The 70,986-nt window shown below is 47.0% G+C and overlaps 3 protein-coding genes across 3 annotated transcripts in view; all 3 read right to left on the bottom strand.

Annotated features, from left to right (window-relative positions):
- Positions 1-29,954: 29,954 nt before the first annotated feature.
- Positions 29,955-37,986, bottom strand: ADRA2B (adrenoceptor alpha 2B). Its single transcript, XM_077305836.1, has 2 exons — positions 35,951-37,986; positions 29,955-30,639 (listed from the first exon to the last, which is right to left on the bottom strand). Exon 1 carries the CDS (start codon positions 37,399-37,401, stop codon positions 36,073-36,075), a length of 1,329 nt encoding a protein of 442 aa, XP_077161951.1. The 5' UTR covers positions 37,402-37,986; the 3' UTR covers positions 29,955-30,639; positions 35,951-36,072.
- An 8,760-nt stretch (positions 37,987-46,746) lies between these two features.
- ASTL (astacin like metalloendopeptidase) lies at positions 46,747-59,424 on the bottom strand. Its single transcript, XM_077306270.1, has 9 exons — positions 59,273-59,424; positions 57,415-57,510; positions 56,444-56,505; positions 56,000-56,090; positions 54,620-54,737; positions 52,943-53,124; positions 52,005-52,086; positions 51,196-51,341; positions 46,747-50,828 (listed from the first exon to the last, which is right to left on the bottom strand). The coding sequence occupies exons 1-9, from the start codon at positions 59,328-59,330 to the stop codon at positions 46,978-46,980; spliced, it is 4,686 nt and encodes a 1,561-aa protein (XP_077162385.1). The 5' UTR covers positions 59,331-59,424; the 3' UTR covers positions 46,747-46,977.
- Positions 59,425-69,710: 10,286 nt separating this feature from the next.
- DUSP2 (dual specificity phosphatase 2) overlaps positions 69,711-70,986 on the bottom strand; it is a 5,992-nt gene continuing 4,716 nt past the window's right edge. Inside the window, exon 4 of the mRNA XM_077306046.1 lies at positions 69,711-70,986. This exon is cut by the window's right edge and continues 554 nt beyond it. The gene's annotated coding sequence lies outside the window, so the exon portion shown is untranslated.

Here is a 70,986-nt window from a genome sequence, read left to right as displayed (position 1 = left end):
GCAGGCACTAGGATCACCCTCCCCCACCCTGGGCAGGCCAGGAGGCAAAGGAGAGAGAAGCATTTTCGGGGCAGAGGGGAGTGCTGGCAGGAACTCTCTTGCTCCCCCACCCCTGCCTGGGCAGCCCCATTGACCTCATTCCCCTTTTCAGAGCAGTGGCGAAAAGCACCAGCAAGGACTCTGTGCCCCCCCCCCGCCAACCTGAAAAGGCTTGCTGAGGCCTTCACAAGCTGATCCCCCCCTTATACTGTTTGCATGCAACATAGAAGCCCCCCCCCTTTGCATTGGAGATACTGCCATTTTCCTCTTCTCCCTCCTTCTACTCATGCAGCTCCTTTTAAAGTTTCCCTCATCATTTAATTTTTTTTAATTTAGTGAACCAAGACTGGTGATTGTCTCATAGCACTAGATTCATACCACTTGTAAAAAAAATTAAATTTAAAATGAAGGGGAAATTAAGCTTGTACACCCACAACGGGGGGAGAATGGCAGAAAGTGCAGTGGGTGGAATGACTTTGGTCAGGGAGGGGGAAGTGCGTGTGGAAAATCTATACTTTTGAATTATCTTCATCTTGGAAGCAAAACAAGGGGGAAATTGACACAAAAGCACTCTTAAGAAAACCTGGGGTAACAGCAACCAGAAAATGAATTGAGCCCCAAAGGGAGGAAAATCAGTTCAGGAAAATCAGAGAGTGCAGGAAAATCAGGGAGGAAAATCAGAGCCCCAAAGGGAGGAAAATCTGATGGACACGTATGGTGAGAGTGAGGGGAAATCCCTGTGCGTAATAGGCCATGATGCTGGGATTCATCTGTAAATTAATCTTCTTGTCATTCAAACTTTTGTCTTCCTTTAATGGTAAAATGACAACTCCCAAACAGTTTCTCCCCAGCCTCCCTCAGAGCCGGTGTGATTTCTGCACTAGCTGGTGGCCTTCAGTCATCATAAGGCATTAATGCTAATTTGAACAAGCATCTTCTAGCTCTTAGCGCTCACTGAGGAAACATCATTAGCTATTCGAAAGGTTAGAGGAAATATCTTCTCACTTTGCATTCATACTGCAACAATAGTAAAAGTTGGTGCAGTGAAAAATACTGGAAATTTCTAGAACGAGCGGACTGAAGAAGATATGCTGAACACGTTGTAAATGTTCAGAATAATACTTAGCTTTGAATGGAACAACAATACTTGCCCCTCATCCAGTTTGGTGTGAGAGGCAGTTTGGTGTAGTGGTTAGGAGTGCGGACTTCTAATCTGGCATGCCGGGTTCGATTCTGCACTCTCCCACATGCAGCCAGCTGGATGACCTTGGGCTCGCCATGGCACTGATAAAGCTGTTCTGACCGAGCAGTGATATCAGGGCTCTCTCAGCCTCACCCACCCCACAGGGTGTCTGTTGTGGGGAGAGGAATGGGAAGGCGACTGTAAGCCGCTTTGAGCCTCCTTCAGGTAGGGAAAAGCGGCATATAAGAACCAACTCTTCTTCTTCTTCTTCATCCTCCTTAGCTGTACTTTTTGTGTTAACCCTCTCCCTGGTCTGGGGAGATCTATTGTAGCCTTCCGCTCCTTTCCCACCCCCTTGCAAGAAGTGTTACCTTCTTGCAGATATACTAAAAGCTTGTCTGCCTGCCATCATCAGTCTCTTCCAGTATAATTAAATTGAATATACTGATGGTGCAGGCAATAAAGGAACCCATGCTCTGGGTATGAAACCAATATATTTATTGGCTGTCTAGGACAGAGTTTAATATCCATGTGGGAATATTTACATTATCCCCTTTTACTTAAGACAATGGACACAGGAGTAACTGATGCCTATCTTTTTCAACACCAGCTTTGATGAAACCCCACAAGGGATGTATGAATTCCAGTATAAATCTTCCTTAGAGATGCAGTTGGAAGCAGTTTTGATTATTTTTAAAGAGAGAAAGAGGTGATTTAGGAATCACAGCAAATCCATATTTCTGGTATCCGAATTTAAGGTTTACATGGTCTTCTTTAAGATCCCCACGCAGGATTGTTTTGTTAAAACTCACAGTAGCAGCTTAAGCAGAGCTACAGCTTTCTTAATTCACTGACGTTTATGAGCTTCGAAGGGTGAGATTGCACTGTCAGGCGCCCTAGGTGAACAGAATGGTCTTGGCCTGGTGCCTCTAATGAAAAAGATGAGATGCCAGGAGAGCACTGTGAGGAAGAAGTTCCACAGCTGAGGTGCCACTGCAGAAAAGTCCTTGTATCTGACAGCTCCCCCCCCACACACACACTTCTGCCAATGAAGAATCCCAGATAAAAGTTGTCCTATGGAAGCAAATGGCCTTTTAAGACCCCTGCTCCAAGGTTGTTCAAAGGCTTAGGACAGCCTTTCTCAACATTTTTACCATTGAGAAACCCCTGAAACATGTCCCAGGCTTTGAGGAACCCCAGAAGGGCAGAATATGATTGGGAAGCATAGCTGGGTATGCACCCATCCAAGGCCCCTCCCCTTTCCACCCCCTGCAGGCCTATCATAGGCCGTTTAGGGAGAGGGGGAGGTCAGCATGACCATATATGGTCATATAACCCAATAATAGTTTAACATATATATAGTTCCCTGCAATTTGGGGGGTCCTAATCACTGCCTAATCACCTAGAGCCTCTTGTGGCGCAGAGTGGTAAGGCAGCAGACATGCAGCCTGAAGCTCTGCCCACAGGAGTTTGATCCCAGCAGCCGGCTCAAGGTTGACTCAGCCTTCCATCCTTCTGAGGTCGGTAAAATGAGTACCCAGCTTGCTGGGGGGTAAACGGTAATGACTGGGGAAGGCACTGGCAAACCACCCCGTATTGAGTCTGCCATGAAAACGCTGGAGGGCGTCACCCCAAGGGTCAGAGATGACTCGGTGCTTGCACAGGGGATACCTTTACCTTTACCTATAATTAGTTCTTACCCATTTGGAAAACCCTTCCAGGGCTATCAAGAAACCCCAAGGTTTCACAAAACCCTGGTTGAGAAAAATCTGGCTTAAAAGAACATAAGCAACATTTTTACTGCAAGCAAATGAATTAGCACTGTTGATAAAAACTGATAAGCTATCATTCAGTTAACTAGTGCCTGCCATCAACCTTGGCATTGTATTTTGTACCAACTGCAGCTTTGAACCATCAGGAATAATCTAGACTGGATGTGCTCCGTGCATGGATGCATGTGGCTGTATAATTACCTTTTGGAGGTATATAGAAACTCTCACTCTCCTATAACACCCAAAAGGTCATAAAAAAGTATCATGATATTCTCCAGTCTGCCAGTCAAGGATGCATCCTGCATCTAACACCAGGATATGTGGTCCCTTCTAACACTCCTGTCCAGTTCCACTCTTCCAAAATGATTTCACTGAATTTGGGTTTGCTACAGCTGGAGGGGTAAAGTGGGGCCACCAGTTCAAATCCCTCAGCGGCCAACTCAGCAGGAAGCCTCTGGACCTTAGCCTCTCATTGGCAATATGGGGGTGCTAATAGCAACCTGATTCCCTTTCAGAATTGTTGGAACACACTCAAGTGTTCTCGAAATGCTAAATATTATTATTAGACCAAAATTCAAAATGAAAAACTTGTGTGTTAGTTGAGTTCCATCCTGTTAAAGGTTAATGATTCTGTGACTCTACAACTCTTTTCTTAAGTGTTTTTCTCCCCTCTAAGAAAGACAGATTAAAAAGCATACAATTAGCACCTTGATGGAAAAAAAATTTAAACAGAGAATGATACAGATGCATTCAGGCTGTGATCCCAATCAGAGCTCTGTCTGACACACAAACACACTTCAAAAGGTTGTCATGGTAGTCCCAGGCAACTCTATGTTGTTACATGTGACTATAACCAATCAATGGAAAGAAACAACCAGCTGGTATATCTGAATTACACAACCCTCTCTGAAACTTCACCCCATGCCATCGCCTTTTCCAAATACCCTTGAGTAGGGCCTTTTTGTTCCATATTTCTTATGATTCGTTCTTACTGGTTTAGAGTTCCTTCCTCTTGGTTTGTGGCTTTATTTTTTTGTGGAATTGTGGTTTGAGCCTGTGGCGAGGCATGTGGTTCTTGGCTTTGAAGAGAAGAGCTGTTTTTTTGTACCCCACTTTTTACTACCCAGTGGCTCCCAACCACCTACCTTCCCTCTCCCCACAACAGATACCTTGTAAGGCAGGTAAGGCTGAGAGAGCTCTGGGAGAACTGTGTCTTGCCCAAGGTCACCCATCCGTCTGCACGAGGAGGAATGGGGAATCAAACCCAGATTGCAGGTTGCTGTTCTTAACCATTATGCCATGCTGGTGGCCGAGTTGTTTTAAAACATGTTCACGTATTCATTTTTGGAATTACAAGTGATCTGCAGGTGGCAGAGATTGGTTCACCTGGAAAAATGGCTGCTTTGGAAGAAGAAGAAGAAGAAGAAGAAGAAGAAGAAGAAGAAGAAGAAGAAGAAGAAGAAGAAGAAGAAGAAGAAGAAGAAGAAGAAGAAGAAGAAGAAGAGTTGGTTCTTATATGCTGCTTTTCCCTGCCCGAAGGAGGCTCAAAGCGGCTTACAGTCGCCTTCCCTTTCCTCTCCCCACAACAGACACCCTGTGAGGTGGGTGAGGCTGAGAGAGCCCTGATATCACTGCTCGGTCAGAACAGTTTTATCAGTGCCGTGGCGAGCCCAAGGTCACCCAGCTGGCTGCATGTGGGGGAGTGCAGAATCGAACCCGGCATGCCAGATTAGAAGTCCGCACTCCTAACCACTACACCAAACTGGCAGATTGTATGGCAACACACACCACTGAAGTCCCTCTCCTCTGCAAAGTCCCTCCCCAAAATCTCAAGGAGCTTGCAACACTATCCAATGAACACGCATGCATGGGGCTTTCTATATGATGATACCCCCCCCCATACACACACACACACACACACACATTTCCAGCTTCCGTAGAATGTTGTGCGAAAAGGGTTAATTGTTATAAACAGACAGACAAGGTCCAAGAGTCAGAATACTGGGAATATTTTGAACGGGTGCAGTTAGACATGAGGGAGTCGCATTCTAGTTTATGTCTTCCACAAGGGCAAAAATGCAAAATACAGCTTTTCCTTCTCCTGCCTCCCTGCCCACCTCCCACTTCCTCTGTCAGCAGCAGCCCTGCAGATCGATCCTGAAATTAAACAGGGCTCTTGGGGATATTTATATCTTCCCAGGCTCTTCTGTTACATGCTTGGATATAACAATATTACCTCCAAGAGCCTCGGGCGCCTGAAAAAGGGGGAGAGCTCCAGTCTTGTTTTCATCTTCCTAATCTATAGCAAGTTTAGTTCAGTACAACATGAGCTTGGTGAGAGAGACTGTAGAAACAGTACTTCCTCCCACCCATGGGACTCTAGCTGGCCCTGCAGTGATGGGCCCTTACAGTCTGGCTCCCAATTTATCTCTCAGTGCTTTCTTCCTGCCCCCTGTAAGGAGCTGTTGTATTGTCCAGTACCGAGACAAGCAGACTCAGGGCCAGCCCAAGACATTTTGATGCCCAAATCACAAATGCAAAACGGCACCACACAAGCTCCCATTATTTAATACAGGTGAAAAGCTACAGAGCAAAAAAGAAACACCATGGAAAAGCTTTGATTAAGACGGATGATCAGCATCACACAGGACATTATGCAAGCCGCTGAGTTTTCTGTCTTGGTGTGAAAAAAGGAGGAGGGGGGAGAAAATATGTTTCGGGCTTTGCTCTTAAGCCTTGTTGTCTGTATCCCATATAGAAAGTCTTGTACAGTTGTATTTAAAACATTTATATGTCTGACAGTCTCCTGAGCAATTCAAGACTCTAAACTCGAACAGATTTAATAGTGCTGTGCGGAACAGGTGTCAAGTTACATCTTCAGCTTTCTGGGGAAAAGAAAAAAAGTGTCAGCCACCAGCTAAAGGTATTAAAAAACGCCGTTGATCACATATTCTCTATGCCCAGCTCACATTCCTTTCTATAAGCATTATGCTGGAGAAATTCCACGGCTGCTTCTGTGCCATGTTATTTCATTGGAAAGGCCATCTCCAGGTTGGTCAGTTTCTGCTTGAGGCATGAAAACACTTTTGGCCTGTCTTACATTCATCCCTTGTTTCCTTCTATTAGGTTTTTACCTCAGTTTTCTCATCTGACAAACTAACAAGAGCCCTCTTCATTCTCTGTAGTTTGTCTTCTTGTGTGCTCTGCTTGGAGAGAGAGAGAGAAAATCCCCGTTTATGCTTTAAGAACATTTTCAAAGCTTTATCCAGCACGGAGGGATGTGGCTTAAGCTGGTTGTCATTCTTGCCTCCTCACAGCTGTTGAGCCAGGAGAGGCCTCAATGGTTTAGAGAGAGCCTGCTGTTGTGATCAAAACGGGGGGCAAACGTGGAGCACCATGTAGCAGGCCGCAACCAAGAACCCACGGGGATTAAAGTTATTTATCCTTTACCGAAGGCTTTCAGATTAATAAATTCCCCTCATTATATCTGACATTTCCTATCTCCTTGTGAACACTGCTGCTGAGAACAAGCACGTATGAAACCCAAGCTGACTCCTGCTCATCCTTACATGAATGTTACATCTGTTTTATCCCTGATTAAACTCAAGCCATAAACTCGCTTGTTGGAATGGGAATGAAGGAGGACTGGTATGACTGATGCAACGACACATATGAAGAGTTGTCAAGCTGCAGGAAAAATTGGGGGCAGAGCCTGGTGCACCGGTGTTGCAGCAGCAGGCTGATGTCACTTCCTGTAAAAAACAGAAGTGACATCATTAGACAGTCTAGAATTTAAAAGCATGGTATGGCTTAACATAAAGTTTTGGTTAATTCTAGAGTGTCCACTACATCACTTCTACTTTTTACCAGAAGGGATGTCAGCACGCTCATACAACATCCATGTGTACACCACCACCCCCGCTCCACAGGTGCCTCAGGGACCAGCAGGTAAAGCAAACATTAGTTAGACATGAGGGAGTTGCATTCTAATCTTCCATAAGGGCAAAAATGCAACATTTTAAAAACATTTAAAGCATTTATATGTCTGACAGTCTCCTGAGCAACTCAAGACTCTAAACTTGAACAGATTTAATAGTGCCATGTGGAACAGGTGTCATACTATAGCAGGAGGCCTGGCATCCCTACATATAAGCGGACCAGGTTTCCTATTATACATCTCAATTTGAACCTCCATTTCCCCACATCATCACTCCACAGCCTGGCAGGATAAGAATGAAGCAGAAATAATTCTGTAGGCATTGGCATGTCACTCTCAACACAAATGGGAAGTGAGGTCACTGTGCTGAGGCATTTGCATTTGCTCCAAACTCTATAGTAAAACCATAGAGTTTCAGACAAATGCTAGAGCAGTTTTTCACAACTTTTTTATCATTGAGAAACCCCTGAAACATTCTTCAGGCTTCAAGAAACCCCAGAAATGGAAGGATAGTGCAGAATATGGTTGGGAAGAATAGCTATGTACACACCCACCTGGGGCTCCTCCCATTCCCACCCCATACAGGCCCACCATTGGCCATTTTGGAATGGGGGTGATAGGTCAACAGGACCTTATATGGTCATATCACACAATAAATGTTTAACAAATTAAGAAATTAACTAACTCCTGTCCATTCAGGAAATTCTTGCAGAATCATCAAGAAACCGCAGGGTTAGAATCATAGAATCATAGAATAATAGAGTTGGAAGGAACCTCATAGGTCATCTAGTCCAATCCCCTGGACTATGAAGGACACTCACAACCCTATTGCTCATCCACTGTAACCTGCCACCCCCTTATATGTCACAGAATCAGCCTCTCCGTCAGATGGCTATCCAGCCTCTGTTTAAACATTTCCAAAGATGGAGAACCCACCACCTCCCGAGGAAGCCTGTTCCACTGAGAAACTGCTCTATCAGGAACTTCTTCCGGGTGTTTAGACGGAATTTCTTGTGTATTAATTTCAACTCATAGGTTCTGGTCCGTCCCTCCAGGGCAAGAGAGAACAACTCTGCTCCATCCTCTCTATGGCAGCCTTTTAAATATTTCAAAAAATTTTAATATTTGAAGATGGTTTCATGAAACCCTGGTTGAGAAAGCCTCTGCTAAAGAGTCATATCACTTCAGATTCACACTTGAAGTGACATTGTTACATCAGGAGCCTGGAACTGCCCACCTTCCAATTTTCCTGCTGGTTGTCAGCTTTGAGCTGACGCAGCAATATGAGACTATATGAATGGACCCTGAATCAGCTATAATGAAATGCAACCAAGTGGCCTGAGGTCCTTCTCAGAGATATGTATCTCTCTATCAAGAGGGATGTATACACACACATATTCTAGTTCTGGATAAAAGCTTTGCAAGTGTCTGCTGAGGTAAAGACTTGGGCTTAAGAAATCTTTTACACTTTTATAATTTTTGTACCTCATGACTTTCCAAAGAATCCTGGGGATTTGCTAGAATTCACTGTTCGAGGTTGTTAGCAGCCACTATTCCCCCACCCTCATGGAAGGAAACTTTTAGCATGACTGCCAATGACTCATTGTTGCTACTAGCTGAGGCTGGGAATCTTAGATGACATTCTTGTTTCCCTTCCCAAAATTCTGATGGAAAACATACAGGGTTGGATGGATTCCACAGTGGATTTCTACTAAAGGATGGGGGGAATTTTCACTGATTTGTACCTCCCAATGCAGACCTCTGCTTTTCCATTTTTGCTGTTCCCTTTATACCCCTGTTCCCCATGAGAAGACTGAGGAGGTATCTGAAGACTGTAGTGGTGTAGGGAAGAGAGAAGATAATGCTTCACTGACCAAAATCCTTCCACCAGTTGATATTTTCCTCAGGATCCAAGCCAAAGTTTGTTTAGTTTTCCTATGATCTTTCATAAGGCCCCTTTCCAGTCTGGCTATTGCCTTTCATGAAAGAAAGTAGCCAGGGATCTCTTCATTGTGCCTCAGGTGGCAATCCCATCCCCACTGAACATCTGCCTAGAATTTCAATGTTATTTGTTTTGTTTTGTTTTTAATTCTCATAAGCTTTGGGAGGCAATTGCGGCTGAAAAGCAAAACATATTAAATACTTAATAAATTAATCGGATAAGAGTGAACAATATTAACAGATGTTTATATATACTGCAGTAGAAAATTCAAATGGTAGCACCCTCAGTTCACCTATACTTATGAAGTTAGGCCATTGGTCCATTGAGAATACACAGGGACCTCTGTTAGATGGTGTGCAGGAGAACATCTGACAGATGGTGAATTAATACTTATCTCAGTTCTACCACCTGGTATTGGACATTTCCTCTTGCCCTGTGAAAGTGGCCACTTCTGTTCCAAAGAAAGAAAGAAAGAAAGAAAGAAAGAAAGAAAGAAAGAAAGAAAGAAAGAAAGAAAGAAAGAAAGAAAGAAAGAAAGAAAGAAAGAAAGAAAGTCTTTGGTTCCAAAGTTTTTACCAATGGATTGTTAATGTGTTGTCATGGCAACAGATGTACCATTTAGGGTAATTATTGGTGAATAACAAAACAGCAATGAGTGATGAGAAAAGGCCAGAAAGACATTTGTTATTCACAGTTAAAGCACTTTCTGAATTAAACATGTCTGTTGCAGCATTACTAAGATGGGGCAGTGAACTAATCACAGTCAATGGAAATATGAGTAAAGTGCCACCTACTCTCGGGATGGGGTGAAGAATTGATGGTTTTATTCTACTCCCAACTCTACAGAAGGATCTGTCTCAATGCTGAGTGGCACGCAAAAACTGCATCTATCTATGAATGATTGTTTTAAACTCCTACAAAGACAGCTACAGCTCAGTTAATGTCAGGCCACCTTGATGCACCTTCTTATAAGGGATTAGACAGAAGGATCAATCCATCAGTTGACTAGACTATTGTAATGCAGTCTACATGTGTCTGCCCCTAAAGTCATCTTGGGAATTCAAGTTGATACAGAACTCCACAGCCCATTGGATACTAGGCAGAGCATGCTTGTCACATCCATTTTGATGTCGCTCCATTGGTTACCAATCAGTTTCTGGGTTCAGTTCAAAGTACTGGTTATCACCTGTAAAATTCTAAGGGACCCACATAACTGCCTCTCTTGCTACACTCTGCCATGACAGCTTCCAAGCAAAGTCTTCTGAAGGTGCCACCTGCAAATTGGTACGTCTTTTTGTTCTGGTCCCCACATTACAGAACAGCCTGACTGAAGACGTCAGGAAGGTTCCCACTCTTCTCTCATTCTGTGGGATGCACGAATCCAAAAGAAAAAGAAAAATAGGTCTACATCCTAGCAAATCAAAAAGGGGTGGGGAAAGGCTTTATTGTTATGCAAAGCCCCATACACATTTCATGGTAAAAACTTTGTTAAGAGGATCAAGAGTTCACTTTGCACTGAACCTTTTCACAGCAGGGTAATAGAACTTAATGGCCATTGAAATGCCCAAATCAGAAATGTTCAAGAGAACATTTCTATACAGGGAGAAGAGAGGAACAGTTCAGGAGGGCGGCTTTATAATGGAACATATTTATAGTCTACTGCAATGATTATCCTTGGTATCAACTTGCTTTTACTTTTGCTTTATTAATTTATTAACATATACCTTATGTTCCCTTATCGTTCAAGGTGTCTTGTATTGTTTTTTACCTAAGTAATTATACTGTCTGCATTGTTTATAGCAGTGGTGCTCACTCCATAACTCATGGAGAACCACACTTGGAATTACCATCAATGAAAAGAACCACATTTACTTCCAACCCTGGCTTGGGGTTGCCAGTGAAAGGGTGACAACCTCTATTGTTTAAAAAATTGCTAGAGCATCACCAGTGACCTTAGGACATCACATCACTCATGGTTGCACCAGAAACAATGTCAGAGAGTTGGGGCATTGATATCCATTCCCTTCTCTTTCCATTTTCTCTCACTGTCCAGCTTAGTTACTCAAACAGCAAACATGCCAGGGCCATAATGGGTAAAGGCACCCCCTCATTAGCATGTGTACTTCATATCTAGCCTGCATATACCAAAGGCCAGATTCAAATCAACACTTGGAAAAATGAGTAAAGATTCTTAAAGAGAAGAGGGTTTTTATGTTTAAAAAAAAACCAAATTGATCTAAGCAGTTCAGTAGAGCAAAAAATAAAACTACAGAAAATAAAAATGTCAAGTAAATGCTAAGTAAACTGCCTAACTACTGGAGAATAAAACTAAAAAATATGGGGGAGAGAGAGAGAAATAACTCTGCTCTTGGAGACAAGGGGGCGTCCTCAGAGGCAAAGATGAAGAACTGGGAGCTGAAACTGAAGAGGTGAGGGAAGGAAGAAGAGTTGGTTCTTGTATGCTGCTTTTCTCTACCAGAAGGAGTCTCAAAGTTTCTCACATTCACCTTCCCTTTCCTCTCCCCACAAGGCTGAGAAAGCCCTGATATTACTGCTCAGTTTGGTGTAGTGGTTAGGAGTGCGGACTTCTAATCTGGCATGCCGGGTACGATTCTGCGCTCCCCCACATGCAACCAGCTGGGTGACCTTGGGCTCGCCATGGCACTGATAAAACTGTTCTGACCGAGCAGTGATATCAGTGCTCTCTCAGCCTCACCTACCCCACAGGGTGTCTGTTGTGGGGAGAGGAATGGGAAGGCGACTGTAAGCCGCTTTGAGCCTCCTTCGGGTAGGGAAAAGCGACATATAAGAACCAACTCTTCTTCTTCTTCTTCTTCTTCTTCTTCTTCTTCTTCTTCTTCTTCTTCTTCTTCTTCTTCTTCTTCTTCTTCAGTCAGAACAGCTTTCTCAGTGCTGTGGTGAGCCCAAAGTCACCCAACCAGCTGCATGTGGAGGAAGAGCCGGGAACCAAACACAGCTTGCCAGATTAGAAGTCCATGCTCCTGAACACTACACCAAGGAGATGTGGAAACAGGTCCATGAAGCAGAGAAGCAAGAGGCCTATCATGATGTTGGAACAAGAGGATGAGTCCAAAACTACGTACAAAAAGTGGTGTTCAGGGTAACTCTTTATACTATTTTGGGACTAAGGAGGGGGGATGAGATGCTGGCATTTGAAAAATAAAAATGTGATCTTTTGAAGGTGAACTGAAAAGAAATTGCTGATTTAGTAGAGGGGAGCTTTCTCCTGCTGCATGGAGACTTTGTGGGCTCCCATTACAAAAACACAGCTTACAGGTGTCTTTTGTGGGCTGAAAAGTGAAAACTCAGTCGCCTTAAACTGAATTTATATGGCAAGCGTGCTGTAATTATGGTGTTTTGATTTATCATCTTAAAACATTTGCTTGTGGTTAACTGCAAGCTGATGGTCACAGAATCTGTTCCACTGCTGTGATCTTTTCAAGGCAGATGCACAGGCTGGAGGAAAGGCAACGGTTGGTCTCAGTGTCAGTTCAGATAGATCAAGCTGCTGTGTCTTTATCAATGCATTAGGTGGGGGGGGTTGTGCGTTTCATTTTTAAATACCTGGAGAAAAGGAGGTTGAGAGGGGACATGATAGCCCTCTTTAAGTATTTGAAAGGTTGTCACTTGGAGGAGGGCAGGATGCTGTTTCCGTTGGCTACAGAGGAAAGGGCGTGCAGTAATGGGTTTAAACTACAAGTACAACAATATAGGCTAGATATCAGGGAAAAAAGTTTCACAGAGTAGTTCAGCAGTGGAATAGGCTGCCTAAGGAGGTGGAGAGCTCCCCCTCACTGGCAGTCTTCAAGCAAAGGTTGGATACACACTTTTCTTGGATGCTTTAGGACAGGAGTAGTCAACTTGTGGTCCTCCAGATGTCCAAACGCTGCCAGGGGCTTGTGGGAATTGTAGTCCATGGACATCTGGAGGACCACAGGTTGACTATCCCTGCTTTAGGGTGCTTTGGGCTGATCCTGCGTTGAGCAGGGGGTTGGACTAGATAGCCTGTATGGCCCCTTCCAACTCTACGATTCTATGATTCTGTGATAAGGAGTCCATCCTCTCACAGCAGAACTATGCATGCTGCAGAGTAAGACCATGCTCTGGTCCTCATTTAACAGCAGCCAGAGGTGACTGTTTGCATCCAAAGATCGGTAGGTGTTAATATTATACTTTGCACTTCAAGCGTTCCAAACACTTCAGAGACATCATCTCATTGATCCTTACTACAGCCTCAGAAAGCAGACAGTGATTAAAGGTAAAGGTATCTCCTGTGCAAGCACCGAGTCATGTCTGACCCTTGGGGTGACGCTCTCCAGCGTTTTCATGGCAGACTCAATACAGGGTTGGTTTGCCAGTGCCTTCCCCAGTCATTACCATTTACCCCCCAGCAGCAAGCTGGGTACTCATTTTACTGACCTCGGAAGGATGGAAGGCTGAGTCAACCTTGAGCCGTCTGCTGGGATTGAACTCCCAGCCTCATGGGCAAAGCTTTGAGATGGCTGCCTTACCACTCTGCGCCACAAGAGGCTCTAGGCAGTGATTAGGTAAAGGTATCCCCTGTGCAAGCACCGGGTCATGTCTGACCCTTGGGGTGACGCCCTCCAGCGTTTTCATGGCAGACTCAATACGGGGTGGTTTGCCAGTGCCTTCCCCAGTCATGACCGTTTACCCCCCAGCAGAAAGCTGGGTACTCATTTTACCGACCTCGGAAGGATGGAAGGCTGAGTCAACCTTGAGCCGGCTGCTGGGATCGAACTCCCAACCTCATGGGCAAAGCTTTCAGGCGGCTGCCTTACCACTCTGCGCCACAAGAGGCTCTAGGTGATTAGGCAGTGATTAGGACCCCCCAAATTGCAGGGAAGGGGTTAATTCATTTAGGGCTGCATTTGGCTCATTTAGTTTATATTTACTGGCAATCCCAAGTGAGATTTGGCTCTGATCTGGATAGTCCAGGCTAGCCCAATCTCATCAGATCTTGGGAGCTAAGCCTGGGGAGGGGCTGGGTTTGAGGAAGAAGAAGAAGAGTTGGTTCCTATATCCCACTTTCCCCTACCCGAAGGAGGCTCAAAGCGGCTTACAGTCGCCTTCCCTTTCCTCTCCCCACAACAGACACCCTGTGGGGTGGGTGAGGCTGAGGGAGCCCTGATATCACTGCCCGGTCAGAACAGGAGGGGGTGGACCTCAGCAGGAGAGAATGCCATAAAGTTCACCCTCCAAAGAACCATTATCTCTGGAGCCTGGCCCCAACAGCGTATCGTTCAACCCTGAATAAGACAATGTAATGAAATTTACATCTCAGATTCTGTAGTTGCATCTAGGGCAGTGGTTCTCAACCTTCCTAATGCCGCGACCCTTTAATCCTGTTCCTCATGTTTTGGTGACCCCCAACCATGAAATGATGCAAGGGTTCTTTCACAGAAATCAAACTGAAACTGACCAATGGCATGAAGATCCATTGTTCATGACTGTATATAAATTGTTTTTTTCCCGGGGTTTCTCAGTTCAGTTCTGCCTCTTGTCCCATCGTGCACGGGTGCCTGCAGGAGGAGCAGCAACAGTGCCCCCCCAAGCTGCTCACCCTGCCACGACCCTTGCGAGAGGGTCGTTTGACCCCCCAAAGGGGTCCCGATCTAGGGAAATGGTTGGGCCAAAGCTATGGCCTTACAAAGTATTTGACTGATCAGTGAAAACTGACAGGAACCTAACATGGATGTCAGCCTACAGGCAGGATCTGTGGATCACCTAGAATTGCTGCTTATCTCCAGACTACAAAGATCAGTTCTCCTGGGGGAAAATGGATGCTTTGGAGAGCGGACTCTATGCAATTGTACCCCACTGAGGTCCCTGTCTTCCCCAGGCTCCATCCCCAAATCTCCAGGAGCTTCCCAACATGGATTGGGCAAGTCTACCTCCACATCTCCTGCCAGTGTCCAGGGAAGAACTGGCAACCTTAGAACAGAGTCACAACAAATAATATGCAGTCCTATCAGAATTTTCCCTCAACTTGCTTCATATGGGATGAACGAACCTCTACCAGATCTTGATGGAAATAATAGGGACCTAGCAAATTATTTTTCTAGATTATGGTCTGGTTGGTTAACTCAGCAGGCCTGTGTTATTTTTGGACAAACACAGAATCCTTGCTCTCCATTTCACCAGGCATAGCCAAGACCTATCTTGGGTGCTGAGATGAAATAATGACTGATAATAATAATAAGTATACATATCTCTAGTTCTGCTCAGTAGGGTGTTTTCTTCTCGCCCATAAACTTGATTTCTGTCTATCTGTAACACCAGTGTGGGAAAATACAGCTGAGAGAGAAGAAACCAGGGAGGGGAGAGGATGGAAAGAGAGACGGGGAAGAGAGGGCAGGCTTTGAGCCCAAAGCTCTCAGAGGAGACTTAAGGGACCCTGGATTCTCTGGCAACAGCAGCTTTGACCCAGGCAGGAGGGGCACAGTAAGACTTGATCCTGCACACACAACCTCTGGCTTGGGCCTCAATGGGAGAGCCAAAGAGCAGGCGTGTTAAAAAATTGTGTGTCATCATTACATTACTGTCCCCTTTCACATGACCTCTGCTATATACACAGTCACCCTGGAAAACTTCCCAAAGGGAAGGATGCTTGGGGGCCAGTGGGGGGGGGGAAGGACTTCATGTACTCCTAAACTTAGGAATATGAACAGTCTTTCTCTAGCTTCCGTGTGGAAAGTGCCATCAAGCCACAGCCAGTTAGGATCTTTAAATAGGAAAAAGGAGGGAAAGAATTCATTCCAGTTCTCCAATTCGTTGGAGACCTCGCAGACCTCAAGCCCTGCTTTCTTCCTGAAATGCAGCTTTTTAAAAATCGGCATGCAACCATCCACCTCTTGTAGTTTCCTCTGTCTCTCAAGCCTGTTTTGGTACAGTTTTAAAGGCCATATTTACCGTGGATTTGGTTGCCTGCTGGACAGAAAGGGGTAGGTTTGTTGGACTTCCTTGCCCATATCTGGCACCATTTTCTCCTGACATCCCCAAGCACCTTTAGTTTCCCACTACCACCTCCAGTGGGTTTTGGCTAGCTCTCCCCACACCCAGTCGTCATACTTAGGCTCAGAATAGCACTATAGCCACATGCTTATTTCCATTTAGGAGGGGAGCTGCCCAAAAGTTCTCCAGGGGCAGGGGGGAAATGGTGGGTACATTAAATGCTCCCCCAGTACACTTCAATTGACTCAGAATTAGAAATTCACAGAGCCAGAAAAGACCACAGAGGGCCATCCAGTCCAGCCCCCCCCCCCCAGGGACCATTCATTCATTCATTCATTCATTCATTCATTCATTCATTCATTCATTCATTCATTCATTCATTCGATGTATAGACAGCCCCTCTCGGCCCAGCCCGCTTGTGGTGGTTTACATAAAAATATAAAATCAACACAAAACACACTCCTGATAGGTGCTCATCCAATCTCCTCCTTAAAACATCCCATGAAGGAGACTCCACCACCCTCCAAGGCAGCATATTCCATCTTCAGACAGCCCTCATTGTCATAAAAATGCTTCCTAATATTTAAGTGGAATCTTCTTTCCCATAATTTGAATCCATTGCTCCTAAAGCTGCAGTAAACAAGTTGGATTCCTCTTCAGCATAAGCATTGGCGATCAGGGCTACCCATCCCCACAGGTATCCTTTGCCCCCCATTGCCATTGAGCCCCAGGCATGACATCATTTCTGGGGGGTTTCCAGAGTGATGTCCCATCCACATTGATAGCCGTCCCCCCGCCATATTGCCCCCTGGTCTCCCGCTGGTAGTCAGTCCAGCCTGCCAACTTCCACAATGAGTGTCCAAGGAGAAAATTGTCCCCAGTGGCAGGAACCGCCTTGATACAATATTTATGATCAGTATCACATATGCATTCCGCACACCATTGCTCATCACTAAAAGCAGCAAGTGCAATGCCTGGCTTCTTAATGTCGCTGTAATCCATACACTAAAACGATGTCTACATTATCATAATTTAAAGCAATTTGAATGCGAGAGTAAGTAGAAGAGTCAGGCAGGGTCTCAGTTTCAGCAAGCACAGCCCAAAGAAAACTCCTTGCTGGTTTAGAGATTATCCCCACCCCAAGACAATCCAATTTCAAAGATGCAGAATGAGATCAGCTGAAATATCTTGGGAAAGTCCCCTTCCCCACTGGGGATCAGTGTGCTTTTTCTCTCTGGAGCCCTGAAAATCTATCACTGGCAATGATTGTGGATATGTATATGTATGTGTATGTGTATGTGTATGTGTATGTGTATGTGTATGTGTATGTGTATGTGTATGTGTGTGTGTTCTGAAAATTCTCAGATGCTTGATGCAGTAAACAGAAAACAGCACGAGAAGAAGGTCAATGGATGAGGTTAAAGGGCGTACATACCCGACCTCAAGCCTTTGCCTCAAGTGATCTGAGTAATGTATAAAAGCAGGCAAAAGAAAAATCTGGATGAAGATTTGCAACAATTCAGTGGGCCAAGTGTAGATACCAAATATTCCACTTATTTATTTACGGGCCACTTTTCTTCCCCAACAGGAGCCAAAACCAAACCTCATCATTCTCCCCTCCTTCATCTATTTTATCACAACCTGGTAAGCTAAGAATGACTGGCACAAGACCACCCAGAAAGATTGAAGTCCGAAGGGGGATATGAACCACTATACTACACTGGCTCATAGGGCTGCCAGCAGTGGGCTGGAGCCTGACAAGGGGCATAATGCCCATGCCACAAGGGGCATAATCCACCCTCCACAACAGCCAGAGAAACTGATATCTGCCATTAGGATATCTTTGAAGTTCCAGGAGCTCTCCCTGCCTCATCTGATGTTTGGCTTCCCTTCTAGCTCAGCCTAAACAGATGGCAGATGTTTCAGCAGTGACCTGTGACAGTTCAGCAGTGGAATAGGCTGCCTAAGGAGGTGGTGAGCTCCCCCTCACTGGCAGTCTTCAAACAAAGGTTGGATACACACTTTTCTTGGATTTGGGCTGAACCTGCATTGAGCAAGACTAGATGGCCTGTGTGGCCCCTTCCAACTCTATGATTCTATGATTCTATGATTCTAATATCTGACATTAAAAGACACAGAGGAGAAAAGACACAGAGCCCCTTTGGGTCAGCTCTAGCAGCCGAGGTGAGGAGAGCAGAGCGCAACACACAGAAACTGGGCTTATCTCGCAGAGTTTGCACCCACGTGTCACGCATTATTTGCAGTGTGGAAGGCAAGACATGCTGTAGGTCAGCAGGCCTAAGCCCTTATCAGAAATCCATTCCAAACTCCCGTCTCTAGACTAGAGGGGAACAGGATGGAGCCAGAGAACGAAGGACGCATTACTGGGCAGCAGGAAAGGGATGTGCTTTCCAGAAGTTCATTGACCACTTTTCTCATGGGGGAGGCACATTCCTGGGGACGGGGTGGAGTACAATGATGTGTGTGTGTGTGTGTGGGGGGGAGAACAGTTGCTCAATAGGGACTCTGCCCAGACAACGCACACGTTTTTAATGAACGATGCAGAATATCCATCAGGAAGGGGCCAACTGCAGAAAATCAGGGTAACAGGACAGCAGAGGAGCTGTGCAGAGCATGCAATAGGACTCTTACTCAGGTCAGGCTGCCAGCCTTGCACTCTAGGTAGGTCTCCCTGCTTTATACTGAGAGGACAGGACTGGCTGAATTTATGCCAACCAATTCCGGTGTGCACCCAGGGGCTGCTGACAGTCCTGAAGATAAAAGCCCCGTCTTCTTTGCTTTTTTGCCATCAGGTTGCAGTTGACTTCTGGCAAACCTGTAGGATTTTCAAGGCAGGAGACATTCAGAGGTGTTTGCTGTTGTCTGGCTCTCCTGGCTCAACAGCTGAGAGGAGGCAAGAATGACAACCAGCTTAAGCCACATCCCTCCGTGCTGGATAAAGCTTTGAAGATGTTCTTAAAGCAACCCTGGACTTCCTCGGTGGTCTCCACCCCATTGTTGACCAAGGCGGACCCTGCTTGGCTTCTGAGATCTGAGAAGATCAGGCTCACCAGGCCTACCTGGTTTAATACACTTAAGTAAGCAGGAGAACAAACTTTCCCACCCACTGAGGCTCTATTAAAGGGACAGAGCTTTCCTCCCCTCCTGTATGTTGACAATCCCACTCACTCGCTGTACTTATTTGATGGCCTCAGCCTCAAGAGCTGGATCTCAGGTCGCTCACCGATCAGGTATGTTGAATGACGGACAAGAGATGCAAGGGAATGCCTAAGGCTGCATAAGCAGGGATATCAAAGTAGGAAATGCCAGCTTTTGCATTTAATGTGTCTCATTTAAAAGCCACTCTTGAAAATTAATGTGCAACTAACAACATGGAAATACCTTGCTGCTTTTAGGAATACCAGTCCCTGGGGGGACCTGGGACCCCCTTGGAACTACAGATCATCTCCAGACCAAAGAGATCAGTTCCCCAGGAAAAAAGGGCTGCTTTGGAGGGTATACTCCATAGCATTATACTGCATTGGGGTCCCACCCCACCCACTCCCAGCTCCATCCCCAAAGTCTCCAGGTATTTCCCAACCCAGTTTGCTAGAGCCAGTTTGCTAGAGCCTGCCCACTGGACTGTCTTCTTTACTTAGACAAGTCTCACAACAAAAGCAGGTGACTTGTTCAGAAATAGGACTGTTGGGGAAGCTCTACTCAAGAGAGTCTGTCTGGGAGTCTTCAAACACAATAGGGGTTTGCTGCAATTGGGAAAATCTTGGTGCAATCCATATGCATATTTCAAACCCTATCAATGTAAGGACAGCCTATCTCTGATTTTATGAAAGGCAGATTGGGATGTGCCAGTGTTTGTCTCCTGTGGCCCTTCCTTGCATACCCAGGGAATTGCTAATTGCCACTGTGGGATGGTAGGTGAATTTCCTCTAAGCCAGACTGGATTCTGGAGATTTTTGGTGGAGAGAGCGCGTGGGCATGAAATTGGGGTCACTGTGGGTGGACAGGTAGTTGTGAGTTCCTGCACTGTGCAGAGGGTTGGACTAGATGATCCTGGAGATCCCTTCCAACTCTATGATTCTATTATTCCCTCTTCTGTTGCTCTAAGCCACATGCATCTCTCTTCTTCACTACCACCACCAATTTCATTGGCTCATTGCAAACATATAGATAAGAACACTATGCAAAATGCAGCTGTGTGGCTATCACAGGCATGCGCTGGATTGTGCCTGTGCCATCACTGCAGGACAAGTGACACCCCCCCATGTGCCATTTTTGAACAATTTAATAATTTAAAAAATGTCCTTGGTGACTATGTGCTCCCTTAAATGTGCTAATCAGAATGCAATGGAGTACATTCCTTGCCCTACTTAAAAATATTATTTTTAAAATGTCCTTGATCGCTATATTCTCGCCCAATTGCAGAGTCAATGCCAGAGTATTTATCCAGGCTGATTCCCCCACCCGGAGATGAAAAAGGGGAAGCGTGTATGTCTGCCTGAAATCAAAAACATGGCATGCTGCATTGACACACATACACACACACCCCCCCCCCCCCCAATTATTATCTTGTTTTCTTAGTGGTCTGGCAGCAAACTGCAAGCACCAGTCCACATGATGGAAAACACAGTGTTTTGAATAATCTTATAAATGTGCTGCATGCGTCAGAGACATGGGCATGTGACACGAAGTTTCTGGCCAGGGTTCTGCTCCAGCATCTCCCCACCAACCAAGACCTCTAGTGCAATAACCTCCTGGCATCAGCACTGGTATTCTTTGACTTGGAGAAGGAACATCATTGAGTCTTGCATCTGGGTAGGTTAGCAAGAGACGGATCAGCTGCTGGCCAAGCTTCCGGGTGTCACACTGAGCTGCCAGGCTAATGCAGTCTTGGGCTGTATAAACAGAGGCATCACATCAAAATCACAAGTTGTCATAGTCTCACTGTATACCCACATCGTTCAGACCCCACTGGACAAAACTGAGAGGGTTCAGAGGAGAGCGGCGAGAATGATCCAGGAGGAAAGGTTGAGGGACTTGGGAATGCTCAGCCTGGAGAAGAAGAGGTTGAGAGGGGACATGATAGCTGTCTTTGAAGTATTTGTAAGGTTGTCACTTGGAGGAGGGCAGGGAAAGGTTCCTGTTGACAGCAGAGAATAAGACCCACAGTAACGGGTGTAAACTAAGTGGAGAATGATCTTGGCTAGATATCAGGGGGGGGGGGGGAATTTCACAGTCAGTGTACTTCAGCTGTGGAATCAGCTGCCTAAGGAGGTGGTGAGCTCCGCCTCACTGGCAATCTTCAAGCACCAGCTAGACAGATGCTTGCTGACCCTGCATTGAGCAGGGGGTTGGACTTGATGGCCTGTATGACACCTTCCCATGCTATGATTCTATAGTAAATTGTTAGAGTTAGAACTAGCAAGCTGAAAAAGAACACTCCGTTCCTTTAAAATTCAGACTCTTATCATGAATCTTTTCCCTAAGTTAGCCATTCTGTACACAGTAGCAAAAGCTGTTCCCTCTCTACCCACTGCCAACCTGGATCCGCTTAAGCAGAAGAAGAGTGACAGAGACCTTGAAACATGGGTGGGCAGAGCTGGGCTGGCTGGAGGGGGGAAGCATTTGTGGTATTTTTTCCCCCAACCAGCAGCATTGCTGTTCTGAAAGCTGGCTTCTGTTATTTAAATGGAAGCTACCAGTTCAAATAAAAATTAAAACATCGCTTTTTTTTTATCCTTAGGTGGAAGCAACAAAGACAAGGAATTCAGGCTGAGAGGATGGTGGTTTATGTGGGAAAACAATGTGTGTTTTCAGCTGAAGCAACGTTTGAACTGAGACCTTCCTTGCTCTTTCTTGTGCTGCCCTCTAGTTCCTCCTGAGCATAGCAAAAAGCTGCCATTTGCCATTGGGGAAAAAAGTGGTTTCCTCACTATTTCTTCTTTTACGACCTCTGATCTGATTTTGAGAAAGCCCAGAGGAACAACAAGAAAATCATGGAAAGAAAGCCCAGAGAAACAACAATAAAGCCATGGAAAGACAACCAACAGACGACAATGTTGTGTCGAAGCTTGGAGAAAAATCACTACAGGTTGGCACCCATGTCGCCGTGTGGAAATACCCAGTGAGTGTTTCTGGGTACTCATTCACAATACATTACTGTCCTCCCAAAGGGACATGATGTGAGTGCTAAGAGCAAGTTTGGGCTGATAGACAACCCACTTGCATAGAATATGCATACTGATGTAAAAAGAAGTTCCAGACATTTTTGTGTGACTTGGAACACAGAGTGTTGCTTCCTTGGGAAGACAGAAAATAGGCAGCAAGAGTTTAGGGAAATGCTGCAGTTTGGTGCTCAAGCCAAAAGAAAACTTCCACGTGAAAGATCCCAGATTTCATGTAGGGGAAAAGAGAATGGATGGTTACATTGGCCAGGTTTGGGCCGATTCCATGCTCTGCATGCACACCACATCCCCTCCTCCATTCGGTTGCTTTTAAATAAGGCGAGTCGTAATAGTTGCATCTGGATTTATATTCATCTTCTGGCATATATTCCTATTAGAGTTGATATTAAAGGCATGCGACCTCCTGACTTAGCTGGTCTGAATCCAAGCTAAAGCCAGCAGTTTCTAATTTTGCAAGCCAAAAGGTTTTGCAAGCAACTGGGAGCTGGCGGATGCATCATGTAAATGTGGTCTATTATCTGTTATCAAGGTTTACTCTTACTCAGAGACGCAGCTTGCTCAAGAGAGATTATACTGTCGCTTCTAGGAATACTAAACAGTATATAACCAGATGCTCAAAATGCATAAATGGTCACGGCTCATGCCTCTGGCAATGGGCTGTTCGGATGAAAGGTCTTTGAGTCCAGTAGTGCTTCAGGGGGCTTGGTCAGCAGGCGCAGAAAGTGGACATGGGAAACTTACTCTCTTCAAGGTCCGCGTATGGATGGAAACACGTCAGCAGTATGTGCAGTTAAGCCCACTTATTAGAAGGCAGCTTACCGTGGTTCAGGAGCCGGAAAGCTGGGATGTTATGAAGACCCAAGATGACCAGGCAGCTTTCACCATAAACACCAAATGAGGAGACATTGAGTTCAGACTTAGAATCATAGAATCATAGAGTTGGAAGGGACCTAATGGGTCATCTAGTGCAACCCCCTGCACTATGCAGGACACTCACATCCCAATTGCTCATCCACTGTAACCTGCCACCCCTTTGCCTTCACAGAACCAGCCTTTCTGTCAGATGGCTATCTAGCCTCTGTTTAAATATTTCCAAAAATGGAGAACCCACCACCTCCCGAGGAAGCCTGTTCCACTGAGAAACTGCTCTGACTGTCAGGAACTTCTTCCGGATGTTTAGATGGAATTTCTTTTGAATTAATTTCATTTCATTCATTCTGGTCTGTCCCTCTGAGGCAAGAGAGAACAATTCTCCATCCTCCATCCTTGGTGATCCCTTCAGATAGTGTCTGAAAATAACACAATCCAGACAATGTTGAATCTCTAAAATTAGATGGCGTGCCTGGTAGGATGGCTGTGTCCCTGCTGGGAGCAAAAGACCTCCCTGCCATGGGTGCTTTCTACCATTCTTGAGCTTGACAGTAGAAGAAAAATGGAAGGAGAAGGGCAGGAAGTGACCACCGGCCTCCTGAAGTGCTGGTGTCATTCCCAGTGTGAAATTGTAGTGCTCAGTCAAAATGCTGCACTTAAACCATAGAGTGTGGAATGGATGCAAGAGCACCACCAATGACATGATGACATCATCCTGCCTCCAGTGAGCCACCCCCTGTGCAATGAGGAGTCACCTGCCGGTTGCCAGTCCAGTGTTGGCTATCCTAGGGGCTCTCAACTTGCTGGCTTTAGGGTTTCCATCTCTGGGTGGGAAATTCCTGGAGATTTGGAGGTCGGATCTGATTAGGGCAAGAGGAGGGAGCTCAGCAGGGATTTATTTGTTTATTTATTATATTTATATATCGCCCTCCCCAAAGGCTCAGGGCGGTTCATATAAAACAGAACAGAAACAATACAGAAACTTATATTAACAATAATGAATGAAGTGAAACAAGCAACATGGAACAGAAGAAAATTGTGGGAAACATGAAATTAACTCATACTTAAATTAAATTAACTCATATCTTATTGCATAGTGCAGGGGGTTGGACTAGATGACCCATGAGGTCCCTTCCAACTCTATTATTCTATAATTCTATGATAGCGTAGTGGGTTGGGCGCTATTATGGTGGGTGCCATAGGTGGGGGCTCAGGAGGAGGGCCCTTGGGAAGTGAAAAAAGTTATCATTTCCTTCAGGGAATCAGATCTCTATAGTCTGGAGATGCTGTACATCCATGAGACCTCCAGCCCCCACCTGGAGAATGGCAACTCATGGTGGCTTTTTCCAAATATAACTGAGTGGGCTGTATGTGCTCATCTAAATTTGCCAAACGGGAGGTTGCATAAGACCAAGCTAGATGATACAAGGAACATATGGATCTCCCACCTCCCTATTTTCCTCATTATATTTTTGAAGGGACAGGAGACAGGCATTGGCGTGAGAAAACCAGAGACTGTATGCACCCCATCCTTGCATTTCCCATTATTTTGACAAATTTCAGGAGGAGCGCATAGGTTTGCCAAGATATTGTTTAGTTGGGTGTTTGGTGGTCATGAGAATGCACAGACTCACTCTTTCCCCTAGGGAATGAGCTCTAACTTAGAAATCAAACTCTGGGGCCAGACCATGGCAAAAACTTGTTTCTAATTGCACATTTTCAACGGAGTAAAGTGGCTTGTAGAAGCAGGTGGAGGTTAGCTCCCTGTTCTCTTGCTTTGGAGTGAAGAAGTCATTTCCAAAACGTCTGTGGGAACCCTTGGAGACACAAAGATGCCTGCTCAGACAATGTGTGGGAAGTTGTTACAGGCTCAGAGTAGGAACTCCCAGAGCAGCTGCATATAGGAAAGCTTTATCTTCCAAGTTTGTGGATTTAACTCCTGCACAACATGCAGACTGCAAGGAACTTGGAAAAATCCCCTTGCCTGGTCCTCTTTGCTGTCATTCCTGGGTAGCCTAGGCTCCTTTAGAAGAGAAAGAGGGATATGCTGTTGCCAGCTTGGTGTAGCAGTTAAGAGCAGTGGCCTCTAAACTGGAGAACTGGGTTTGTTTCCCCCCTCCTCTTCTACATGCAGCCAGCGGGGTGACCTTGAGCCAATCCCAGTTCTCTCCGAGCTCTCGCAGCCTTACCTGACAGGGTGTCTGTTGTGGGGCCAGAAAGGGAAGGCAATTGCAAGCTGCTGTGAGACTCCTTTGGGTAGTGAAAAGTGGGGTATAAAAACCAACTCTTCTTAATTTAAATCAGATTCACTGTCTGGGCCTCTCACACAGAACCCAGGGGAGGTTTCTGAGCACGCTTTGTTGGAGGTCTCTGGTCCTCTCTCAGAACTTCACTTCCCAGAATTCTGGGGCTGGTTGCCATTGCAGCAAAACAGCTTTGCCACCCAATTATAAGTTCAAGAAGCAGTTCTTCATTTACAATTAATGGGACAGATTACTGCTAAAAATCAAGCTTAATACCTTAGAAAGGTGGCATATCCTAATAAAGTCCCAGTAACTTGTTAGGAGTGGCAGTATTCAAGATGGATGGATAGATGGATAGATGGATGGATGGATGGATGGATGGATGGATGGATGGATGGATGGATAGATAGATAGATAGATAGATAGATAGATAGATAGATAGATAGATAGATAGATAGATAGATAGATAGATAGATAGATAGATAGATAGATAGATAGATAGATAGATAGATAGATAGATAGATAGTTTTCTGGTATGTCAAGATGTAGTTACCTTATGGTCTCACAACCTGTCCTTTATTTTGGAGCTCTTCAAGTGGAAACCCTGTTTGACGCTGGATTCCTCTGTGCTAGGGTATGGATGGGGGGAGTTAATCTAGAAAGGTGCACAGAGAGGCAGCAGCTAGGCCAGGCAGAGCTAACTAAAATCCCCTTTTTTTCAAAAAAAAACCCAACAGGTTCACCCTCCTTGCATCTGGGCGCCACTTCCACAAAAAGGCTGCCCCCGTTGAACGTCTACAGTATCTTCCCTTGCTAGAGGGAAAGTGATCAGACTGAGAGGGGCTGGCACGTAGCTGAACCAAATAAAGTAGGTCTCCGTCCTGGCTTTGTCCCTGGATGACAGTCTTCTGTCGACTGTGCCTGGAACTTTTCCAGCCACTGAAACAACTCGGGCCCAGAGCCAATGAGCACCTGCCTGCTTAGTATGTACAAGGCATTCCAGCACTGAAAATACTTTGCATCTTTTCTCAGTGATCCTTGTAACAGGCACCTAAGTTCAGCCAGTGTTACTATCCATTCCCTATTACTGATGTAGCAGGGATGGGCAGGTAGGACCCATCCTGTGAACACTAGCATCTGTTCTCCTGGCCCTAGAAGAGGGGTTCTCCGTTTCTAGAACTTGACTTCCCCAAATGTTTACCAGTCCCCTTTTGGGAGCAGGCAACAGGCACTGGGATTCAGTTCAGGGTGTTTAGATGAACAGAGATTTTTTTTTGGGGGGGGGGATGCTCAGTAATTTTAAACATAAAATAGTTCAAAATATTTTTACTGGTCATTGTTGTTTCCCAGGCTTTGCTTGCATGATATGGCCTAAGTCTATGTGAACCTTGAGAACTAGAAACATGGCAGAAAGAGGGGGGTTCTCTGGAATCCAAGTTCTCCGCGTCTCAGGACCCATTTCCCATCACAGCTGAGAAACAGAATTGATTATAAGGCTAATCTGCCTATGGATCTCCTCTTGGAAAAAAGCAGGATCCCGTTTCTGTTGAGACTGTACAAAAAGGAGGGAGGCTCCTTGGCTGTGATGCTCCTAGCAGTTAATTCTATAAATAACTAATCTTGACCATGGAAACATTTTGTTCTTTTAAAACAATCTGGGGTTTTTGGGTTTGTTTTGTTTTCTCTCCAACATCCTTCTCAGCTCTGTGCAGGGCTCTCTTCCCAGGCTGCATCTTAGAGCTGTTTATCAGCCAGTGGCCATGTAGGCACTTATCTTTAACCAAACAACAAGGTCCCAAGAAATGGCCAGCCCAGTGTCAGGGAGGGAGTGGGGTTAAGGGCAACCAGCGACCTCAGTCTTGTTTGACCTTGACAATATTATTCCTGCCTCCCTACAGGAGCTCCTTTGCCAGGGGCAGAAATCCAGCTGATGTCTTGTTGTCCATCAGTTGAATTTCTGTCTGTCACTGAGATCTCTGTATCAGCTTGGTCTGCCAGTGGTGGTCAGCTGTCTTAAAAGCACAGGGGCCCTGCCAAGGAGAGAGATAAAATTACATGTCTGGTAGCTATGCTACAAATATATGGTTTCTCTTCTCTACTGCCAGGGCTTCCCCACAAAAGGTTAGGGTTAGGGGGGGAAAGTCCTATCCGTTTAATAGTGGCTCAATGAAATGTAATTCACCAGATAGTGTCATTTACCTCCAGGCCCTGAAAAGCTTCAGCTACCTGTTTCTACACATTAAGTCTCTGTGAAAGGGCCAGGACAGTTTTCTGCATACCGGTTGATGCCCCTGTAAAGACTACAGGGTACGTGCAGAGCCAGCGTGGTGTAGTGGTTAAGAGTGATGGCTTCTAATTTGGCAAGCTGGGTTTGATTCCCCGCTCCCCCACATGTAGCCGGCTGGGTGACCTTGGCCTACTCACAGTCCTGTTAGAGCTGTTTTCACAGAGCAGCTCTGTCAGAGCTTTCTCAATCCCACCTACCTCACAGTGTCAATTGAGAGGAGAGAAAGGGAAGGCAATTGTAAACTGCTTTGAGACTCCTTCAGGCACTGAAAAGTGGGGTATAAAAGAACAGTTCTTCTTCTAGTAGGGTGTTAGCTGTCCATTCTAAATCACAACATAGCCCCACTCTCTGTTGCTAACACTTACGCCTGAAATTCCCCCTCAGAACACCTACAAGTGTCTTTGTCGTCCTTAAAATCCAAGCCACCTTTCCCAGGAAACCTTGGGGCACCCCCTCCCTGCCCACATTCTCCATTTTTTTCAGAACCTTTGGCTGAGCGTCCTTGATTGCATTTGTGACTGTGACTGCATTCGTGCCCAGCAGTCATGGCCCCTGTCTCTCCTCTGTCTAAACTCACACTGAAAGTCCTGATTTAAACCTGATGCTGGTGAGGCAGGAGAGTGACTTTGTCTGTGCCCAGCACCTCCACCAAAACGTAGCTGCTATGCATATGCCCTTGGTGAACTGGAGATCCATTGCCCGGGGTGATGGGGGAAAGATGGCATTGGGTGGGCATACCAATAATGAACACCTAGTCACTTCTGGGTGCCTGTAGTGGCCCAGTTTAAATGAGGAGCTCAGGAGACAAAGCCCCATGTGGAAGTTCTTCTCTGCTGACAGCATCACAGCTAAGATCCTTGGGGCAGGCAACACTTATGCTTACGTTAAACTGACAGGCAGCGGGACACTGATATTCTTGGCGTGAAGACTGTGGATGCAGCCCAAGTTTTATGGTTAGAATGTGTGAATGCTGACAGAGAGCTGATTCCTGAACCTACCAGGTAGGGTTACCAGGTCTTCCCTGGCACCCAGTGGGGGATGAGGGGGTAGGGTTGCCAGATCCAGATTGGAAAACTTCTAGAGATTTGGGGATGGAGTCTGGAGAGGACAGGGACCTCAGTGCAATATAATGCCATAGAGCCCACTATCCAGTGAAAAATTGATCTTAGTCTGGAGATTAACTGCAATTTTGGGGGATCCCCATATCCCACCTGGAGGCTGGCATCCCTACTGCCAGTGGGACAGTGGCCAGCTGCCTTCCCTGCCAGGCACTGCAGGAGAAACTCAGGGATTACATGGATGGCTCTATTAAACAGAATAAAAGAGAACAGAACTGCTAAATAAGGAGTCTGCCCTTTACAACTCACAAATAAATGTTACACTTCACCAACTAGAAGGATGCTGTGGTGTTTACAGCCAGGGTGATGACAGCAAAGTTTGTTTCTGCTCCTGTGTTTTTAGCAGCAGAACAACCCACAGTAATGGACCAGGTGGTACCATATCTCTCCCTGCCAGGAAAAGCAGCCCCTGCTTAATTTCTGCTGTTAAAAGGCCAGAAGAAGAATGACAGACAGACAACCACCCTAATTGCCAGTGTGGTATAGTAGTTAAAGTGTTGGACTAGGAACTGGGAAACCCAAATTCAAATCCCTGCTCTGCCATGGGTGGCCTTGGGCCTTTCACACATTCTCAGCTTAAACAGCCTCACTGGGGATAAAATAGAGAGGAGGGGGAGGTAAGTCACTTTGGGTGTTTGGCAGGACACATATTTTGGTGACGGCTTCAAGACCAACAAAAGGTGAATTAATAAAACTTTCCTGGTCACCTTTGTAGGAGGGCAGGCTATTCCTGTCGAATTTCTGCCTGTCGCATAGCAGCTGTCATGCGAACCAGCCGTTTTGCTCTCTTGTGTACACCTGGGAAGGAGTTGAGCAGAAACGTCTTCCTTTGGTTCCGAAGTAAAAGCTGTTTTCAGGGGAGTGTAATTGTGTTATTTGTTCTGCATATCCTGTCGTGTTGGTTTTAAGTCTTATCAAAATCAGTCTTTTCTATAAAATAAAAGTCGGGCATGATTATGTGTTTATGTAAAGTGCCATGAAGTCCCTGCCAAATAATGGTGACCCCACAGGGCCTTCAACTAGATGTGCTTTGGCATTTCTGTGAGAGCCACGGTCCTCTCTGCCTTCCACCAAATAGCTTACCGTCAAGAGCTGTTGCAAGGACTACGTTGCATGCAAAGCATTTTTGACCCTCTCAAGTCCTCTCTTAAGTGCTTGGTGTTGTTAAATAGCAACAGGCCAAATTCAATTCCTTCCCTCGCTCTGGAAATGCTAAAAGCTATTCGGTTTCAGAGCACATATTTTTTTAATTGTTGCAAAGAAATCCCAAACATGACCCTCTGGCAACAGAATTTCTTGCCCAGTCCCAGTCAAGCATCGTCATCTTCCCAAAATAGGGTCCCACACATTTATTAAAAATATCTTTTATTTGTTAAAATAGCTTGTTAGAATTTTTTTTTTAAGTAAACCACATTCGTTATATACAAGGGGGCTTACAGGAGAGCAGGAGATCACATTCATGGAGGGCACGCCCCCTTCAGCCGTGCACAGAGGCTGCCCCAGTGATTCGGGTTGGCTCCCATTTCCAGCAACCCGGCCATTTCAGAAGCAGCCTGGAAATCTGCCTTCTCTGTTAAATGACAGCCTAACATTTCCTAGAGCAGGCCGTTCAGATCAAACTGTGAGCACTGCACAGAGGGGTGTAGTTTGGTCCCCACCAGGGTTGCTAGAGTACAACCCGGAGACTGTATGTTTGCCTCTTAACAAAGCAGGAGAAGCTGTGGCCAGTACACGGCTCTTGTTTATTCTTCCTTGGCCTCCTTGCTCACCTTTTCCAAGTCTGCTGAAACAAGCAGAATTTCAGGTTTTGGCCCATTCTAGGTCTGCCTAGAGAGTATGTCCAATTAAAAAAATACAACCTCTGGTCAAACAGCAGATGAGGGCTTGGGGGCTTTGTCCTTCTCTCCCCACAGCGGGGCAGCAACAGAGTTCTTTACTGTAACACCGGTTCCTTGCAGTGGTGGCAACCCGCCTTGCCATGTACACAATGTCAAGAGTGATCTCTGTGGTAGAAACCGGCAAACCTCTTTCCTGTCCCAACGTCTATCCAACCTGTAGTGTGGAGGCATCAAAAGAACCCCCAATTACAAATCAGCTTGAAGGCTATGTACATAGTAAAACACATGAGTCCACAGAACTGTTTTGCAAGCTCCCCAGCAGAAAAGCCTTGGACCCCGACTGACAATTTGTGGGCTCCAGGGCCAGTTTTAGCAATGAGAATGGGGCGCCAAGGCCAGATCAGTTTGTTGGCAAGTTGTGGTGCCATACCTCTCCCTCCGCCTTAACTTCTTCATTAGGTAATGGGGGATCAAGGACCCCTCAGGGCCTGGCTTTGGCCAAGGGGCTTAGAATGTAAAAAGAGCCCTCATGGATCAGACCAAGGAGGGTCCTTCTAAGCCACCATCCTGATGTTCATTTCTGGAGAGTTTACAGTGGCGCATAAAGTCAACAGCCCTCCCCAACATTTGGCAGAGCACCTGCACTCATAGAAGTTTCACTTTGTGATCTGGAATCCTCTGTCTAACACTCTTTTTGTGACCTAAACCAGGGCCTAGGCTGCACAAAATAGATAATGCAACTTCAATGCACTTTAGCTTTTCCTGTTCCGCACAGGAAAATACAGCTGCCAAAGCACATTGAAAATGCATTATCCCATGTGTGTGGAATGGGCCCAGAGGATTTCACTACTTCTTCTCATTCTGATTCTTAGTTGCTGCCTCCCTGGGCTCAGCCATCCAGGGCCACAGCTTACCATGTAGTCTTGCTAGCCTTTCAATCCACCCTAGTCACTGTGCCTCTTACAGCTGCTCAAAAGGCAACGGTTAGCAGGTTGATAACTTTACCCTCCATGCCCACCCACCAACAGCTACGCTTGTTATTGACGGGAAAGGCATGGCTACAGGACTGGTTGGAAAGCTCACAACAACCCCTTGTTCCATTAACAGGAAATCTGGTGCATTAGAGACATGTTTGCACCCAATAAGACTAGGCTGCTTATTCTCAAATTGAGGCTTCTCCGGTGTAGGATTTTGACAATCTCGGCAGGTAGTCTGAACAGCCTTGTTTGTATCATCTAGCCCTTTGACAAAGTAAAACACCTTGTACACATACATTCAGCATTAGACAAGGAAATGTCGCTTTATAAAACACATCACATTGTATGCATCTGGAATAGCATGATGCCACCATCGGCTCCAGAGTCAGCGGTCCATCATCCCTTTGTGGCAGGTGCTATAGAGTTTCCGAGTTTGCCACGAGCACGATAGAGATCCAGAGCGGAAATTACTTCCCTGCTGTTTACAGTGATACGATCTTTTATAAAGCACAGGTTGAGCAGGTAGGGGAAAGAGAAAAGAAAGGAAATCAAACAAACCCACTGTTCCTGCCAGCTCCGATGGCTGCCCTTTCAGAGACCAGCCCAGTCGCAATTCCGCTCAAGATCAAGGCTAGCCCTGACATTTCAAATCTTCTTTGATAAGGACTTAGTGACCAGATCTGGGACCATTAAAGGCTTGCTGCTGCCCGACTCTCAAACCACCAGCTAGAGGAAAAGGTGATTCCGGCTGGCTGGCAGCGAGAGCATGGGGATGGGGTGTTGGGGAATACCAGGCCAGAATCCCGCCCCTTCCTTTAAACCGGCCCTCCGTCAAAAGCAGTCCTGACCAACACCTTGTGATTGAGTGGCAGCTCTTTCTCCCTCCCTCTCCCTTTCTGTGCACAGATTCCTAGCAGATTTGACTGAATGATTTGAAAAAGGACAATGCTGGGGCAGTTCACGGGTCCATCCCATCTAGCATCATGTTTCCCAAGGGAGGCTTCTGGGAAACTCCCCATCTGGGCTCAAGGGCTATGTTTTCCCTGTGCTGCCATGATGCTAGGAAAAATCCTTGACATGGAAAATGTGTTTGCTGTGTAGCAGCTGAAGGCACAGTACCTGGCCAAAAGAGAGCTCCACATTTCTACCCACGCAGCTACAATCCAACAGGGGTATCTCAAGGCCTTCATTGTGCTGCAAAAGATGCTGGAGGTAACTTTCAGAGCCTACCTGGCTTCTGCCCCAGTCAGTATCTTCTGCAAAATATTTCAAGAGGATCTACTCAGGCTTCATTTGCACTCCTGAACAGTATTACCTGAAGCAACCCCAGGGGTTACCTGGGCAACAGGGCAGCCCTGCTGAAGACTGGAGCTAGAAACTGGACACATCATTCAAGATTGTCATTTTCACACTTTGTGCCCTCAGGGAATCTTTTCCTCATTAATGTTTTAGCTAAAGAATCCCAATTCATGTAACAGCAGCTGTGTATTATGGGGAAGAAACCAGGAATGTTAGAGTAACTGTTTCCCAGAGAAGCTGATGGACCATTATGGTCTTCTTCTCATCAAAGGATCACAACAACAGTTTGAGAAGTTCCCCTTCTGTACTAGAGTTGTTTTAAAACCTGCGCATTTAATAGATCTTATCTACTCAGAGCTGCTTCCCACATACAATTCAAGTAACACCTTCCTAGTGTTCAGAACATCATCCATTTCGTGAATCTGGTTTCCATTAGAAATGCAAAATGTATAGAACTAAATTTTACATTTATTTCTGGAGGGGGAAATAAAGAGGATGTTGGTGAAGGACCTGCAAGTTCCAAGCTTGGTCTTGAGATTCGGGGGTGGGAGTGGGTGTGTGGAGATAAATCATGAAAGCAAATGAGTGCATATTTCTAAGGGCATGTTTTGGAGAGAAGCAGTGAGCAAATTAATATATTCATGGGAGGAAGACGCCTTTGAAGAAATTTTCCCAAGAGAGACACAGAACAAAAAAGTAGGAGGGGAAAAGAATCTGTCTTCTCCTCAAAGTTTCCAATTTTGCTTTGTATTTTCCAAAAAGATTTTTTCCACAGATCTCAAGTACTGGGGTTGCCAAAGAATGGCTCTTGCTCACCAATACAATCAGCTTTTTTCTTACTATTTCTGCCACAATCATGCCTTGAATAAGCAGAAATTCTGCAGGCAACATTTCTTCTGGCCTGCTATGATGGAGAACCTTTGCTTTCTGAACTTCTGCCACAGCTGTTAAAGTCATAGAAGCACAGATGGAAGAAAAGTTGGTAACCCTATATTTAGAGCATACCAGTTAGATTGCTGCCTATCTTTTAATGAGAGCTGCTCTTCTGCCTTTAACCACTGCAGTATGAAAGAGACATGCACAGCTTTCCTCCCTCTTTTACCTCCATATCAGAATAACCTTACATTTGGTCCTCTTAGGCAGGGGTAGTCAACCTGTGGTCCTCCAGATGTCCATGGACTACAATTGCCATGAGTCCCTGCCAGCGTTTGCTGGCAGGGGCTCATGGGAATTGTAGTCCATGGACATCTGGAGGACCACAGGTTGACTACCCCTGCTCTTAGGCACTAGAACAGGGGCAGTAAAAACAAAATGGACAACCCTAGAGGAAATATCGGGGTTTTGGGCAATGCTCCTTTGCTTCCTCATGCCACGCCTCTCCAAAAGACCAACTCGAGGGAGATCCGGAGAATCTGGGCAGCTGTGGAATCACTCCACCTGTTGAAATTCAGAGGAGTCCAGCTAAGGGAAAAGTGCCCGCAAAAAAGGAAAGGCTTCAAATTCAGAGGGCAGGCACATCCGAGTTCATACACGCAGTTTTCCTTAAAAATCTAAACACCCTTGAGAAAGCATGAAGCCCAGTTAGTCTGAACTGAAAACTGAAATGGGAAACCGATTCATGGCCCTCCTAGTAATGTTGCCAACAGTGGGGAGAAAAGTGTTTTGCCCCCTGAAGAGAAGCTTATTCTGTAGAAATGGGCAGTTGAAGCTGTGTAGTAAATTACATCCCGCTAAGATTCTGTTAAAGGGGAAGGGCATTATCGATCTGGGCCAGTTGGCAACCCAGCCCCCACATGCACACAATTCACAAATTCCTTTTTCTCTTTCTCCTGGTCTGTCCCCCATACCCAGGCCACTCCATGCAAAAGAAACCCTCGAAGCCACGTGGCTCTTCTTTTCTACCAGTCCTTGAACTGAACAGCAGCTTTAACATGCAGTACTCGGCAGGAGATCACGGTGCCGTAAAAATGTTAACTTTCTTCCTTCTCTACATCGTGCTGGCTTTCTCCTGGTCAACTGGCAATCTTGAATGGCCAAATGCCACATGAGCACCCAGCTCTTATCTTTTGTGATGGAGATTTCTGCGTAAATTTCAGCAAGACACTTGGGCTTTTTACTAGATTCTGATGCCAACTTAGGGTGCCAAAGCTCCAGGAGCAAAGAAAGGGACCACAGTAGAAATCAAGAATTGCTATCAGAAAGGCGCTCTCTTTTCTGGCCAGGTCTGTTCCTTACTTTTAACAGCAGCCTGTCTCGGCCACATTGAGCAGCTAAAGCTTATCCTAGTCCTAGAATGGAAACAAAGTGGTGGGACAAGTTGCTCCTGGTCCACTTAAAGGCACAGGAGTAGGACTAGTGGTTTGTTTGTTTTTAAGTCAAAATCATAGCACATCAAAACATCAGAGAGAGAGAGAAAGAGAGAGAGAGAGAGAGAGAGAGAGAGATGCTAATAATTGGACAAAATGTGCACAACAGCAAAAGTTTAACACCTAAGTCAGGTCACTGCTCCCTTTGGAAAACCCCACCCGTCTGGAAGGGAATGGAGTGGCCAAGTATTTGTGCCAGCCCCTGTGAGTCCAGCAAGCATTTCATGTGCATACAGTTGGCTGGGGATGGCGATAGACCCTGGGAAGCATCACCTTCTGATTTCAGCTGAGCAGGCTGCTTTTAAGAGGCATAAAACCAGACCGGGCTCCCCCCCCCCACACCTCCAGCCAGCTGGCAAGGCTAGCCCAAAACCTACTGCAAGAACTTTAAGTCTCAGGTTCCCAAGCAGTGAACAAAATAGACCCTTGGTGTGCTTCCCATTGCTAGATGTTGAGGCATTCCATAATGGCTCGGCTTTAGGCCTAAGCTCAGGCAGATTTGGGGGGGTGACTTGGTTGATTGGCAGCTCGCGTGAAGAATGCCAGTGCTCCAGAAAGAATAGTCTTCCAAGCTCGTGTATCTTTAAACAGCAACTTGGTATTCAAGAATCAGCAGCTGAATATTTCCCTCTGCTGATATCTGTACACCTTGCTGCAACTAAGGGCACAGGAACAAGGCTACTGGCAAAGGTGGCCCCCTAGAACACACATTCTCAATAGGCCAAAAGGTTTGGAGGGAAAGTCAGTTTGATTTATCAAATAGCCCAGATAATTTTGGGCACTGGCGCAGGACCTTTTTTTTGGGGGGGGGGGTGTTTTCTGACAGGAAAAGAAAAATTATAGATTAAAACCGAACCACAATGAACTTTCCGAAAGCACTCACCTCACTCCCCTTTCTGAAAACACAAAATCCAACAAAAATAAACAGACAGTTTGTTTAAAGCGCACGATAAGTTCCTCCAAGCACTTCTGACTGTCCTCGGTCCCTTTTCCTGCCTCGGCGTTTCACCAGGCAGTCTGAGTCCACTGCCTGCAGAGAATCTTCCGGAACGCCTTGCGAAAGTCCTGGTTGAAGATGGTGTATATGACAGGGTTCAAGGAGCTATTGCAGTAGCCTATCCAGAAGAAAAAAGTGAAGGTGCTGTCCGGGATCTGGCAGTGCTTCACAGGGCAGATGGCCCTGAGGCTGTAGAGGAAGAAGAAAGGGAACCAACAAATGACAAAGACCCCAATCACCACAGCGAGAACAAAAGTAAACCTCTTCTCTCGGTTCAGGTGGGTCTTCTTCTTCCAAGGGTTGGTGCTGAGGGCTCTCCTCACCAGCACAACCTCCCCCCTGGCCGTCGCCAACGTGTCCATACCCTTCGGCGAGATTTGTGAGGTACCGTTGCTCTGTTTCATGCTGTTATGAGGAGAGCACTCCAGCAGACTGGATCCTGAAGACGGTTTCTTCTCTGCCGGGGTCTCAGAGGGGCTGGGGGCCGTTGCTGACTGGGGGGGCTTTTCCTCCTGGCTCACAAGAGAAATCCGTCTTGTAGAGAGACTATGGGGGTCTGCTTGGTCCCCTTCCTGGGGAGGTAACGGATGCCCATTGAGTTCCCTTTCGGTCTGGTTCTGTTTGGGAGACGTCTCACTGGAGGGGCCAGTGCCAATCTGAGGAAGCCCTTCGTCCGCTTTTACCTTAGGCTTCTTTGCCCGGGACCCCTGCCTGCTCCGACGCTTGGCTATGAAGTAGATCCTGAGGTAAACCAAGATCATAATGACACAGGGAGCAAAAAAGGAGCAGGTGCTGGAGGAGATGATATACCAGGGCTCCTCATTCAGCTCACACTTTCTTTCTTCTTCTTTTGCGTTTTTGGGGTTCTCGTTGACAACCAGCGGAGGTAGAGAGATGACGGCGGCAATCAGCCACACCACCAGGATGGTGCACTTGATCCTCCTCGGAGTCCGCTTGGAATTGTACTCGATGGCCCGGCTGACGGACCAGTAGCGGTCCAGGCTTATGGCGCAGAGATGGACGATGGAGGCGGTGCAGAAGAGGACATCCAGGGCCAGGTAGGCCTTGCACCAGGTCCTGCCAAAGTACCAGTAGCCCATCAGCTCGTTGGCAAGGGAGAAGGGGATGATGAGGGTGGCCACCAATATGTCAGCCGCCGCCAGAGAGACCAGGAAGAGGTTCTGCGGGGCTCTCAGAGACCTGCTGGTCAGCACGGCGATGATCACCAGGATGTTGCCGAAGATGGTGAAGAGGATGAGGAAGGTGATGACAGCGGCAATGGCAGCCGTGGCTTGGACCGTGTAGCCCTCATGGCTACCCATGGCGGCCACGGTCATTGAGGAACGGTAGCGGCCGGAGAGGTCCAGACAGGATGCGCAGCCCACGGCTTCAGCTTTGCAGGGTGCCGTGGAGGGTCCACGAATCAGAAGCCCCCATAGGTTGCCTGACTCAGGAGTGCTGTCGGAAGGTCAGGGAGAGAGAAGCCGGGGCTCTGCTTCCAGCACTGCTTCCATACTGGGAGTCTGCCAGCAGGAGCATCTGTTCCTTCAGCAGTGCTGGGAAACCGCTCTGGCTGCTAGCGAACCGCTAAATTGCAGCACCACTCCCTCCTATCCATCGCGGCAGCCCAGAGCATCTGTCTCCCTCGCCGAGCTCTCTCTCCCTCTCTCTCCGGTCCTTGGCCCTTCGGCTCCCCCATCCAGGTGCTCCCGCTCAGAAGAGCATCACAGGCTGCGAACAGACCGCGAAGTTTCTTCTGCTCTTCCTCCCTGGGAAAGTTGAGAGGCACGCAGCGCCTGCTTGCTGAGCTCAGCCCTGCTCGCTCGCTCGCTCGCTCACTGGCTCTCTCCTGGCAGAGGAAAGACCAAACCTCCCTGTGCTTTTTGAAGTGAACTGCGGAAGAGAAGGCTCATCCCCCCCCCCACACACACACACACCCTCCCTACAACATCTGTGACGCGGATGTCAGGCAGTTGCTCTGCTCTTGTTCTAGCCCCTTCTTGGGCTTCAGGAGGGGAGAAAAGAAGGCAGAAGACAAAAGAAGGAGTGTGGAGGAGGCAGTGTGCCTGCACACACACACACACACACACACGCATATTCAGTGGCAGTCCCTGGCTTCCTGGAGGGCAGTCCCCCTCGGAGTCAGGCTACCAATCTGTCACCTGTCTCCCCTCCAGTGCAGGGCCTGGGTGCATGGTTCTGGGCAAAGGTGCTTTGTAACAAGATTACATTTGCTAGCCCTGCATATGACTCAGAGGGTTGCTTTCCAGCCTGGCGGCTGTGTTTCTACCCTTCCGAAAGGGTTTGGTCAGGCTTTGAAAAAGGACAGTGCCTGGTTGCTTAAAAAGAAGACGGGGGGGGGGGGGGAGGTGAGAGAAGAGTCTTTTTGCAAAACAGGGCGACTGTTTGGGCTTCTATGTTTGAAGCTGGCGAACCCCCTGTTGTAAAGCGGAAATGATGGAACTGGAGTTTGGGCTAGAGCAGGGGTAGACAACCTGTGGTCCTCCAGATGTCCATGGACTACAATTCCCATGAGCCCCTGCCAGCATTTGCTGGCAGGGGCTCATGGGAATTGTAGTCCATGGACATCTGGAGGACCACAGGTTGATTACTCCTGGGCTAGAGCACTTGTTTTGGTGGCCCTGTGGCACAATCCAGCCAAAGCTAAGCATGGTAACATTTTGACAGGCATTTCAGCTTGTTTCGCATCTTGTCTCCGTTCCCCACCTGACCTGTGTCTGTGTCTGAATTGCCTGGGATTACCTAGCAAGCTTCTGTGGCAGAACAGAGGCTCAAACCTGGAGGTCCCCTATCCTGGTTTGACACCATGCTGGAAGAAGAGGCTCAGAGCAGTCAGAGTGAGCATGAGAGCCAGCGTGGTGTAATGGTTAAGAGTGGCAGACTCAGAACTGGAGAACTGGGTTTGATTCCCCGCTCATCCACATGCAGCCAGCTGAGTGACCTTGGACCAGTCACAGTTCTATTAAAGCTGTCATTGTAGAACAGTTCTGACAGAGCTCTCTCAGGCCCACTTACCTTACAAAGTGTCTGTTGTGGGGAGAGGAAGGAAAAGGTGTTTGTAAACCACTTTGGGACTCCTTCGGATAGGGATTAGTGGGGTATAAAAAACCCGGCTCTTCTTCTCTAACCAAAAAGGGAACCTAGGAGTGTGCAATGGCCAGACAGGATGGGCCTGAAAAATGAGAGGAAAAGAATGATCTTGAAGGGAAAGTCAGGAGCTAGAATTTTTTCAGATAGTGAAGATTAGGGTATAAAAAAAACAGCTCTTCTTTTCTAACCAGAAAATAATGATCTTGAGGGGATAGTCAGGAGCTAGAAGCTGCAGAGAGATGGGGCCTGGAGATCTGCCAGAATTGCATCTCCAGACTACAGAGATGAGTTCCCCTGGAGAAAAGAGCTACTCTCTTGCGCAGCCTCTACAGTCAAATCTCCAGGACTTTCCCAACTCAGAAGTCATCCTTTGGGTTTCAGCTATATGTAGAAGGATACTGGCTAATGCTGGCAGGGGCTCATGGGAATTGTAGTCCATGAACATCTGGAGGACCACAGGTTGACTACCCCTGATCCTTTATTGAGCAGGGGGTGGGACTAGATGGCCTGTATGGCTACTTCCAACTCTATGATTCTGTTATGTGAAATAACTTGCTACATCTCTGGCTGTCTTCTAATTTCCCTGTCCTCCTTCCATGTTTGTATTACAACTGTGGCGAAAGACACGCATCTGGCACGATGTACCTGCTGAATGCTCCCAGTGATTTTCCATGAATGTGTCTCAATTTCACCTCACAGGTATGTCTGATAGGCACTGGAATCGATAAGACCAATTAAATGCGTGAAGATTACAGGTAACCGAAATCTGGAAGCTCACCCTGAGTTGATGGGTATCAAAGGCATAATGGGAAAGGGATGTTTGTTTATGTGACTAATGTCACAATTTTTCCAGAGCGAAGAAAGATATGAGCAGCTCCTCTTTCCCCCGGCACACTGAATGACTGAAAGTATCAGAACGACTTTACGTCCAGAATTTCTCGGGCTGAAGCATAATTCAACACTGTTTAGTCAGAACTAAATTTTCTGCCAGACATCCACCCACACTCTCTCATCAAACAGAAAGAAAATGTTTGGGATGGGGCACGAAGGCAGAAATCATACATATTCAAAGCCCAAAGCATTTGCTGGCAGGGGCTCATGGGAATTGTAGTCCATGGACATCTGGAGGGCCACAGTTTGACTATCCCTGCTATAGTCCATGACACTAAGTGTTTTAAAGACAGTCTCTGCCCCAGACAGTTTACACAGATAAGTGGAGGTGACAGAAACATGAAACCTGATGGGGGGGGGGGAGTCAGACTCAGCAAACCTTTATTGGTATACATGATGGAGGAGAGATTGAAGGGCTCATCAAGTGTATGCAAGATGGGTATGTCTCATCTCCCAGAGCCATTTCATCAGACCACATTGCCCCATATTTCGGCAACAGGGATTTTAGAGAAGAACACACACACACACATTACGGGTGTTTAAACAGATCAGAAAGTGGCACCTCCCCTCATGCAGATATGGTCTAAATATCTCCATTAAGGAACTGCTGTGAAGTTTGTTCTGCCAATTCCTTTGGCAGATATTCTTAGCTCACTTCGTAGTCACAGAAAGTGGTTCAGAGATGAAGAGAATTTGCTCCCTGAAAATGCTCCTTTGTCTTTTTTCTTCGTGGTCCGGCTTCTACTTCACGGCATATCACGCCTTTCTTTTTATTTCTCTTTTTGGATTATAATTCTATAATCCTAATCATTTTGCATTGTTTATTGGATGTTTCGTGCCACTGAACTGTTTGTTTGTATGTTGCAATCCACCTTGAGTCTTGACAAGAAAAGTATTATAAGTAAATAAATAAAAGAGATGTGTCAGACAATCTCCAGGTTATTCTCTGATGATTCACTATCATATTTTTATCATCTCCTTTCCCCTGCAGAGCTCAAGACAGGGAATATTATTCACCCCTGCCCCATACTATACTATTATATCCCATATTTGAAAATTGATATGTTGCCCATGGTGAGATGCACAGGTATGTGGGAGTTGACAAAGGAGGCTTAAGCCATTTGATTTCTGCTCAAACAGTAAAGAGATGCCACCTGATCTAAAGTTGAGTTTTGAGGTGAAATTCCACATAGGGAGTTATCCCAATACTGATTTCAGCTCTAACTCATTGGTCCTTTCTCATAAGCATGCTTATCAAGCTTTTAGGCCAGCTACCTCATGCTGATTTTGGGAAAGGGAGAAGCCATGTTTATTTGAACTACAGCAGATCCAGCCATTCCATACCTGTCAAAAATACATTCTCCCCCTTTCATTAGTAGAATCTTCCCCCTTTGAAATCTACACACACATGGCCTTCTTCCCATTCCCCTCTACCTCAGTGACCTCCCTGGTCCTGTTTGGGGAGGCTGGGGTCATTTGTACGCAAAAGGTCCAAGTAGTTTAAAAGGGTATTTTGAACCCTTTGTGAAAGTTTTCTTTGGCTGAAAACCTGGTGAACTTCTGCTAGTCAGAATAGAGACAGGCCTCTGCTAAAGGGACCTGGGGGTTCAGTCCATGGGGGGAAACTGAACACAGGGGGAGGTTATACCTTCTCACATACCTTCTCACAAGCAGTTTTTGTGGGGCCACCTCCTGCGTAGCAAAGTTACAGATTCATTTTACAAGCATGGCTCTAGTTTACTCATGGAAGCTACACAACCACCTGTATTTTCAAAGGGATAGGCTAGTCTTGTTCCTTTCCTAGTCCCTAGCAGGGTTGCTAGCTCTGGCCTGGGAAATACCTGGAGATTTGGGGGGTGGAGGGGTATAACATTATAGCTTTTCCCTTCCAAAGCTGCCATTTTCTCCAGGCAAATAGATCTCTTGTCACCTAGAGGTCAATTGTGATAGCGAGAGATCTCCAGCTGCCACCTGGAGGTTGGCAACTGAGTTCCTAGAAATCTGCACATGGACAGGCGACATCTCTGACATCTCTTATTGCTTCTTAGTGATAAGGGTTGTACTTGTGTGTGAGAGAGAGGAGGGGCATCCCCAGGGAAACTGTGTGACTAGCAACATACCATCCCCCCTCTCTCTTCAGCCTCCAGTCTTTTGCCCATGTTTTAGTAGCCCGGGAAAGGCAGCTGAGATTTGTGAAGCCATGAAATAGAAGCATTAAATATCTTTCTCATTCTCTATGTGGCCTCGATACGATTTACCTTTGAAAGAGCCCAGCATTGTGCTATCAGCACCTGCGACAACCCTTAACATAAAGCTTTTGGGAAACTTTTTTGTGGGTGGTGGCTGTATGGGAATACTCAGCCAAGGAGCGCCCTCTGCCGGCTCAGAATTTTACTCAGAATTTTCAATGGAAGTGCTTGACAGCAAAAGTATTTGCACCCAGGGACACAACGGGCGCCAGGATGCACCTCTGCACTGTGGACTTCCTGGGGGCTGGTTACATAGCAAAAGCTCCTGGCCACCCCTGGAGTCTTGATGCCCCACCTCCAAGCCTCAAGGAACATGCCTGACCAAAGGAATAAATGCACCTGTAGGTGCAGCCTGGAAATCTCCTGAAACTGGAGACTAGAGAGATCCGCTCCCCAGGGGGAAATGGCTGTTCCGGAGGGGGGACTCTGCAATGACAACTCATCTCCAGGATCGTGGAGATGAAAAGGCTTGCTTGTAAGGGGGGAACTCTGTGGCACTATGCCCCAGAGAGCTTGCAGGATGCCAATCTCCAGTTGGAGCCTGGGGATTTGCTGGAATTGTGGGTCAACTTGATCTTTATTATGTTTAGTGATATGTATCTAAGAGATAAGACAAGCACAAACCAGGAAAACCCAATCAGTTCAGGATGTGACCCAAACCCAGTTGTTCTACCAGACTGGTTTGGGATGGGGGGTGAACTCCCCAGGGTTCTAGAGGTTCCAAAATTGCAGAGCATCCTCAGCTGGCCATTCTCTACCTGCCAATCATGTTTGGTGAAAAATGGACTGGGGAGATCTGAGTTATGTACAACCAAACAAGGTGCCCTCAAGAAAAAGATTTCCAAGGGGGTGTCAGGTGAAGATTCTGGAGTATATAGAATGGGCCCTGTGCAAGCTAGAGGCATAAAATTCATGGCAACCTCCCCAAGATGACCCCACACACACACACACAAACACACACACATGCCCTACAAGTTACGTGTGGATTGAACGGGGAGAGGGGTCCAAGTTATGGACACCCAAATAAAGTGTTCTCAGGAAAGTGTTTTTTTAGGAGATGTCGGGTGTGGGTTCAGGAGTATATAGAACAGGCCCTGCATGAGCCAGAGGCATCAAACTCATGGCAGACCTCCCAAGGATGCCCCACTTGGGGAGGCTCCAAGTTACAGCCCATCAAAGAAGGTGCCCCCTCCCAACTTCTGGGAAAATGTTGTCAAGTGTGGATTCTTGGCCATAGAATGACCCTATGGGACCTAGTAGAGGGGAAGCATCATATTTGCAGATCTCTCTGGGATGGACACCCCCTCCTTGCCCCCAGAAGCACATGGGAGACAAGTGTTTCTGGCACTGTAGCAGATGGACGTGTCCCTGGTCAGGCCCTTCCTCTCTCCAACAACCTGATAAACATAGGGCTAAGCCCCCTCCCCCCTCCTGGCCTGGGAGTATGAGCCCAATTTAAATCATTACTTGTAGCTGCCAAACTTATAGGATAGTTTAGGGAAAAGTTATTTTCTCTGCCTTGTGGGGTTATGCAAGGATAAATAGGAGAGAGATGAAACCCTATATTTGGTACCTGAGCTTCTTCCAAAGAACAGATGCAGCAGATATGCATCTGTGGAAGAAGTTCATCCTTCTTGAAGTCCTGTGGTTCCCTAGCAGCATGGAGTGCTTCCTCCCCCACCCCATAACCAGAGGCACCGTCAGACAACATGGGATCCAACTAAGTCCTGCCTGTTTTGAACCTGCTCCTGAGTGTGTCGTGACAACAGCATGTACAAAAATAGTACCATGTTAAGCACAGAAATATTTTCCAAAGAGCCTCTGAAGTCCAAGACAAAACCGGATAATCGGTTAGAAAGCACAAAGAGCATGCCGTTGTCTGCGCATAAAATGCAAGTAGGTGGAGCCACAGAAGGAATGGAGAAGGGTCGAACCCTTCACCTTTGCAAATCAAACCCTGGTGCTTTTTTTAAGACTAGCATCTTTCACCCTTTAAATGCATTGACACAGGGCATTGGCCCAGGGCATTGGCCCTGGTTAGCACTCCATGCTGCTACTAGATAGAACTGAGCCAAGCCCCAGGGGTACAAGACTTTCCTCACTATGCCTTTCCAGTCCATCAGGGGGACAGCGATAGACCAGGGCAGAGTCTGCACTTACTTTGTTTATTCCATTGTCAATCCTGTTGAATTCAGATCGCTTTGAACTCGGGTCTTCCTCTTCCTCCCCCCCCCCCCATTGAAACAGGATGTGGTTCTGCACGTGGTTAGGGTAGTTCAGAAGGGGGGGGGGAGCCAAGCCTATTTCGTTCTTTTCTTGAACGGGAGGGGGGGGAGGCCAAGCAGGGAGCCTCTTTCTTTTCTTGGGGAGGGGGGGAGAGGATCGAAAAAGGCAGAGAAGAGAGAAAAAATCCAAGACTGACAGAAGTTGAGAGAAATTAGGGGCTTCTCCTTTAAGGCAAGTTTGTCACATGACCACCTGTGGCCAATCACGGGTCCTCTACCACGGAGGAGAGCCCAGATTCAAAACAGCCTTTAAATATTGAGCATTAAAAGCACTCTAAGATATTGCACAATAAAGGTAGGGTCACTCCGGATCAATCCTTCTTGTTGCAGAAGGAAATTTTAAATTGCCCCAAATCCAAACGGAAATCGCATTCTGTGTAGAGGGCAGGGACTGAATCGATCTGGGGTTGGAATAAAAACTCCATGCAATTTACACCCAGGTGGTGGTTAAGGAGTTAACTCCCCTCTCTCTTCTCTGCACAACTCCGAGGCACACTGAGGCTGCCCAAGCCTGCCACCGGCCAGGAGGGACCCAACCAGATGTATCGTTTTGATCTCATCTGTCAGAACTCACCAGACTCGTTTTCAGCTCCAGCTCCGTCTCTGGGCTTTATTCCAACATCCAAAATGATCACTAATAATGGCTGGAGCCTAAAAGCAGCACAGATGTCGTTAATTCACAAGAGCTGCAAAATTGCTGGAACTCTTACCACTGACAGAAGATCTGGCTACAGTGCGCTTCCCTTCTGCTGCTGGAAGGCAGCCAGATAGAACAGCAGGGCCAGCCTGCAATTGCCCCTGAGGGTAGAAGCGTCTCCTTCTATTCAAGGCCCATTAAGAGCTGGGGTGTCAAGGCACTGGTGGGCTCCGTACTGCCCACTGTCAGATCGCCAATCTGCAGCCAGCAGCTGTCAATCTACTGCTGCACATCCTCCTTCTTCGCAACTGAAAGCTGCCACTCAAGAACCTTCCCAATTGGCATTTCCCCCCCAGGAGCCACTCCACACGTTTGATGGGGATAACAGACTCCAGTGCCTTTCTTCAACGTGGCGCTGACAGCCCTGAGTGGCTAATTATCCCGCCTGCCTCTTAGGCAATTTTCTCCTCTTCCGCCCACCCTCAAACCTTATTCCAATGACACCTTTGAGGCAGAGCCTAGAAATCCTTTCTTTTCGTTCTGGGAGGAACTCTTCTTCTTCTAGCCATCGGTCCCACCAAAAAGGTCCAATAAGGCATCCCTGTCTCCTAAAAAGAGGCCTCTAAGTATCTTATATAGATTGGGGTGGGGTGAGGAGTGTTAAGGAAAGGCTCACTTCTGGGGGGGGGCAGGCAAGTGAGGAGATCCAGGAAGAAAACCCGGCTTGAAAGTTTCACATGGGAAGTGGAAGCCAGCCAAGCAGTGTGGGACCAGGAGGCAGAAGTGAGGATGGTCAGCTGAGGATAGTACCAGGAGCTCCAAGTTGTTCCAGATCAACATTAACAGAAACCAACAAAAATAGAGTCCCATAGCATCTTTAAGACCAACAAAGATTTATTCAAGGCGGGAGCTTTCGAGTGCTTGCACTCGAAAGCTCACGCCTTGAATAAATCTTTGTTGGTCTTAAAGATGCTATGGGACTCTATTTTTGTTGTGCTACTTCAGACCAACACGGCTACCCACCTGAATGATTAACAGAAACCATTACTGAAGTTCTGCTCCTAACAGCAATTTCAGCAACAGGAGTCTGTATTCGGATGCACTGAATTAAGGGGTAGCACAAGAAGGATTGCTGCAGTTCTTCCTACCACTATGCAGTTCAGCAACGACCTGGATATCAGAGTAATCTTTTACCCCCACTAAAGTCTTAAGTACAGTTTAACAGCTTTTTCTTCAGGCCCCCAAATCTCAAGAATTGTGGCCTTCAAACACAGAACTGAAGTCTACAGCTCCCACAGTTCTTGGGGGGGGGGGGTTAGCCACGACCCCATGGCATAAAACCCAGTACAGCTTTCCAATATAGAGACATCAACAGTAAGCCCCCTATACCCATCCATCCCCCCCTTCCAGAGCACTTTTGCCATTCTAGAAGCTCGCTTTTATTTTGAAATGTGTTATGTCACTTCTGCCCCCCCAAATGTAGTAGAAGCATTCGAGCAAGTCAGCATATGATGAAGGGGAAGTTTATTTTGTGTATTTGAACAAGGCTGTCTTCAGATAAGGAAGTCATTGATCCATTAGGAGCACATGTCCCTTTGGGAATACTTCTTTCTGATTTTGCCTCCAAGTCCCTAGGATTCAGATGCCCAAATATTTCAGGCTGGTGATTCATCTTCAGGGTCACTGTCATGGGGAAATGAAGCCACCACTGCTCAGTTATTTCCTATGTAGCAAAGACCTCTAACCATGCTGATGGACAGAAGTTGAGTGGTCTACAGAAGAGTGTTTTTTGTGCTCCAGTGCTATTTTCTTCTTTTGGATTATTTCTTCCTGTCTCAATGCAGTGTGGGTTTCTGCAGAAGGACCAAGCAGCTCCCTGTTGCCCACCACTGAAGGACTCCCTTTGACTGGAAGTAGCCCATTGTTCCCATTTTCACTTTTGAGTCCTTGACTTACATGTGACTTATGATACTTCAACTGAATTCTGACTTCATTTGGGCTGAGAGTTTGGGGATCCACCAGTGAGACTCCTGTGGTAGCAGTAACTCCTTCAGTGGACTCCATGTCTGTCAGATACATACCTTCGGAACTTATCTCCAAATGAAGAGTTGTCTTGGTCTTCTTGCTGTCCAAATTGTTCTGGTTGCCAGGAAGAGAAAGTGCCATTTCTGTTGCTCTTCCATCCCCTGGGATAGGGCTTCCCATCATCTCCAAGACCAGTTTTCTAGTAGGACCAACTGAGATGTTCATTGCCTCTTTCTTCCCATGGATAATTATGGGTTCTTCCATGAAGGAAGGAATGGAGGGTGCGTAACCAGACTGAGAAACAAGTTTAGCAGCTTTAGTGGTAGTTGCTATAATACCACCACCATTTTGTGCAGTTGTCTCTGATTCCAAGGCTAAATTCATTGCTGTAGCCATTTTACCTAATTTAGATACTCCACCCTTCCCTTTCTCCAGGAAGAGCTTTGTTTGTGTCCCTTCCATAGTTTTAAATGTTGGCCAGATCGTTTCATGTTCTAGTGTGTGTTGTGGGATTCCTATCTCTTTTGACTCAGCAGTGCTTATAGTGTGTCTTCCATGAAGCCCCAGGGTGGAAGCTCTAGCAGAAGTCATCCTGTAGATTTCAGTGCCAGCGTAAGTCCCCAAGCCAGCTTCCCCATTTTTCTTGGTAGCTCTGCTTGGGAGGTCTCCTGCCTCAATGGGTATACTTGCTTGGATTTCCAAAGAGGGTATAGGAACAGCACCGGCTGAATATACCACGGATGCAGATGTAAGACCTACCATAGATGGGAAAGTTTCCTTTATAGGGCCGATAGCAGCAGGTCCGCCTCTGTAGCTTACAAACTTGGGAGACTTCAGCAAGCCAGTGGTCAAGGGCAGAGTTGTCCCTCTAATGGTAGCATGAGACATTGATGTTGACTGTGTGTCAAGGAAAGGGGGAATGGTGGCCCTTTGGGATAAATCTTTCTCAGAATCAGCTGTGGCCCATTTCATCCCAAGAAGCATCTCTTTGGTGGCATTTGCTAGATTAATAGGCTCCTCTTCTGTAAAGGGGCTTGTTTCTCTAGGCTTAGAAGAAAATTTACTTGGGTATTGTGGAGATAAGCTCTCAGAACTCCCTGTAGATTGCGTATTCCTCAGTACAGGAGACTTTGTTTGTTCTTCTGTGTACTTCAAAGTTTGGTTACCAAGAACCAAAGAGGCAGAAAAGCTGGAAGAACTAATATTGGAAACACCAATCCTGGAAACGCCTTCCCTCATTAATGTGATCCCTGAAATATTCCTCTCATATGGCATTGTATACTCCTGCTTACTCACTGCAGATGAAGTTGTATCTTTAGGGACTTCCACAGAATTTCCAAATCCAGTACTTTCGGTCTGGTTTCTGGACCCACTCATCCAGGGGAAGGCAGTTCTGGATTCATGCATGGGCAGAAGCATCCCTTCCAAAGTGGAGATATGTTCTTTGACTTCTGTTCCTGGACTAGGTTGGCTACTGGACCCCAGTTTGAACGCTCTCTCTAGGAATGACAATCCCTTAGTTTGAAGTTTCAAGTCAGAAGATTTTGCTCCAGATGTAGAAGCAACCATTTCTTGCATTAGAGATGTTGCTCTCCTTAACCTGGCTTGTGTATCACCGTTTTGTGCTCCAGTTACTAGTGAGAAGACATTATGTGGCTGTGGGGTCTCTGTCCAACCAACTTCAGTGTAGGATAGCATTTGGCTCTCCACTGACTTGCTGGTCAATGCTCCCTGCATAGATTCCTTTCCATGGGCCTGGGTTTCTTTTGTTTCTTCTGTTGCAACTGGAATTTTGCTTTCAGTTTCTTCCTCCTGGCTCACTGTGACATTTGGTTCTATAGACATGCTCGACATGAATGCAGCCAATGCTGTTCGTTTTGTTTGTGGCCCTTCAGCTTGCACACCTGTAGATGTAGCCAGTCTTTCAGCAAGAGCTTTGAGGCTATATTCTGCAGTGATAGTTGGCAGCAATATTGAATTTTCTCTTTGTTCTCGCAGTCCAGGATTTTGAGACCAAGAAGCCCCTAGGGGGGTTCTCTCTGTAGGGAGCATGGTCTGGTTGGTTTCCTTTGCTGGTGAAGCTGGTTCTGTAAAGGAAGTGGAATTAATTCTGGTTGGTGCTTGGCCAGATTTCATTGGCATTACACTAGCTTGTACCCATTCCGGCTCAAGGAAAGACCCTGAAGGTGTGACATTCTCTTCCCAGCTTCCCTTTCTTATCAGACTATCAGGTGGCAGAGAAGACCACTCCACTTGCACAGAAGACACCATAGGACCATTTTGAGAGAGAATTGCCTCCTCCTTTCTTGAAGCAGCAAGATGGCTTGTGATGGCGGTCCAAGAGGGGGTGGCTGCAGCAGTAGCAGCAACCTGACCAAGATGATGGTCTTGAACTTCTGAACTTCCGAGGGCTACAGCTTCCGCAGTACTAGGCATTTGTTCTAAATCGCTTGCTGGAGAACTTCTTCTGGTGCTGGAGTGCAGGATATACACTGGTCTACTCCCCTTTGTTCTGTAGGAGCTTCCAACGTCCTCTTCTGCCGTTCCATTGAGAATGCTGATGGCCAAGGACGCTTGGCTCCCTGCTTCACTGCTTATGGTTGCTTCCACTCTAGTAGTGTGTGAAGCAGCAGGAGAGGTTGTTGCCTGCAAGGAGCTTGTTTCTTTAGTCTGAACACCCTCCCTCAGGGGCACATACATGAAATGGCCATGGTCATGTCCAGAGCTGCCAACTGATTGCTGGGTGAACCCCTCTGTTTGTTTCTCCATCATCAGAGTAAATAAGTATCCTTCAGTTGAGTGCAGAGGGCCACTTACATCTTTGGATTCGCTGCTCCCCATTACCAGTAGATTTCTTGTCTCTGTAGGGGTGGAGGCTCCTGTCACAATCTCTGTATGTGTGGCTCTTGTGCTAGAAAGAGGCCAGAATGGAGCTTTTTCACTAAGCCTTGTAGAAGTTCTCCAGACAGTATCATTTAGAAGCGAAGCTGCACTTCTGGGCCCAAAGGAAGTAGCCTGTTTCACTTGGGGAGCAGTTCTTGTCATGATGTCAGCGGCCTTTTGCTGGCTTGGTGAATAGGCTCCTTCAAAGTCTGAAGGTTCGGTTTTTAGCTCCTTTGCACTACTGGTTGGTTTCTCCAGAGCTTGCCACAGAGTGCTCTTCTGAGCTACCTGGACTTCTGTTCCTGTGGGCTGGGTTTCAGATGGCACTTCCTGAGCCACAGTTAGGAACTCCATTTTGCTGGCAGCCCCTGGAGGTGGTAGGGTTTGGTTATGCCTCCCTTGGGTCAGTGTTGCTGCCCATGGAATTTTTGTGGGTGAGGTTCCCGTAGTATCAGAGCCTTTCCCAGTAGGCTTATTCAACAGCCGCTTAATGCTCACTTTGGTTTGTTTTTCTGGCTTCTGAAGAGTCTCTCTAGCAGGTTGGGCCATTTCTTTGGCCTCAACGATGGATACAGGACTTGGGTGAGCGGAGACTTTGATTTGGCTCGCAGCTGAACAGGGCTCTGCTTCAAGTGGAATGAAGTCCTTTATTTTCTCCTGCAGAGTTCTCTCCGTTGAAGCTTCTGAACAGGAACACAGTGAGTTAGAGCAGGGGTAGTCAACCTGTGGTCCTCCAGATGTTCATGGACTACAATTCCCATGAGCCCCTGCCAGCGTTTGCTGGCAGGGGCTCATGGGAATTGTAGTCCATGAACATCTGGAGGACCACAGGTTGACTACCCCTGGGTTAGAGCATCCATCACCATACCTGGGTATCCTTTGTGGCTTAACCATAACTCCCCAAAACCAAGATTGCTAACTGTTTTAATCTACTAAAATTTTTAACCCATCAAGTCAGGATATAAGATGCTGTCCTTGAACCTATTGCTTCTTACTTGTCTCCAGAGACGGCAACCTGTACTCCCCTCCAGGACATCCCCCCTGCCTTACCTGGCTGCAGGGCCATCTGAGAACACTTGTAGAGCTTGTTGACTCTGGCAATATCTGAACTGCTCAAGTTCCACCGCTGCCCGAGGAAGACATGAGAATTGGAGAGTGGTGTAATGGTAGGCAGGCCAGTCATGCTGAAGGCATTCCTGAGGAGGTGTATGGAACAGGGTGTCTGTGAGTAGTAACTATTCTGGACATATTCTCCAGCATGACTCTCCCATAGTTACATTATCCTGCATAGGTCCTGATTACCAGCAGCTCCCCTCTAGTCACCTCAAGAGAGCTCAGGTAACTTTGAAGGGCAGATTGAGTTGCATGCATTTTCCATGGTTTGAAGGATGTGCATGGATGTTTTAAGGTGGAGACCTTTTCAGATGAATGGGAAGAGCATAGTCCGGTGCTAAGGTTTGAAACAGAATAACTCTGCCCTTGCAAGGACAATCTCTCCCTAAACATGGAATGTCTCTTTAACAATATGGAAACAGTTTTTAGTAGCTGAAGGGATGGAAACTTTTCACAACTCCTGACCTAAAAATAATTTTTTTAAGGTAAAGTTTTATAGTGTCCAGGGGAGGGTTATCTAATACATTTGATCCCATCCCATCCAAGGATGGGATCAAATGTATTAGATACATTTTTTTATCTACTGTCCACATTTTATCCTTACAACCTTGTGTGGTAAGTTAGGCAAGCAGCCAGTTGGGAACTGGGCTAAAATCATCTGTATGAGGTCTTGAAGCTCATTCTCCAAGATCCCAGCCCAGCACCCTAACCCCTTTGCTGCTCTGGCCTTCTGTAGGCTTGCTTACCTGCCATAATGCATGACCGATGAGTAGTCATAATCTACTAGCATGTTGGTATTCCAAGACTTCATGAAGTTTATTTCAAAGCCTGGAAGACAAGGAAATTATGCACGGTGATGTAACCCTCATGGCCCTGACCTGGCAATCATTAATGGAGTTCCATCTGGTCTCCAATCTGAGGAGAGAGCACTCAAACAGCCTTTTGCCTCAACCAGGAGGCATCTGGGGTGTTGTTCCCCTACAACCAACTTGTAGAGTTATGGGTACCAAGGAGAGAGGGGAGGCAGATGCCTTTAAGGCTGTATAAGCAGAGGGATCTACAGACCATGCAAGTGTATGCACAAACTACAGCTGGATGCAACACAAACAGCATTTCTCCCATATTGTGCTTTACAGTATTGAAAACGGAGCACCAAGACATTTCCACAATCTCAAACAGTTTTGGTCTTTTCTCCCCTAGGGAATATAGTTTTGAAGGGCAGATTGTTCTCTGTATCCTTGAATTATAATTTCCAGTACTGTATTAGAAGCCAATTAAGATGGTATAGAACCATGTACATTTAAATATGTCCCGAGGTGGAATTGTTTCAAACAGACATCTTACCAAATCTGATAACATAGAATCATAGAAGCATAGAAGCATAGAATCATAGAGTTGGAAGGGGCCATACAGGCCATCTAGTCCAACCCCCTGCTCAATGCAGGATCAGCCCTAAGCATCCTAAAGCATCCAAGAAAAGTGTGTATCCAACCTTTGCTTGAAGACTGCCAGTGAGGGGGAGTTCACCACCTCCTTAGGCAGCCTATTCTAGACCATGGTATCCACATCTCCACCATGCTGTTTCACAGGAGACAGACAAGCTCAACTTCTGCACCCAACTTCTCAGCCTTATTCCAATGCAACCGTGTCCCTTGGACAGAGGAAGAACTGAAGCAGAACTTGCCTGTCAAGATTTCATTCCAGGAGACGTGGATATATTTGTCTCTGTCTGCTCTGCAGTGCTCGTGCCAGAAGCCCAAGACGTGCATGAACTCATGCAGAGCCACTCCTTTCCCCCTCTTGAGGCAAGCAGGAGCCAGCGACACCACCTGCATCCCACCAACACGGCCAACGCTGGAGAAGCAGCTGGGGAGAGAGGCACAGAGAGGCTAAGGGAGAGATGGGAAAAGGCAGAAGTGACAATGCTATGAAGTGATCCATCCAGCCCTCTGGCCAAAGTGTAGGGAACCTTCATTTAATCTGTTTCCCTTTCCATTAATATCTCAGTTGGTTCCATGGAGAAGTAAAGAGAATGCAAGGCTGCAAGCCAGCTCTTAATTTTCAGCCACCATTGAGGGGTCCTTAGCTGCCAAGTGGCAATTGAGAGCCTTTGGCATTTGCAGATGAAAGGGGTGGGGTGCAATCTGTTAGACCAGGGGCAGTCAACCTGTTGTCATCCAGATGTCCATGGAGTACAATTCCCATGAGCCCCTGCCAGCGTTTGCTGGCAGGGGCTCATGGGAATTGCAGTCCATGGACAGCTGGAGGACCACAGGTTGACTACCCCTGTGTTAGACTATGTATGCTTACCAAGAGTCAACCTCTGTCAGAAAAAGGGTTAAACTTTATTAACACTGGTTGCCAGTGGGAACAGGCATTAGTGGGACCTGTGGCTTGTTTATTGGGATGCCAAATGTTTACTGGCCATTGCTTACATGCTCACTTCTCGTGTCTGCAATTAATAATGGAAGAGAAGGTTTTCTTTTTCCACCCTTTGTTCCAGAAGAAGAGAACTGCTTTAGGCAGGAGAGAGATCCCTATTGGAGTTGAGCCATATAAGAGCTCCACCATGAAGTATAGAGAGCTATACATTCTCTTGATTTATTTCCAAGTTCCCCTACCCTGGTAGTCTAGTAAAATATGCTTTTTATTCTATCACACTGCCTTGCCTGGTCTCATCATTTATATATTAACTCTGCTACTACTTTTACACAAAATATCCAGCACAATCCGCTTGGGCTCCAATGTTGCAGAGCCCCTCTGCCTGACAAAGCCCCCTAGCCAGGAGCACAACTCTGCAGGAAGAGGCCTGCACGGACAAGAGGGTGGAGGGGACGGGCAGAAGAGGGTGCATGGACAAGAGGGTGAAGGGGAGAGGCAGAAGAGGGTGCATGGACAAGAGGGTGGAGGGGAGGGACAGAAGAGGGTGCATGGACAAGAGGGTGGAGGGGAGAGGCAGAAGAGGGTGCACGGACAAGAGGGTGGAGGGGAGCGGCAGAAGAGTCCTGCATGGACAAGAGGGTGGAGGGGGGGGGACAGAAGAGGGTGCATGGACAAGAGGGTGGAGGGGAGAGGCAGAAGAGGGTGCACGGACAAGAGGGTGGAGGGGAGAGGCAGAAGAGTCCTGCATGGACAAGAGGGTGGAGGGGGGGGACAGAAGAGGGTGCATGGACAAGAGGGTGGAGGGGAGGGGCAGAAGAGGGTGCATGGACAAGAGGGTGGAGGGGAGGGGCAGAAGAATGCTCCCAGCCACTATAGGGGTTGAATCTATCAAAATACCCCGTGGCCCTCCCTGCAGGCCCTCCTTCTCCCCACTATACCTTCAAAGGGAGCCTCATTCTCTCCCAAGTCACTTACTAACCCGGAGAGAGGAACAATGGAGATGAAGTCCCTCTGGTAGGAATATGGGATGAACTTGACACAGGTGAACTTGGCAAAGTCTTCAAAGGCTTCCTGGATTATCTTTATACTGGGTTTATCTGAAGAGGTAACCGGGACAAGAGTAGCAGCGATGCAGCTGCAGTCAGGGCTGTATTCATTTCGCCAGAAGATGATCGGTACTCTGGATTTGCTACTTGTTTCCTCCTTTATCCACCAGATCTAACACATTTCACGTAGGCCTGTAGCACTATCTTTAAATAAATCACTACATCCATGGGGAGTACATCTCTGTGACCCTCCACTGTAAGATCTAGGGAATTAATGCCACATTCTAATGACAGGCTGCCAGCGTAATACAAACTTGTCATTGTACAACAGAAATAGATTTGCGACCAGATGTCAGGGCTGATCCCAGAGCTGGTAGGAGAGAGACTCACATGGAGCAAAGAGCTCATTCTTAACGGCTACACTTGTTTGCCAAGTCCTCTAGTTTACAGAGCTAGAAGCTGACTCCCCCTTTAAAGAAACAGAATCTCTGTTCTGTTCTTGTTACCCTGTTGCACTGAAGCACTGATCCTGTGCAGAATTTACCCAACTTACATTAGAATCCTATGCATGCTTATTTTGAAGTAAACCCTCACAAGTGTTCAGTAGGGCTTCCAGCCTGGTAAATGGACACAGGACTGAAACTTTTGGGAAGCTGTTATGCTGCCCATACCCAACTGCAAGCAGCTACGCACTCCAGTTTCTAAATGGCATCACCAATGCCTAAAGCGAGAGACATGGCAGATGGCTTAAGCCTTGTTTATGTAAGGTACTTCTGTAGGGCCCATTCCATACACATAGAATAATGCCCCTTTCAATGAGTGCTTTGGCAGCTGGATTTTCCTGTGCAGAACAGGAAAATCTACTTCTAAAGTGCATTGAAAGTGCATTATCTATTGTGTGCAGAATAGGCCTAGGTTGAGCGTTTGCATTTGGGGATGCTTTCATTTATTTACATAAGGTGAAACTTGTTGGCCACATAAGGCCAACAACATTCCCCACATACTCTGGATCAGGGGTAGTCCATCTGTGCCTCTCCAGATGTCCATGGACTACAATTCCCATGAATCCCTGCCAAAATGGGAATTGTAGTCCATGGGCATCTGGAGAGCCACAGTTTGGCCACCCCTGCTCCGGATGCTCAGGAATTGGAGATTCTTTCTCCAGTACTCAGGAATTGGAGATTCTTTCTCCCCTTTCCTTTTAGAGTCCAATTCAACCCAGAAAGCAGAAGCAGAAACCCACTTAGTATTTGTTCCAACTCCCCTCACTGCCCCCCATTCTTAAGAAGAACTTTCAAGAGACTATTCCTCACCATACTTGTGAGAGATAACATAAGGAATTTGGACAATCCCACCCTTCTTTGGCCATCTTGGGTTGGCTGATGAAAATAGCCGGAACGGAGTCTAGAGGAGCAAGAACAGACGTCAGTCACTGAGTTCTCCTATGTACAACATTCAAGGGATTCCTGCAAGAATGTTTCTGGAGTATAAGAAATCCAGTGTAGTGGTTTCCCCCAGTAGAGACAGGGAAAACCCCACAACTCAGGCCATGAGGATGCTAACCAAGATGACTCAGTCCCCCACCTTCCCTTTCCGGCAATCAGGTGTATGAAATGTGGTGACAAGAGACTGAGGTCAGCAAAGCTCTCGCCCACCCCCTTCATGCGCAGCAGCATCAAGATCCACTTTAGGGTACCAAATAACGTCAGCAGGCCACAAGAAACACCCCTCTGCAAGATGACTCCGTTATTACTCACTGCCTTGATAATGTCCCCTTCAATCAGGAAGCTGCTTTCTGGGGCCTCCAGAGGGATCAGTGCTGGAGAGAGAAAAATGGGAGTCCTCATTTGATGCTCACCACAATGTAAGTTCATAGAGTCAGATGCCACATGCTCATGTCACTGGGGCTCCTCTTCATAGATCTCGATTAGCTCAGGCAAGCCCGATTTTATCAGATCGCAGAAGCTAAACAGGGCTGACCCTGGCTAGTATTTAGATGGGAGACCTTCTAGGATTTGGGGTCATGACACAGAGGCAGACAATGGCAAGTCACCTCTGAACATCCCTTGTTTGCAGGTCAGACAATCCTTGCCACATGGCACGCACTAAATAATTGGGGGTGAGAACTTTATTTATTTTAAAAATTATATTTATAAAATTATAGACCACCACTCTCGGCCCAGTCGGCTCATGGCAGTTTACATTAAAAATATTTAAAAACTTTAAAACCCAGCACAGTTAATACAATCAAGACAATTTGGTGGCAGTGACAGTCAATGCCCAACTCTCCCCTGCAGACCCTCAACTCTTCTGCTCGCAGCCGTAGTGTCAGAATAGATGACCCCAGGCGATGTTGGGGGGTTCAGATTACAAAAGGAAGGGAGAGACCCCATCTTACTTCCCAGATTTCCAGCTTTTTTGCTGAAATCCTGAATGCAGCCTTGACCTCAGTGTTGAAGCCCTAAGATTTCGACAGGATCTTGACGATGTGAGCAGACTTCTCCAAACCCTGGTGAGAAGCCAGAAGCCAGTTGTCGGCTAAGGTTGCCAGGGCTGGCTGAAGGTTTAGTGACCTTCATGACTCTTCCAGTGGGCAGTGGAGCAGAACTAGATTCAGCTATGCAGCTGTTACTATTTCACAGAGTCACTTAAAATCACTGCAAAATCTCCATACATATACTTGACACAGATTCAAGCCTTTTTGCTATGTCTGGTGGCAAATACGTACCTTGGTTAATGTCAAGGATGTCGTCTTGGGAACCGCTGGCCTCGGGCAAATCATTGTCCTCTTGGAACACATCTTCATGGCCATCCACAAGCAGGGCTGAGAAAAGCAATTGAGGGGTGGAAGCTTCAGCCCAACCACAAACTCCCACAGGTCCATGGCTATCTCAAGGGATAGATCCATCCACCGTCAAGGAGCTCAGGCAGGTATGGAAACCTCCTCTGCATTTTACTCTCACAGTCACTCTATGATGGGGGTCTCCAAATGGTGACTCTCCAAATGTCTGTGGACTACAATTACCATGAGCATGGCGCTGGCAGGGCTCATGGTAATTGTAATCCACGGACACCTGGAGAGCCACAGTTTGACCACCCCTGCTCTATGAGGCAAGCAAAAATGAAGGTGTGACCAAGATCATTTAGTGAGCTTTGTGCAGATCTGAACCAGGGTCTCCCAAGCTTTAGCCAATACACCACCCCAATTCACACAGCTGCACTCTCATGCCTTGTGCAGTCTAAGCCAAGGAGATACCAGCCATTAGAGGTTCACACCATACTCAACCTTCTTTTTTTCTGCCCATAGTCACTCTTAAGTTCATGAATCCTAACAACTGCCATAATTTGAAGAAGGGATTCTAGTTCTTAGGTCACTCTCAGCCTAGCCTACCTCGACGGGCTGTTGTGAGGATAAAATAGAGGAGAGGAGAAGGGTGTAATCCACCTTGGTCCCCCATTGGGGAAAAAGGTAGGGTCCAAGTGAAGCTAACCAACAAGCTAGATCTATTTTTGCACTGCGTCACAAGAAGCCATCCCTGCAATGAGGTGCTTCCATAGAAAATACAGCAGGACTTTTGGTGTCATCAAGTTGGAGGAGGGGACAATGTGAAGCGACATTAGGAGGCAGAATGAGACTTTCACTTCAAGCCGCTATTGACTCTAAACTTCCCCCCACCCCCCACCCCCCCACCCCCAAAATACAGGTTTTTAAATTATAGTGCTTTCCTCCCAGCTCTAAGGCACATTCATCGCTGCAACAGAAACAAGGGGGGAGAGAAGAAATATTATACAAGAAAAATCTATTTCTTTTGGGCACCAGCAATGCTAATTTCCTTTAGATCAAATATGAGATTTCACCAAAAAGTGAATACGCTCGCACCATTTCACCCCACTAGACAAGGAAATGTTAGTAATGCCAAAAATGATTTCTTTCACTTTAAAGAAATAATCAAAGTGCATCATTTCCATGATTACCCAAGCGCCCTATGTAGGAAAACAGGGTCAGGGGGCAAGTGGGAAAGCATGAGGGGGCCCTGCCAAACATCCTGTTCAGGGGAGACAGGCAAGCACTCCAGCTCATGGAGGCCACAGCAGACTCCAGGAAAACCTCTAAATGGCAGCTTGCTCTCGACACTTCAAAACAGCCCCGGCAGGATAAAATAAGGCAGAGACTATCAAGGGACGGGACTGCCAGTTTCCAGATCAAGCATGGAGACCTCCCAAAGTTATAATTGATCCCCAGACCATAGAAATGAGCTGCCTAGAGAAAGTAGCTGGTTTGGAGGATGAACTCTATGGCTTTATACCCCACAGAAGTCCCACTTTGGTCCTGCTCTGCCTTCCCCAAACCCCATCCTTCACAAATTCCCCAACCATAGCCAAGGAAGCATCCTCTGCCAGGCTGAAATCCAAACAGAGCCCTTTCATGTTTCAAAGCCCCCCCCCCCAAGTCTACCATATTTTAATGGTACCCAAAAAGTGCCACACATTAGGGCCATCCTCGAGAGCAGCTAACTCCTTCCTGTGGATAGAAAACATCACCTACAGACACCCTCACAACAGGACCAGAGAGAAGAATCCTTTACCTGGCCAAAGCCAGAAAACCCGCCAAAATACAGGCCAATAGCCGAAGAGCACACCCATGGCCAAAACAACAGCTCTCAAGAGGCCACCTCCAAAAGAAAACAAAACAGTTCTTCTCCTGGCTATTAATGGAAGTGAAAATTACAGACAATGTCACCTACAGCCTGAAACAAATGGAGGCCTCCATGGCTCTTTATATAGTGTTAAGGGCCAGCGCAGGCACACCTGGAAGAGGCCTCTTCATTAGGGATACAGTTTAACCCTTTGTGTGATACTGGCCTCTCTAACATCCAGTATTTTCAAGAGAGGTTGGCCTGATGCTTGGGGGTAAGTTGCAAACAGAGGATGAGTGGGATTGCTTTGTGTGTTGGCTGTCTTTGGCATTCAGAGGTCTCCTCGCCTGCCTCTGAATGTGCAAGTTCTGTTCAGTCCCAGCTCTGAAAGTGTTTAACCCCTTTGAAAAGCCGCTTAAGACCACCCCTGGGTCCTCTGGCAATGAATCTCTCATGTCCCAAGGCTTGGGAGCAAGGCCAGGAGAGGAAAAAGAGACATGCACTGCCTGGCAGTTCAGCATCATACTCTACCCGGCCCAGATGCTAAACACAAGGGAGTCCTCGCTGTGATGGATGTTGAGATGAAAACTCACTTAGCGGATTAGACAGGATAAAGATACCTGGGAGAGCCTGTGCCATTCTGCCCATGGTCAGAAGACACAAAGACCACTGTACCTTCAGGAAGAGTATGGGAAGGGCAGCTTGCCATTCAGAGGCAGCCTGGGCAAGACGCACAGCACAGCAGCGACTGGCTGTCCTGTGGAAGGGAACTCTGCATGCCTCTTTAAGTGGGGACAACTGCAAGTTCTTCAGGGAAACAGTGATACAGAAAAGGCCTCCATCAGGCTTCTAAGAAAGGCCTAAGAGCAGGCCAGGCCATTGTTTTTAGGTCTGTTGGCGACGCTTCTCGCATGAAAGCATCTTTTGCGTTCTGACGTGACATTTATAAGGGATTTAGCACCAGAACCTGTCTTAAATGCAAGAGATCTGGCCTGGGACAGAGATATTGACAGTGATTCCTGGGTGCATTCCAAGTAATAAAAAGAAATTCATGTGAAGGTTGCCTTGAATCCAGATAGTCCCTCGGCTTGGGAGAAAGTTGGCTCCCCCTGCAGATTTCTCCAACCCCAAAGGGAAAACGGTGTGTGGCCACAAGGGGGCAATCAGACTCCACATCAAGTAAACGCGCACATTAGAAAGGAAGTCCAGCAGTACAGTGAATTCTTAAAGTGGGCAGAAACAGGCTCCATCCATCCGCTTGTCTGTCTCGCAAGACAGCTTTCATAATGGGGTTTATATAAAATCACAAGAGATTTGTCAAGCTTCTAGGGGCAATTCGTGGCCACTGCTGGAAACAGGATGCTGAACTCAAAGAATCTTCAGTCTGATCTTTGGTTTGTAAGAAACTTATGTTCCTATCAAGGCACAGCAGAAGGGCCATCATAAAAGGGTTGTGCTCTCCCAAAAGAAGGGGGAGATCAGTCGGGGACAGCTCTTGATCCCTATCCTAGCAAGAATGAAGAGGAAGTGAGGTTTTCTCTCCTGCCATGACAAGAAAGTAATGGGGGATAGCTTTACTAGTCTTATTTCTGCTTGTTAAATAACTCGCTGTTTAAAGCATAGCAGAAAGGTGTCAGATAGTGGCCATGCTCCATAAGGCACTGTGTAAGGGCATCCTTATGGACAGTGTTAGTACTGGTTGTCTGGTCTATATCTGGGGAAAGCAGGAATTTGTTATCAAGCAAGAACTGTTATCCATAATTTCTACACAGAACCTCCATGTACAGAGGCAGTGTACACCCGGAATACCAGATGACAAAAGCCAAAACAGCAGGGGCCCAATGCTTATCTCCTTTGTGGCCAAGGAATGGCGTGCACTTTGTTCTGACCCAGCAAGGTCATTTTTATGCTCTTCAGCATGACAACAATGCTGATCCCTTATATAGTTGTTGGGGAGGACTAAAATATAATACATGTGGAGAATGCCTTAATAATTGTCAAAGATATATATTTTACTGATCGATGGAGTTCTGCAATTCAAGATGTAGCCAAGATCTTGGAAATTGCAGATGTATCTTCACAGGATTCTTGCTGTTCCAAGCAACACTGTCCTCTGGAGCTGAGGTGTTGTTATTTGCTCAATGACCAGGTGTCTCTTGAGACTTCTGTGGGCTCCAATGTCAACTGGCAGGATGGTCACCTTCTTCTCCCAAAGTCTCTCATATTTATTTATTCATTATATTTATATTTCATCCTGTCTCAACTGACTCAGGGAGGATTACATCATTTTTTCAAAATCATACAATATAAAATACCTTTTAAAACCCAATTTACATTGAGATTCAAATACAATCTGTAGTGATGTTGCCCATAAAATCCTGATTCAGAATGGGAGGGGGCTGTAACTTTCTTTGTAGGTCTTGGTATTATGGGATCTTCTCCTGTTCTTTCTTTTCTGTTTTGCTGTCTCCTGGGATTGCAATGTCAACGATACAAACCCTATTTCTCATTTCCCCCCCTACAACTGTGTTATCAGAGGTGTTTGCTCCAGGTGTTTCTGTCCCAAATAAACAGATTATTTGGAAGTCCCAAATAATCTTTGTTTCATCATTCTCCATGAACTTGTCTGGTTTGTGCTCCCATGGCTAACAGGAAGCCATTTTTAAAAAAAGATTGCAGTGCAACATAGCTGCAACTCAATTATGGCGTTGTTTATAGTCAGCTTAAGCAATTATACTAGCAGTGACAATTATTATTATAATAATTTATTATTATTATTTGCTACATGTAGTATATCCTACCATGTTTAAGGAACAAGAAAGAAAGAAACTGTCAAGTAAACCGCACAGACATATCTTACACAGAAACTATTTCCTTTGGTATAAATTACCCCTGTACCCTAATATTATCCCATGAATGAGTTCCAGGAGCCTGGACAGCCCAGGCAAGCCTGAACGTGTCTGATCTCGGTACCTTAAGCAGGGTCAACCCTGGCTACTATGTGGATGGGAGACCTTCAAAGAACGCCAGCATCATGACACAGTGGCAGGCAATGAAAAACCACCCCTGAGTATCTTTTGCCTTGAAACCCTATAGGGTTGACAAAGGTCAGCTGTGACGATGGTCCTTTCCAGCACTGTTAGTTCCAGGGGGCAACAGAAGGTTTAAAACAATTTGGAATCGCACTCACATTATTGAGTATGGTGCTATTTCTATGGTACAACAGTCCTCATATTCACAACTGGATAGGTTTGTCCACAGCTTCCTGAATTATTGTTACAGGGCAACGGTGGACTCGTTTAGACCAGTGGTCCCCAACCTTTTTATCACCGGGGACCGGTCAATGCTTGACAATTTTACTGAGATCCAGGGCAGGCTCCACTTGCTTTCCCGCCGGCACCGCTGACTTTCCGCCACTCACTGGGGGGCACTGCCAGCAGCAACTGCGCAGTGCCATGCCGAGGGGAAGCCCCAGCCATGGCGGCCACTGGAGAGCACCAAAGGTGAGCCGGCAGCAGAGTGGCAGGGCAGCCCCTGAGGCAGCAGCTGGGGAGGAGGATGAGGAGGAGTCCTGGCCCAGTACCGACTGATCCACGGAACGGTCCCAGTCCCCGAACCGGGGGTTGGGGACTGCTGGTTTAGACTATAGCACAAAACAGGATGGCTGTTCATACTTGACAGTCAGAAACGTTTAACAAGTGATGTGAGTTTCCCCACTAACCACCACTCCAAGCCTCTCTAGAAAAAGAAGAGCTGTTTTTGGTACCTCACTTTTTACTAACTGAAGGAGTCGCCAAGCGACTTACGCCCTGTGAGATATATGAAGCTGAGAGAGCTCTGAAAGAACTGTGACTGGCCCAAGATCACCCCGTTGGCTACATGGGGTGGAGGAGAGGGGAATCAAACCAGTTTCCCCAGATTAGAGGCTACCACTCTTCATCTTTATACCAAGCGATGCCTGCTAAAGGACAATGCACCCACACCTTTTTCCAGGTGATGCTGTAACAAGGACTGCTGAACCTAGAAGTTAGCTCCCGGCCTGTGAGGGGAAGCCCTATGACCTCTGTGGTAGGCTTTGGATTCCAGGCGCTGCCCCGTAGCCTGAGAAGAAGGTCCTCTTTCTGCAGTTTCTGTTGGGAGACTCATTGCAGAAGGGCGCTAAACTAGGAGAGCCGCCATCTCTTAGGTACAAATAGTGGGGTCTTTATTTAGATAGAGGCTAGCAGCAGCATGAATTGGAGAAAGTCCCATTCTCACCCCAGCCATTCATTTGCTAGGGCCTTAGGAGTGCCCTCGCCCCGTCAGCCATACGTGGAGAATAATGTGGACTCAGTTTAAAAGATCAGGGATGATGTATGCCGTGTGCTCCAAATACCAGAAATATATAAACCAACATTACACCAATTAAGCGGGGGCCCCGTGAGAACAGGAGGGCACATTTCAGCGGTGTAAGCAGGCCAGTGGGAGAGAACATCTGAGCATGACTAAGTTTAGGGGCTGTGACGGCACCCCCAAGTGAGTGAGCGGCTGCGTCTGGGATTCTGTTCTTGGTACAGAAGCTTTGATTTGCCCGAGTGGGCTGGAACGGAGTGACACCGGGTAAATTTAGCACGTACGGAAAATTTCTAGCTGTGCATGTGGGTGGCTGATGCGCACAGAGGGATTTCTGCGGCTTTTTACAGACTGAATGTCGGTGGAGGGGAAACCATGGTGAGGGTGGCAGATCTCAAGAGATGGCCTTTAAGCTGGCCTACTCTGGTCTCTTGAATGGCCGCCTGATAGGCAGAAGTTAAGCCAGTGAAGCTTTTCCTAACAGAAATCAGAAGATGAGGGTAACCTCGCCATTTCTGCACATCAGCTGTTGCTAGAGGCTAGTAGAAGGTGGCACCAATCCTGGATTATCATGGGCAAATTCAGGAGCATTTAGGGATGGCAGCCTCCAGAACTCTGGAATTACAACTTCTAGACTACAGAGATCCATTCCCCTGGAGATAAGGGATGCTTTGGAGGGTAAACTCTATGGCATTGTACCCTACTGAGTCCTCTGCAAGCTCACCCTCCCCAGGGTCCACCCCCAAATGTCCAGGAGTTTCCCAAGCTGGAGATGGCAACCTGATTCTCAGCCCTGCTGTGGGATGGAAGGTCCTGGCAACTGTAGGAGCAGAGCAGTTTGGGGGCGTGTGGCGTCATCCCCAATTAAGCAGGAGAGGAAGATTTTCCTGCTACGTGCCAGTTTGCTTGCAGGTACAGACACAGGAGCCAAACCCAAAGAAAACTGGCAACCCTGCTGCCTTCAGACTCTCCACAGCAGGCCCTCCTCGCACCGGCTGCTGCAGAGTGGCGGCAAGGAAGGCGTGGCGCCGCTTCCGAAGCCTGGATCTGACAAAAGCAGCCGTCCAAACCAGCTCAGCGCTGGGTGACAGGAAGTGCTTAAGGGGCCTTCGTTAATTCAGCCTGCCAGAAAAGACAAAGGGGGAAGCTGGGAGATCTTAATCACACCGGAGGCAGACACAGAGACGGCAGGTGTAGCTTCCCATCTACGCAAGGCAGGATGTTGATGGGTTTCCGAAGCAGCAGAGCTTAAGTGCCCGGCTCTGCAAATCATCAGCCGGTGGCAGGTGGCTGCTGGGCAGAGGCTGCGCTCTTTGAGTGGCCCCATTTGACCTGGAGAGGAAAAGATTATAGATCTCTCCCCCCTCCCCGGCATGACCTCAACCTGCCATTCACAGCTAAGGCCTCCTGCCAAACACCCCCTGCTTTGGCTCCTGCTCAGAAGGGAGGGCAACCCACTGATGTCTGTAGATGGCCTGATGGACAGTGCCGGAAGTCTGCTGAGGTTCCTGACTCCGAAGGGAGGGCATCAATCATCTGCTACCAGCTTCCTCTCCTGGCTCTGACAGCATAAAGACAGCAGAGCTCAGCCCTGGCTGTTCCCCCCTGGCAGGAATAGAGTGAACAGGCATATTCTGCTGACAGATTTGAAAATAAAATAAAATAAAATAAAACCTTTTGTAGCCCGCCCTTCCTGGATAGCTCAGGGCAGGTAACATCACAGGTTAAACAATCCATCACACAGAAATCAGAGCGTAGGCATTAAAACGTATTCATACATTGCCTCAGCCCCCATTCAATTATGGCAGTGGGGTGGTCCCAGTTCTTTGCAGATCTTCCCTCTGTTTCAGCACAGAGGGCGGCATTTCGTGATGTTCTTTCTGGCCTCAGCCATAGGCCTGGCGGAACTGCTGTTTTACAGGCCCTGCGGAACTGATTAAGGTCCCACAGGACCCTGGTCTCTTTCAGCAGTGCTTCCCACCAGGCCAGGCCCCAGGATGCAAAGGCCAGGCCCCTGGCTGAGGCCAATCTCACCTCTCTGGAGCCAGGGATCCCAGGTGGTTTGGGTCAGATGCTCTTTGGAGGGCACAGTGGAAAGGGTGGCCCTGTAGATAAGCTGGTCCCAGACCGTTTAGGGCAGGGGATGGACAAACTGCGGCCCTCCAGATGTCCGTGGACTACAATTCCCATGAGCCCCTGCCAGCTGGCAGTGGCTCATGGGAATTGTAGTCCACGGACATCTGGAGGGCCGCAGTTTGCCCACCCCTGGTTTAGGGCTTTAAAGGTGAATCCTAAACCCCTGGACCTGTTCCAGTCTCCCCTCTGGAGCCAATGCAGCTGACCAAGCTATGGCAAGGGGCAAAAGACTCCCTGGTTCCAGTCTCAAGAGGCCACAGAAAGATGCTCACTTGACCCAAGAGGGGGTCAAGTGGAGAAGGAATCACAGTTAAGACTGTGCACGTATCCCCTCCCCACCCTAACCTCAGCGGCCCAGGTTAGCCTAATGGCATCAGGTCTCCAGACCTAAGCAGGGCCAGCCCTGGCTAGTACTAAGACAGGAGGCCAACAAGAAAGCCCAGGGTGGCTACATAGAGGTAGGCAATGGCAAACAACCTCTGGTTCATCTCTTGCCTTGAGACCCCTATTGAGTTGCCTTCCATCAGCTGCGACTTGTCAACTTTTTCCACCACAATACTCATCCCGCTGTTGACCCTGCCAAGCAGGGCCGGCAGAGTCTTGGATTGCTTCCCAAGCCAATTTGTCCAGAGACAATAGGGCAAAAGAAATGGCCACAAAGCAAGGCTCCCTCAAAGCCATTAAGAGCAGCGGCTCCTAATCTGGCAAGCCGGGTTTGATTCCCCGCTCTTCCTCCACATGCAGCTGGCTGGGTGACCTTGAGTTCGCCACAGTACTGATAAAGCTGCTCTGACTGGGCAGTAATGTCAGGGCTCCTTCTGGTAGAGAAAAGCGGCATATAAGAACCAACTCTACTTCTTCTGTTCTGACAGAGCAATAATATCAGGGCTCTGTCAGCCTCACCTCCCTCACAGGGTGTCTGTTGTGGGGAGAGGAAGGGAAGGTGATTGTAAGCCGCTTTGATACTCCAGAAAAATGAAATATAAGAACCAACTCTTCTTCTACCTCCTAGGGTGTCTGTTATGGGGAGAGGAAGACAATTGTAAGCCTCTTTGAGACTCCTTCGGGTAGAGAAAAGCAGCATATAAGAACCAACTCTTCTTCTGTTCTGACAGAGCAGTAATATCAGGACTCTCTCAGCCTTACCTCCCTCACAGGGTGTCTGTTCTGAGAAGAGGAAGAGAAGGCAATTGTAAGCTGTTTTGAGACTCCTTTAGGCAGTGAAAAGTGGGGTATAAAAATCAATTTCTTCCCCCTTCCTTCTTCTGACTCAGAGAATGTTGTGAAAAGAGCTTTGAATACCTAAAAAGTGTTGAATGCTAAATTGGCCAAGTCAGCTGTGTACTTTCCAACTGTGCCTGTAGACAGACACTCAGAAATGGGATTTCCCAGCTTCAATTTGTACACGGGATTTTTAAATGTTAATCATTTGAGCATTCCTTCACACCTTCATTTTCCTCCCAAGAGATAGGGAAGGCCAAGGCAGGCATCCCTGAATCCACTTGGCTTGCAAGCAGACAGCCCTGGAAACATTTATCTGGAGCCAGCATTAAATCCTCACACAACCCTCAAGTAAAGATTTCTTTCCTGGTCTTTCTCTTTCAGAAAGGTCTGTTATCTTCATTTTTCAACTTTTAGCCTGACCTTCCCCAGGGAGCTCAGCATAGGTCTATATAAAACTTCCATACATTCTAAAAATATAACATGCTACTATAATACAAACACATGATCTTTAAAGGTAAAGGTATCCCCTGTGCAAGCACCGAGTCATGTCTGACCCTTGGGGTGACGCCCTCTAGCGTTTTCATGGCGGACTCAATACGAGGTGGTTTGCCAGTGCCTTCCCCAGTCATTACCGTTTACCCCCCAGCAAGCTGGGTACTCATTTTACTGACCTCGGAAGGATGGAAGGCTGAGTCAACCTTGAGCCGGCTGCTAGGATCAAACTCCCAGCCTCATGGGCAGAGCTTCAGACTGCATGTCTGCTGCCTTACCACTCTGCGCCACGAGAGGCTCTATATGATCTTTATAATAGTATAAAATACAAGAGTGCTTGCCCAGTTCTGCAGTTGGCTTAGCTCTTCTTTTTGTCTGTGGAGGGTGGGGGGGGGTAGTATATAGAGATGTCAACGCAGTCATTGGGATGACTAGACGGAGTCAAGCAGAGTAATGGGCTTCCCCTGACCCCGCCCCCCCGGGCCCTCAACAGTGTACCTCTTTCCCCCCATTCTTGAGCTTTTTTGTTCTAGCAGAGCAGGTGGGGAACAGGGGCAGAGGGATCAGAGTGCTTTCCCCCCAAGTCAAACTGAGTTCCCTCAAAACTTTACAAGCTGAAACTAAATCCTGACACAAGCTGAAGACTTGTACAGCATGAGCACAAAAGCTTATACCCAGAATTAAATTTCACTAGTCTTACAGGTGCCATTGGATTCAAACTTTGTTTAATCCTGACAGGACAGAGGTTCTCTGGGTTAACAGAAAGGCAGACCAGGGAGTTCAAATATCCCATCTTGTATGGGGATATAGTTATAACGCCAGATGTGCCACCTGGGAGTGTTGTTGGACAGAGTGTTCAGAAGCTTCAGGTAGTGCAGAATGCTGAGGTTTGAGTGTTATTTGGGACGAGCTAGCGGGAGCATACCTCCCCATTGCCACAGCAGTTGACAGTAGGCCCCAACCCAGGTTTGAGCCTAATTCTAGATGTTGCTTTTGTCCTCTAAAGCCTTATGTGGCTTGGGACCAGGAAAGCTGAAGGAAAGTCTTCTCCTGTCTGGGAATTAAGACTGCAGGGAGATGCCCTATTGAGTGTTCCACCAATTAAAGGCACTTGTTTGGTACGTAGACAAAGGAGGGCCTTTTCTGTGGCCACCCCACAGTCCTGGAACAGCCTCCTGAGAGAGGGGCATCTAAGCTCTTTATGGTCAGCCTTCAGGAAGCTGTTGAAGTTGCTGCATTTGATCAATTTCACTTTTATTGGAGGCAGGAAACCCTTGTTCAAGTTTGTAAACTGGCTTGTGGGTTTTATACTTGTTTTTATTGTGCTTTTGAAACAATGTTTGGTATACGTTGTATGCCGACCTGAGTTTCCCAAGGGAGAAGAGCCGTGAAAAAAATAACTGCAAAACTCACTTGGAAGTAGCACTTCAGCAAGATGGGAAACGACTGTCAGCACAGAAAGACGGCAAAGGCTTGACCTGGTGAATGCCCTCCTGCCTTACAGCTGATAAAGGCAGAGCTTGCCCAGAATCAAAACTGGGAACCTTCTATGCAGGGGCTATGAATGCAGGGGCTATGAAACTAGTGTTTGAGTTTTTTAATTCATGAAAAAGTTATTTCAATAGCCTTTTCAGCGCCATCACAGCTAGTGTGCAAGAGAAGAAGTTTTTCCCTTAAAAACCTCCATGCAAGCCACTAGGAGCAGGGGTAGTCAAACTGCGGCCCTCCAGATGTCCAGGGACTACAATTCCCAAGAGCCCCCTGCCAGCGAATGCTGGCAGGGGGCTCTTGGGAATTGTAGTCCCTGGACATCTGGAGGGCCGCAGTTTGACTACCCCTGCACTAGAGGGTCAAAATGATCACTAACCGATGATTCAGCCTTCTTGGGAAACAGCCTGTTTACGTGCATCTAAGCTCATGGCTACCCCCAACATTGGTCAACATTGAGGCATTTTCACAACAAAGAGGAAGCTGAGGTTTGATGCCCCTGAGCCTGCACACCCTGAACTGCTGGCAGAGTTCAGGAACAGGACCTTTGAACCCAGGGCAATTTTATTTCTTCCCCTCGACCTCAGGAGGAACAGGAAGCTCCGCTCTGAGCTCAGCCCCCCAGGCCGGACGCCACAGCTGAGGAGGGGCCAGCAGACTAGGCCAGGTCAATAAAAGAATGACAGAACCTGAAAACAACCTCAGGGACTCAAGCCACAATATAAAAATGGTAATTTTATTGCAACAGGTGATAATAAATATAAAGTGCAAGAGACATTAAAAATTAATGTCAGTTGATAACGAAATTCTCCGAATCGCATGAATGTACAAACTGTATATTGCTTGATGGGAGGAGTGGGGGGGAAGAGGGGGGGAATGGGCACGATCCACCAGGAAGTGCTCCTGCGCAAGCCCTACTGAAAGGCAGGAGGCTTTCCCAGTGGTTTGTGCCCACTGTGGTCCTAGACAACACCTGGGAGGAAGGAAAGGAAGGTTTTCTTTGGCTGCAAAAGGTGTTGTCTGTTCTCAGTGCACTCAGAAAAGGAGATCCATCCCCACAGAACAGGAGGCTGGCTGGTTCTCTCCCCTGGCTCATTCCACTTGCAAGGAAGGCTGTACAGCAATTGGGGGCAGTGAACACTCCTGCCCTGCAGTTCTGGGGAGGGGGAGACTCTTGCCCCCACCATGCCTCCCTTTTTCACAGCATATATGAACAACAGATAACTAGTTACAGAGAATGCTTGGTCACTGGCTGACCTACGTAAGGCTGGCGATCAAAGGGCCAAGGGGATCGCCTCAGGTATTCTGGTGGGACATCACTAACTCAGTGTAGAATTGAATTTCTCTAGAGATTTCAACGTGATCCTGAAGCTGAGGAGGATGGACAGAGCAAGAGGATTGCCCTGGAAAAAGCAGGAAAATCTCTGCCGATAATTGAGGCCCAGAAGTTGGGAAACCCAGCAGAGGGAAGTGGTATGCCTTGGCCACGGCTGTGCCGGTCCACCATTCCCATAGGTGACATGGTAAAAGGTTAGGCTCATGTGAAATAAACTGTGCTGGCTCCCGTATTAGCCAAGAACCTTAGTGAATTGCCTTCTGCTAGTGCCATTTGCTCAAATTAGCCTACTTCACAAGGATGTTGGCAAGAGGGACAGAAGTGCCTGCCCTTGATTACGTGGCAGAAGACTAACAAGACAGCTATAAAATTGCCTTTTCCTTTCCTGGCTCTTTTTGCAGGTCCTGCTCCCATTGGTTAGACACAACACTGCGTAACACCGGAGACAATCTGACTCCCAAACAACTCAAGGCGATGTAGAGTTTGAACCACAGGCTTCACTGCAACACAGCAACACAAAGCCACAAGGATCTGGCAAGAGATCAGGAAGATACAAAGGCACCAAGCAGCATTAGTTTGGGCCAACTGTTGATTAGCGTGATGAAATCCTGACTTGGATTTCTTTTACAGCTTCAGTGGGAGAGTTCTGGCCTTA

Source organism: Paroedura picta, chromosome 12 (assembly GCF_049243985.1).
Source record: "Paroedura picta isolate Pp20150507F chromosome 12, Ppicta_v3.0, whole genome shotgun sequence".
Taxonomy (NCBI): Eukaryota; Metazoa; Chordata; class Lepidosauria; order Squamata; family Gekkonidae; genus Paroedura; species Paroedura picta.
Note: the sequence above shows the minus strand (reverse complement) of the source record. Positions and strands in the feature narration are given on the sequence as shown.

Coding starts and splice junctions, on each gene's coding strand:
- ADRA2B (XM_077305836.1), bottom strand. CDS start 37,401: ATGACCGTGGCCGCCATGGGTAGCCATGAGGGCTACACGGTCCAAGCC.
- ASTL (XM_077306270.1), bottom strand. CDS start 59,330: ATGGGTGTGCTCTTCGGCTATTGGCCTGTATTTTGGCGGGTTTTCTGG. Junction 54,738..55,999: donor TGTTATCTCTCACAAGTATG/GTGAGGAATAGT, acceptor TTACCTCTTCAG/ATAAACCCAGTATAAAGATA. Junction 52,087..52,942: donor CTGGAATGAAATCTTGACAG/GCAAGTTCTGCT, acceptor CTTGTCTTCCAG/GCTTTGAAATAAACTTCATG.